This window comes from Drosophila busckii, chromosome X (genome assembly GCF_011750605.1).
Source record: "Drosophila busckii strain San Diego stock center, stock number 13000-0081.31 chromosome X, ASM1175060v1, whole genome shotgun sequence".
Lineage (NCBI taxonomy): Eukaryota > Metazoa > Arthropoda > Insecta > Diptera > Drosophilidae > Drosophila > Drosophila busckii.
Genome location: NC_046608.1, coordinates 20,728,194 through 20,798,883, shown reverse-complemented (window position 1 = coordinate 20,798,883; position 70,690 = coordinate 20,728,194). Strand labels below are relative to the sequence as shown.

General features: G+C 37.0%; 9 protein-coding genes across 13 annotated transcripts in view; 5 read left to right on the top strand and 4 right to left on the bottom strand.

The window, feature by feature from the left end:
• LOC108606580 (proteasome inhibitor PI31 subunit) overlaps positions 1-363 on the bottom strand; it is a 941-nt gene extending 578 nt beyond the window's left edge. Inside the window, exon 1 of the mRNA XM_017996806.1 lies at positions 1-363. This exon is cut by the window's left edge and continues 578 nt beyond it. Coding sequence (XP_017852295.1) covers positions 1-267 — 267 coding nt within the window. The 5' untranslated portion in view covers positions 268-363.
• A 200-nt stretch (positions 364-563) lies between these two features.
• On the top strand, positions 564-2,509 carry LOC108606578. Its single transcript, XM_017996803.1, has 4 exons — positions 564-795; positions 876-1,729; positions 1,816-1,987; positions 2,060-2,509. Exons 1-4 carry the CDS (start codon positions 726-728, stop codon positions 2,407-2,409), a joined length of 1,446 nt encoding a protein of 481 aa, XP_017852292.1. The 5' UTR covers positions 564-725; the 3' UTR covers positions 2,410-2,509.
• Positions 2,510-3,562: 1,053 nt separating this feature from the next.
• On the top strand, positions 3,563-6,863 carry LOC108606577 (serine protease persephone). 3 transcript variants are annotated; one of them, XM_017996801.1, is made up of 8 exons: positions 3,563-3,604; positions 4,604-4,732; positions 4,792-4,981; positions 5,122-5,589; positions 5,704-5,816; positions 5,884-6,164; positions 6,227-6,413; positions 6,469-6,863. In XM_017996801.1, exons 2-8 carry the CDS (start codon positions 4,630-4,632, stop codon positions 6,816-6,818), a joined length of 1,692 nt encoding a protein of 563 aa, XP_017852290.1. In that variant the 5' UTR covers positions 3,563-3,604; positions 4,604-4,629; the 3' UTR covers positions 6,819-6,863. The 3 variants fall into 3 exon arrangements, with proteins under 3 accessions (XP_017852290.1, XP_017852289.1, XP_017852291.1); XM_017996800.1 differs by having other exon boundaries at positions 4,789-4,981; XM_017996802.1 differs by lacking the exon at positions 5,122-5,589 and having other exon boundaries at positions 4,789-4,981; positions 6,469-6,859.
• A 13,179-nt stretch (positions 6,864-20,042) lies between these two features.
• LOC108605410 lies at positions 20,043-37,641 on the top strand. The gene is made up of 6 exons (XM_017995079.1): positions 20,043-20,525; positions 22,764-22,943; positions 34,410-34,501; positions 34,574-34,699; positions 35,091-35,429; positions 35,816-37,641. Exons 1-6 carry the CDS (start codon positions 20,043-20,045, stop codon positions 37,488-37,490), a joined length of 2,895 nt encoding a protein of 964 aa, XP_017850568.1. The 3' UTR covers positions 37,491-37,641.
• A 5,460-nt stretch (positions 37,642-43,101) lies between these two features.
• Positions 43,102-43,481, bottom strand: LOC108607285. Its single transcript, XM_017997981.1, has one exon. The coding sequence runs from the start codon at positions 43,479-43,481 to the stop codon at positions 43,176-43,178; it is 306 nt and encodes a 101-aa protein (XP_017853470.1). The 3' UTR covers positions 43,102-43,175.
• Positions 43,482-43,667: 186 nt separating this feature from the next.
• Positions 43,668-44,338, bottom strand: LOC108605571. The gene has a single exon (XM_017995339.1). The coding sequence runs from the start codon at positions 44,312-44,314 to the stop codon at positions 43,718-43,720; it is 597 nt and encodes a 198-aa protein (XP_017850828.1). The 5' UTR covers positions 44,315-44,338; the 3' UTR covers positions 43,668-43,717.
• A 213-nt stretch (positions 44,339-44,551) lies between these two features.
• LOC108605570 (transcription factor SPT20 homolog) lies at positions 44,552-45,702 on the top strand. Its single transcript, XM_017995337.1, has 2 exons — positions 44,552-44,661; positions 44,724-45,702. Exons 1-2 carry the CDS (start codon positions 44,623-44,625, stop codon positions 45,513-45,515), a joined length of 831 nt encoding a protein of 276 aa, XP_017850826.1. The 5' UTR covers positions 44,552-44,622; the 3' UTR covers positions 45,516-45,702.
• A 2,527-nt stretch (positions 45,703-48,229) lies between these two features.
• Positions 48,230-53,393, bottom strand: LOC108605408 (cuticle protein 16.5). 2 transcript variants are annotated; one of them, XM_033294439.1, is made up of 6 exons: positions 53,305-53,393; positions 51,441-51,696; positions 50,989-51,324; positions 49,249-49,348; positions 49,129-49,181; positions 48,230-48,257 (listed from the first exon to the last, which is right to left on the bottom strand). In XM_033294439.1, the coding sequence occupies exons 1-6, from the start codon at positions 53,314-53,316 to the stop codon at positions 48,241-48,243; spliced, it is 774 nt and encodes a 257-aa protein (XP_033150330.1). In that variant the 5' UTR covers positions 53,317-53,393; the 3' UTR covers positions 48,230-48,240. The 2 variants fall into 2 exon arrangements, with proteins under 2 accessions (XP_033150330.1, XP_033150331.1); XM_033294440.1 differs by lacking the exon at positions 50,989-51,324.
• A 7,770-nt stretch (positions 53,394-61,163) lies between these two features.
• Positions 61,164-70,690, top strand: part of LOC108606749 (cytosolic purine 5'-nucleotidase) — an 11,778-nt gene continuing 2,251 nt past the window's right edge. Inside the window, exons 1-3 of one of the 2 annotated variants that reach the window (XM_017997149.2) lie at positions 61,164-61,402; positions 62,128-62,210; positions 70,628-70,690. The exon at positions 70,628-70,690 is cut by the window's right edge and continues 11 nt beyond it. In XM_017997149.2, coding sequence (XP_017852638.1) covers positions 61,292-61,402; positions 62,128-62,210; positions 70,628-70,690 — 257 coding nt within the window. In that variant the 5' untranslated portion in view covers positions 61,164-61,291. Of the gene's footprint in view, positions 61,403-62,127; positions 62,211-64,618; positions 65,538-70,627 lie in introns of those variants that run through there. The other variant, XM_017997148.2, reaches the window with a different exon arrangement.

Here is a 70,690-nt window from a genome sequence, read left to right as displayed (position 1 = left end):
CACATAATGCAATGCGTACTTATTGCTATCACTATTCCAAGCATCTGGTAGTAATTCACTGCCAGCTTGTTCCTCATAATTGTTATTGTTGTTATGATTATCATCACCAATGCCCAGGCAACGAAAGTTATAGTGCTTGGTTAGCAGAAAGTGCATCAGTAGCATCAGCACATCTGATTTCTTATTTAAGCGTTCCTCTTCGGTTCTATATAGTAAGTCCCAGCCATAAAAAAAGTCTGAGGCTAGCAATTCAACGGAAGAGTCCATCTTTTGGGGTGGGGGGTTAAATTTTAGTACTGTTTTTTTCTAAATCATTAACAAGCCAAATAGTTTCCTTAAATTTTCTTTCCAAACATTTGACAACTAACGAAACGTTGCCAAAGTTCCTATTCATTACTTAAACTGGTATTTTATTGACTTTATTTTTGTTTGTTACTCACTAATCGCATCAAATAATTCAATTTTGTGCTTCCCAAATGCATATGTATGTATATATCTATTTATAAGCATACATTTGTATGTAAATCACAAGCTTGGCGCAAGAAAATTTCAAGAGAGAGAGAGAGAGAGACAGAGATTAAGCTTAGCATGACTCTAATACAGTTGCTGAGTCAGTTTGATGTTACGTTTGCTTGGAGCGCAGCTTAGAGCGCTACTCAACACATGCGAGAGCGACAGTTGAGCGCGAACGACGCAGCCGACAAGTTCGTAGTCTGAGTCGGGTCATGTCACTATTGCTGTTCTTGATAACAGCGCTGTTCTGTTGCTGCTGTGTTGGCTATCATAGCTTAGAGGGTAAGTGTGCGTGCGTGTTGGTGTGTGTATGTGTATATAATGAGTTTTTTTTATCTACTTTGATTTTCACTCTTAAACAGTGGGCGATCCATGCGCAACTGATGGCTACCGCAGCAGCTGTCAGCCAGCAGAGAATTGCGATTCGCTGCCTCAGTTTATCAAAAGTGGTCGACTGCAGCCAGAGGCTGTGGTGAATTGTGGCTTTACGACGCGTGGTGAGAAAATTTGTTGTCCAGTGGAGCAAGCAGCTGTAATACCCACATCAATACCACCAATAACAATAACAACAACAACAACAACAACTGAGAACCAACATTGGTTAAGCATATTTTCTACAGATCGCGAATATTTGGCGCGCTCTGTGGCACAGACCATTCGTCCAAATCGCGATAGCATTGTGTTTCCACAGAGCGACAATTATAGCGGTGCCTCCTGCCATACGCCGCTGTACGAAGGCAAATGCTTGCCGCTTTCTAAATGTGACAGCGTTGGAACACTGTTGCGTCAGCGTCGACTGCAGGATGAAGATATACAAACATGTCGCGGTGGCACTACTGAAGAGATCATATGTTGTCCAACCAATTTGCCATTGCAACCACGGAGTGAGTGGAATAATCCAGTGCAGTTGAAAACTTCCACACGCGTTGGTCTGCCGCTGCCCCAAAGGACGACAACAGCGCCGACAACAACGGCGCTCACAGATGAGCAGCTGTTGGCGGTAGCTCAACTGCTCCTACCCAACTACACGCATTTGGCGGGCTTGGCATATCTGAATGCTGCAGCCGATGGTCATGTGCATCGCTGTACAGCGTTGGTGCTAATGCCGCAGCTGCTTTTAAGCGCTGCCGCTTGTGGTCGTCCAAGTCATGCAATCTTTGGTGTGGCGGATCTACTGGACGCGGATGTGGAGGAGGATTACCTAGTCGAAGTGACTGTAAGTGTTCTATCTATGTCTCTGTCTCTGTCTATCTCTATTTCTCTCTCGATCTAACTCGTGTCTTTCACCTTTTCCGCTGGCAGCAAGTGTTGCTCTACCGTCAAGACTTGGCGCTGCTACGACTACAAAAGCCGCTGCTCCTGGGGCCAGAGAGTACTGCGCAAGTGAGCGTAGCGTCGTTTTGTTCACAGTTCGAAGTGACGCGATTGCAAGTGAGTGGACAAATTGTAGCCAGCGCATGGGCCTTAGGCAATGGTAAGTTCTCGCTCAATGCATAGCAACTAGCCAAGCCAACCCTCTCTCCTTCTCTCTCTGCCCAATTTACAGGCAGCGACTGTGCTCTGTATGAGCTGCCCATGCGATTGCTGCCGCAAAGTGCTTGCCAGGAGCTGCCAAATCTGGGGGGCGTGCAAGATTTACCCGCCAAGCATATCTGCTTAACGCCTAGGGACCCAAATGCGCTGCTTGCCAGCAATTCCAGCAGCGCTTGCGCCCCTTGCCCTGCTGTTGTTGGCAGCGTATTGCATTTGTTGCGCCCTAATGGCAGTCGGTGTGTGATGGGCGTGGCTACGCCCACGGGCGCAAAGTGCAGCGATGAAGTTATGTACTTTACAACTGTGTTGGACTCACAGCTTGTTGAGTTTGTGGAGCATCACAAGAAGTCTTTGGTAAGCTAAGCTAGTCTAAATTTTGTGGCTATATTGCTGCATCTTGTTGAATATGCTTGCAAATGTGATTATAATTTAATTAATTGATATGTAAATATAATTAAACGTAAGCTGGTTATCATTTAATATTGTAAAATGCTCAATACATTCACATATACTTGATTATTTATAGCGAACAATAACCATTTTATTTACGACAGGAATATTTTTTCAGAAATGTCAGAAACATAATTAGTTGAAAAATATCTGATGTTGATGCATGATTAATTCAATTCCAAAAGCACAGAATAAAATATTTTTTGGGCAAAACCATAACAACAACAAAACAAATCTGTTTTCACTGCGCTTAGCCAATACGCTAAGGCTCTCGCTCTCGCTCTTGATCTTGCTAAGTATTTCCCTTTGACTCATTCTTGTCGCCGGTCTGTGTTGTTTACTTTACACAAATACAAACATGCATAAGTTACATACATATTTATGTGCATATGTATGTAGGTATAGTATGTCTATATGTACGTATTAGTAGTCTTTAATTTACGCTCACTCGGATGATTTGATTTGTTTGATTTTGTACCTTGCTAAAAATAAAACCGGTTGGTGGCCTGAGCGTAGCCATGGTAGAATAATATAAAGTAGCGGTTTGTGCTCTTGGGTTCCCCACGCTTCTTCTTCCATTTTGCTGCTTGCTCGCTCTCGCTCTGTTCGTTTTGTAAACGGTGTGAGCGAGAGCGACCGAAGCTAAGTACCCGAAACACTCAAAACCGAAGAGCGCAATTCGCTATCTTATATTAGTGCATCTCATGAGCGTAGCTTGAGGCTTCGTTCGTTTAGTCGCTATACTTCGCTCACAACAGATGCTGTGCTCACTTCGTCTTTCTCGCCCCACGCTCTGCTCATTACAGACGCTCTCAGGGCGGTTCGGTTCTAAACTCAGCTTTAGTTCAAAAAGTGACGCGTTGCTGTGCGGTTGTCGGTCGGAGGCGTGTGGGTGTTGAATGATTTGCGTTTTAACATTGCAGACACCGGTTTCAATACTTTTTGTTGTTGTTTTTAATTGAAATACTAATTTTATTCGATACTATTATTTTATGAATTATATTTTCTTTTCTGTGCTGTTTTGCGTGCTATATTGAAAATGAATTTATAGAACAACTAAGTTTGTCAGTTTGTTTGCTGTTATCATCAGACAATTAAAAATATATATGTAAGTGGCATTAAAGCGTGTCAAAGGTTTGTTTGATAATAATTAAAAACAAAAACAAGGCAAATGTAATAAACATTTTCATTTTTTTATATTCATGTGATTGGGAATTCGATTCAAATCACATACATATTATGTATATATGTATATGCATGGATGCCATACATACGCATACATATATGAGTTTAAGAAGCGTGTTAAAAGTTAAAACGAGTTCAGTTCTTAAATGTCGCAATAATAAAATCCAAGTGACAGTAAAGCTTGCCAAAACGTAATAACAATAACGAATGTAAGCAATGCATTCCATAAACATAGGTACAAATTATACATGTATTGTCATTGTTCAAACTCTGACATCATTGGATTTATTTTAGCATATGCATATGCAACTACTTATTGCAGTATTAGCTGCCAATGCAATTATTCTAATCATAATACAAGTATCATATAAAAAGCGCATTGTTATTATATTTAAATATATATACCAAGTAATTCAAATAAACTTGAAACAAATTCAAATACCTTGAATTTGAAGCGCAATTTATCAACAAGTATTTTTTCAAATTTTGTTCAACCTAAAATATTCTTCTTGTTGTTTAAAATATGCAGCTAGACGCTTATTAGATAAGCCATTTCAGTTTGGTAAATTCTTATACTTATAGTTTCATAACAAATGAATATTTGATTGCTATTGGGGTTTTACAGTTCTAATGCTCTACTTAAAGTTAATACTGGGTCAATAACAGGTTGCAAATTATCAGCGTTCAACATAGCGTAAACACTAAGAAACAAAAAAAAAAAAATTTATAAAATATATATATACATCATTATATATAATTAATAGCTTTATACTAAGAACAGTATAAAAATGATTTCTAAGTACCAAGAAAAAGAAATTCATTGAAAAATATTATCATTATTTAAAAATATTTGCAATTATTGCAAAAATTTCAAAACAAAATTTACTTTCAAAATTAATACTTAACTCAAACATTTATACAGCAATTGAAATATTACATCAAGACATAATGGCGCTCATAAATCCGTTAAGCAACCTAAACTATTATGCAGCCAGTCTGCTGATATGTGCTCTTATGCTCTGTCAATTGGAACATTCAGAAGCTCGGGAAGGTAATGACGTATTAAATATGTTTTTGAGAACTCAATATTTATCAAACTTGTTGCAGAAGGCGATTCATGCATAGTCAAAGAAAATATGCCTGGCATTTGCCGTCTCTCATCCAAGTGTGAGCCACATATAGAGAAATATATAAAATCGGGGCGATTATCACAAAATGAGGTGCCCAGCTGTGGTTTTGGACCACGTGAGGAGATTGTATGCTGTCCTGTAGCTGAATGCTGTGATGATGAAGATACGGGGTAAGAAGAAAAATTGTGTCTGTTGGAAAAATAAAAGCTTATTGTTAATTGTCCCCCAAGCATTGTGCCAATTGTTGTTGCATGTTCTTGTCGTTTAATTAGTTGCTCCGTACAGCTAATATACCTAACTGTACATTTAGCCCAAGCCAGGTAACAACAGCACCAATAACGAGAACAACAACTGAGCCAAGCACTAAAGCGCTCCTGGATCCAGAATCCTCCTACTTCGACCTTCATCAGATGCTCACAAATGGCGCCAGAAGTAAAGATAATTCAGAGTCCAAGCCACAGCGTATGGAGAAGTCACAAAAGCTGCAGCTATTTCAGGACATGGGACCTTTGGGAGCAGCAGCAGCACCAACAGCGGCCAGAGATAGAACACCCAAAATAATAAATAGACCACCCATATTTATTAATCGACCGCCCAGCACAACGCCCATGACTCTTGTAAAACTTGTCAATGATCGTTTGCAACAACGAGGCATGAATATTGTACCTGCGCAACAAGTTAATAGCTTTAATCCTGCAACTACTACAGCAGCACCTATAATTGAGGATCCTTGGGAGCCATTTTACTTTAGAGAAAACCTGGATGCAATAATAAATGGGTTTGTGCAGCCTTCGCAACATGCTTGACAATTGACACTTGACCTTGCAATATACACACACGGATTCTCAAATTAAACTACAACGTGTTTTTTAATTCGATTTACATTTTGCAGCACTACATCCACAACAACAACTACAACAACAACAACAACAGTTAGAGCTCTACCAGCCACACCCACTACACGTGTGGACACAGGTGCAATGGAGGAGCGACCAGCCGTGCGAGGTGCGTATTTAATTATTCAACAAGTAAATAAATCCTCAAAATACTTTTCTTTTTTGCAATTTTCTAGCTTGCCGCAAAATTGAGGCACGTGATAAAGTCGAGTCCATAACGTATCAGATTTTGGGCGGCCTTCCCGTGGATCCTGGTGTATATCCACACATGGCCGCTATTGCTTTCAGCAATTTCGGATCGTTTTCTTATCGTTGCGGCGGCACGTTGATATCAAACCGTCATGTTCTAACAGCCGCTCATTGTGTGAATAGTCAGAACGATACGCCTGTACATGTGCGACTTGGTTCCGTGAATATTGAGAACTTGAGCTCCTACTATCAAGATATTGCTGTAACGGTAAGGTGCCTTTGGAAATTGTAAAACAAATAAATCAGTGAGTGATTCTTTGATTCCATCAGGACAATATTGTCGTACATCCGGATTATGTAAGCAGCACCAAATATCATGACATAGCCATACTTGAGCTTGAACATGAAGTTAATTTAACCTATTATGTATATCCCGCCTGTCTGGATGCAAGTGCGAGCGATCCACCAACAAATTCGCAGCTTTACGTTGCTGGCTGGGGTGTCATGAATCAGACCAGTAAGTGTCTAAGTTAACTCAATGCATACTTCAGTTAACATCCCATTTTTTTCAGCTCGCCGTACATCGAAAGTTTTGCTGCGTGCACCACTGAGTGTGGTGCCTTTAAGTCAGTGCAATGAAGCATATTTGGAGCAGCCGAATAGCAAACGTTTCCTGCCAAATGGTCTAATACCGTCGCTGCTTTGTGCCGCAGACAAATTACAGCAGAAGGCTGATGCTTGTCAGGGTGATTCCGGTGGACCTTTGGTGCTCGAAGAAGATATTGTTAATCATAAGTATAGCATTGTGGGTGTCATATCGGCGGGTTTTGGCTGTGCCACAAAAACGCCTGGACTTTATACACGTGTGTCCTCATATTTAGACTTTATTGAGAGCGTCGTGTGGCCAAACAATGTAGTCTAACCATTATAAATGGACCTTTGAAATATATATATTATTAAATATTAAGAACAAGTCGATTTTAATTGTAAATATACATATTAAATATACACAAAGCCTAATTCGTTGAAGTGCTTGCAAAATGTATAAATTATATTAATAACACTAATTTTGGATGAGATATTCTGACTCCCATATCTTTAGACATATCCTATATCTAAAGAATAAATTAGCGATCTTCATTTAAATTTTTTATATATTTTGGCAAGCATTTTGTTTCACACGATAGTTTATATGCAAATAGCTAGCAGTCGTTAGTGTTACCTATTTTGCGAAGCTTTGGTAAGAAAAAAAGTTATTTTTGAGTTATTGCACAATGAGGAACATTAAAGGGCAACTCTATCCTGAGACATCCTGAGAAATGATTGCAACCCTGTAAGCCAATTAACTCGCTCTATGCTATGTACCCCACTACGTAAACACAATAATTAAGAGCAACTGTCAATGTGACAGTTGTGATAACTCTTAATAATATGACAGCTCGAAACAGCATTGCCAGCATAAACATAAGTTCCCAACTGCAGCTTTAAGCTTTTGCAATAAAGCTTTCATTTTGGGGTAGCCGTTACTTTTGGTGCTACTGTCGGTGACATGCGTGTGGTTGTTGTTATTAAATCGTTCGCAGCTGACGATATCAGTTGCTTACTTTTACAGCCCTCTGCCTTTCTCTCTCTCTCTCTCTCTCTCTCTCGTGCCCTGTCCTGTAACTGAGGGCTGCTTCTTATAATGCGGCTGCTGTCACTGGGCGCCTCAGTTGGTCGCGAGACTGCGTTGCCGTTAGTTCGTGCCCAGCAACAGCAAAGGCAAAGGAAACAACTAAACAAATAGAAGAAACACTGAAGCAGCTACTTAACTTAAAAACTTACAGCATACAAAAGTGCAAACATTTTTATCTTTTTTTTTTTTAAGTGTAGTGTTTTGTTGTAAATGCCGCGTTCTGTCATTGTTGCTGTGGTTGCGCCTCGACACTGTTCTGCGATGTACGATATGCAACACTTTTGGCGCACCTAGTTTTTCAAAATCTAACAGTTTTTAATACCAAACCGTGCAGCAAAAGTAAGTTTTTACATTTTATTTTTATTAGGTATGTTTATCTATTTTATGTACATATTATAATGCTGGGAACTTAATTTTAGTGTACATCTGTTGCCACAGCCGATAAAGTCAGCAAAGAATCAAAGTGAATTTATATTAAGTACAAAACAAATGTTTTTTTTCGGCTGTGGGGTTGTTTGTTTATGCGGTTACCATTTGACCATGTCTGCGATAAGAAATGGCTTATTTCAAATGAAACAACAGGTGCGCAAAAATTCAAAACTACAAATGTGTGCCACCATTTTCTTCCTATTAAATATGCAGTTGATCATGTTGAACATGAAAATGAAAATAATGAACATTTTACATTTTCTTTAGATTCTATGAATATTCTGTATTTTTTTGTACTTTTTTAAAATATATTTCAAGAAGTTAAATTCAGTTAAATTTGTTATTATTCTTTGCCTTCAATTCAACGTTGAATCAATTTCAATCCATTTTTCAACTGACCACTTTTATACTTTTTAATATTTTGGTTAATTGCTTGAAAGTAGAGTAAAGGTATGAGAAAGAATGAGGGAAAGAGAGTGCGGAGTAGCTGCTGTCCTGTGCTTTTATTTGGCATTTGGGCGTTCATTAACTGTTGCTTGTAGTAGTTAGGAAATATGAGTGTAAATGTGACTCTAATAAATTTATGGTTACAAACACAGCCAAAGTAAAGCTGACTAGAATGTTGTCTGTCGCTATGTTTGTGAGTTTGTTGGCATATTAATAATAATTTTACTGGTCGTTTTATTTGCCTTTAGCATTCAGTGGCAAACAGAGTCTTACTGTTCTCATTAATAAATTGGCAATGTTGATAAAACTTACAATATATTTATATACACAAGCACATGTACACGTATGCATACATATGTACATATTTGATTAATTAATTATTGTTATATACACTATAAGCTATGTGAGGCTTTCAGGTGTTGCTCATTACTTGTCTCTTTAATATTTGTACGCATTTTGGTTCCTCTTAATATACGCGGAATATTCAAGAGCATTTAAAGTGTACATGGAATTGAATCGTAATATATGTTACACATTTATTTAGTTTAAGGTACATATGTATATACTTATAATTAGGTACATAATGAAAACCGAATTCCATTTCCGCTAGGATATCATATGAGGGCAACTAGTAATATATTTTTATGCATAATTATCTGAATTAAAATGTAGAAATTGTGGTGCGTTGGCAAGAGCTAAAAAATGCAGCTTTAATATGGCTGCTATTAACTCATCCATTGTGCTAGTATGTTTTGCTTCTAAAATTGAAAATGCAATAACATCGTATTCTAGCTCGCCTAGAATATAAGCAAATCGAGAATATAGAAATCTCAATTTAAAAATATGCTAAAATTCATAACATATACTAGGCAATGCTTGTGAAATCATTCTCTATTCTCTATTATTCTTCAACTGTCAGAGGTGCCTAAGCAATTTTTGCAAACGTATTTCGAGCAAGACGAATGCAATTAAAATTTGTAATACAATTGAAAATGCTTGACTGAATTGCTGAAATACCTACCTCTATATATTTGTAAATGCCTTGGAAGTTGGCAGTGAGAGTGTGAGAACGTTTTGCAACTTTATTACATTGGCAAACATGAAGACAATGTGACAAATTTAAAAGGAGCAGCGAACGCAAAAGCCACTACAAGGTCACAACATAGATAAAGGTTACGTTTGTTACAACTACATAACGCATGTATTTATGTGCGGGCCGCCTCCTAACTTTACTGCCAGACAAGCATAGTTTGCTCTAGGACACGTATTTGACTTTGACGAACTGCATGCAATAGCAGGAGCAGCAGCAGCAGCAGCAGCAGCAGCTTCCGTCGTGTGGCAAGTGGTAAGTAGCAAAGCCGTCTTAAGAACTGTTACGCTTTGGTTTCTCCTTGCTAAGATACTTTGATGTTATTTTGAGGAATGCAGCAATAAAAATGCCAAAGCAAACCAAAGAACGGAGCCTAGCGCAAACTAATGGTGTTAGTTACTTAGTTGAGGCTTTTTCTACGATAGTAACTTGTGTGTGTGTGTGTGTGTGTGTGTGTGTATGCGCATTATTTTTTTTTGTAATGCACATAAATTGACACAAACTCATTTTAGTATGGCGCGCAAATCTCTGGCTCATAGCAAAAAAAAAAAAAAAAATAAAAGACAACGCAAATCACTGCATATAAAATGGCTTAAAGCAACGCGAGCACACACACACACAAATATGTACAGTTAAATAAACAAATGACTTAAATATGCTTATACACATAGCAGGCTCAGTTGGCGGCATTTGACTAGGTTGCTAAAAAGCCAAACTCAACCTTTTGGTTAGACATAATATTTGAGTTCGTGTTTTCTTTTTTGTTTATGTACTTTCTTTTAGGTTGAAAGGTCGTTGGAAATGCTAAAGCAACTGAAAAATAATGTGCTTGATATTAGGAAATTTAATCGATTTGCCTGTGCCAAAGCACGTGTGTATAGTCTACTCCCCCTCCCCCTCCACCCCCACTACCTTCTTTCTATACACGCTTTGCTGTCACTGTAGCTTTAGGCGCGTGCCTGCTTATGCATTTACCGCATAAAGGTATATCATATCCAATGTGCACCACCATCTCCCTTTTTTTTATATCCATATATAGCGCACACATATCATGAAAAAAAATCTACCAAACGCACCCACGTTTGCTTTACGCGCTACACAAGTATTGCTTATTTTGTTGTTTTCAAAACAACATGAAGAACAGCAAATCAAATACATTTTTAGTATTAAAAAGCTGATACTTTAAATAGACTTACACACTAGCATAAAAATATTTGATTTGCCTGTGAATACAAATAAATTCAATTAGGTAAATAAAATGTCATTGAATCCGAAGTGCATACATTTCTATATACTCAATATATATGTATTGAATTCTACTGGCAGCCTGCGATAGCCGATTGCTTAAGAAGTGTAGCATCGTTGTTGTTGTTGTTTGCTGTTTACATTGCGTTGTTTGTGATGCTAAAACTAGCAATTAATAATAAATATTGTTACAAAAATATTTTCTTTGGATAACCCGGACCACTATAAAGCAAACAAGCATATATTAAATAAATAAAAAATGTATAACTGTTGATGAATACACGAAAAACGCATAAAATTTAAGTAGGTATACATCATCAGTTGGCGCCCATTAAATTGACTAAAAGTGTTGCCTGCTCTTTGCGCTGTCGTATAGAAAGACCGTCAGCTTGTCAGTTAATACAACCCAAATTAGCGCAAGTAATTTAATTACGCTGCTGCGTGTGTGAGAGCGAGAGTGCTTAGTTTAAAGTTGACTGTCGACAAAACTTTTGGGTTTGGGTCTGTTACGAAATTATGCAAGCCTTTTAAAAAATTATTTTAAATCGAATGGAGCCCATTAAACCTAACGAATAATAACGTTGATTGACCTTGAAAAAAATAACTACTAAGAGCAGAATGTCAAGCTGGAGTTTTAGCTCAAGGCTGTCAGTAATAAATTAAGTTTGTGACTTTGTAAACTTAAGTTTTCCAAAAAACATAAAAAAAATTTAACTATTAAAATTTGCAGCCCGTGCTTCTTGCAAGGCACTAAAATTTGTGACCACAGAGCGTGTAAGGAAACCGCAAGCCATCGTTTGTTTTCAATTTTGAACGTCATCAATAGTCTACACACGCATTATGTCGGCTCTATATAAACAAAACTTGCTGAGCCCAAGGCACGTGGCTTACTGTTGAACAAAATATAAAAACAGGAAGGGTTAAGAGCTGAAGGTGTGGGTGTTTCTTATTTGTATGGGGCTTGTCAATTCTTTAAGCACTTTGCTTGGGCCTTTTTTCCAATTAAATGTTTCAAATCATTTCAAAGAAAATTTTTAAGGCTGCAACAAATTGGAAAATTGCTAACCAAATTGTATTGCGCTTAAGAACTGTTGCGTACAATAAAATTATAATAATAATAAAAGCAATGTAAATTTGTTAATATTTACCAAATTCCTATTTTCCTTTCATGCTGCTATTTGAGCGTTCATCTTCTTGTTGTTCTTCTAACGCTTTGCGCATTGATACATAGAAAAATATATTAGAGACATATTGTTTATTACGGTGTTGCCGATAAGGTTATTTCAGGCTAGTGACTCGCTTATTATGTCATTAATTTATTCAAAGTCCAGCTTATGTATATAAAATTAAAAATAATCTCACAAAAAAAATATACACAAATAGCTTGAACTTGTAATTTTATATAAAAACCGCATTTGTTTTATAAATTCTAAAATAGTATAACTGATTTATAACCAGCGCACAGATTATAAATTAGAGACGAGCATGTGCATAAATCAAGCTTGCAATTTAGACATTTGTAGATTATTTGTTTGATGAGCAGCAGCAGCAGCAGCGCTGCTAATTTATTTTCAGACCAATGACAGTTATTTTGACGCACATTACGCATACGCCGTGTAAGCAGGGCTATTTTGCGCAGTAACCGAATTCTCGACGAAGTACCATGTTTTTGTTGTTGCGGTTATAACTCTTAGTGCTATCGTTAATTTAGCTGTTGGCACTTGCATGAAAATTTATTAGCTGCATGTATTAGCATTACCTTAACTCCAACTGCTGCTGCTGCTGCTGTCTAAGTCAGTGGCGTATTTTTTCCTTCATAAACTGAAATTTGTTTTTTTATAATCTGAGTTGCAATTTAAATGAGACTCTTACTTCTTTGTGCGCATAACTTTTGTTATTGCATAAAAAATGAGTCCGAATGCAAACGTGCCCGACATTCATCGTTTTACGCCCCAAATAACAAAACGCCGTAAAAAAAAAACAAAACAAAACAAAGCAATAGTACAACAGCGCTATATATTTGCAGCATTGTGTTAACAATTGCTTGCCGCCTTAAGCACGAGTTACTTTCCCTTTCACCTTCACTGCAGGTGCTGCCACTAATCCCTGCAGCATTTGTGTGTGTCTAGATTCAAGGATCTCAAAGTGTTGGTTGACAGACTGCTGCTGTAGCCGCTGCCGCTGCCGCTGCTGCTAGTCTGATTGTGAGCTGAGATATTCAAGTCAAGGTAACTGCGTGAGTCGGGTCAAGCGCCTTTGCACACTTTCGATTCATATTTTGCCCTGCTCCCAAGGGCTGGCTTGGAAATCAACTCAATAAAGTCATTTATTTCGACTACACTTTGATTTGTTTTTCGCACATTGTTCAGAATTTTTATAACCTTTTGATTATTTGCATTTTACATCTAACGCATCTATAGCTGTATGTAGTTAAAACTGCAACGCACCAGATGCATCTGCATCTGCATCTGCATCTGCTAATTTGCAATTATGAGGCTATTGTAGTTGGCACAGCGTGTGAGCTATTGTTGGAGTACACACAAAGCAATTGGATTCAGGTGAAAATGCCAATTGGGCAATGGTAATTCTGAAAAATATAGCAAAAGGGGATTAAGTATACGCATTTGCAATCAAAGCTCGCAAGCGTCAAGTAGAAGCCTTTGGGCTACATGAATATGCATGCATGTGTTGACATCATACCCGCTCTCTTTTGTCTTTCTGTAAGTGCGCCTGTATGCGAGTAGAAAAATCAATATGCATGACTCTGGGGAGGGACACACAGCCCTAGACAATTAGCAGGCATTCATGCCCCTGAGATTTGTTTGGCATTTTCAATTTCAATTTCCATTTTGTGTGCGCACTAATTTGCAATTAGGCAAGAGTTGCTCTTGCTGTTGCTGTTGCTGTTGCGCTATGCTGAGATTAATCATACGCCACGTTAAGCAGCTGCAAAAACTAAAATATGAAAAAATATAGGAAAAAGCATAACGACAGGCCACAGGCCATTGACCAAGACAACTAGCACAACAGCTATAGTTTTTTTTTTTTTTGTTGCTGCTTACAAAATTTCGCTTAAAATTCATTACGCTATTTGCTGTTGTTCTTGTTGCTGTTGTTGCTATTGACAATTGGTGTTGGGAAGTGGGGCTTGGTTGGCTGGCTGCATGGAAAAACTATTTGTTGAAAATTGTAGGCAAAGTCAATGACCGCACACTACAACTTACTGAAGCACAAACTGAGCAACAGAGCGTGCCATTGCTGCATTGGGGCGTGCCCCACAGAAAAGGGCGTTGCAGGATTGGAGCGCACCCGTTGTTGCCGCATACACGGACATAGTCATAGTCATAGTCATAGTCATAGTCATAGACATAGACATAGACATAGCCATAGACGCAGACACAGACACAGACATAGACACAGACATAGACATAGACATAGACATAGACATAGACATAGACACACCAACACTTGCATTCACACAAGACTCTTTTGACTGCACACTCGACTTGAAACTTGTCAATTTCTAGTGGCGCTAACCCATTGCTTGGCCCGTTTCCCACTTTCGCGCCACCCACACGTCCTTTTGCCGTCAACGTCTTTTGCGCTTTTATAGTTGTCTTCATGTCTACTCAATAAAGACGACAGGCAGCCAAGGGAAAAGGCAAAGATACAAATGAAGGCTAAATCAAACAAAAAAAAAATAAAAATAAATAAACCAAAAAAAACACTGGGAAACAAACGAGCATTCCTGCTCATGATACAAAAATAAAAAGAACTGAATGAAAAATATAGCTGGAAACTGTTAAAAACTTAAATTCCAGATTAAAAAGAAACAATATGTACTAATTTTTAAACCAATTATATCAAATATTCAAAATTATTTCGGAGCCACAAATGATTGCCAGCATTTGAGAAAATTTAAACAAAGTTGTTTTAGTAATTTTCTCATATTGTGTGTAAACTTGAAAAATTCTAGGAAAGTTGCAATTTTGGTAGGTTTTAACAAAAAGCCTTTAATGTTTAAGTAAGAGCATTCGGTAATCAACGTTTGAGTTTTCTTGCTGTAGTTGCGGCTGTAGATGATCAGCCTGCGGATTGCAAAATCAATTTCCGTCAGCGAGTTTCCCTGTTACATTTACTTGTGATGAAAGCTTCCCAGGAATTAAACAGGAACTTTTGACGCCGCATGAGAGCGGCACTAGCGTAATTACTTTAAGTGCCATAACTGTCTACAGTCTACTTATGCGCAAAAGTATGCAATTATTTGCACGCTCTGGCCACGGTATGACGCTAAATATAGTCACAAGAGAATGGGGTGGTGATATGGTGTGGGCTGTGGGGTGTGGGGTGTGGGATGTGGATTGCGCAGTTCTTCCTTTTAACCGTTGCTAGCAATTGTCATCAAGCTTGCTGTGTAAATTGGCTTGATTGGCAACTATTAAAGTAATTAGCTTTCTCTAACAATTCTCACATGCCTTGGGGGTTACACACACACACACACACACACACCCCTTGTTATGCAAAACAAAATAGCTGACGTGCATTCGTATGATCTAATTACACAATTAGCTTTTGTTTTAACAAAAGCTATGACAAGGAAATGTTTTAATTGCAGCTCATTGGCTGCACTAGATCGAACCGATTTGGTGTTTCTAGTCGATAATGAATTTTTTGCTAACATTTCATTTATCACATGTACTCTACGTGCAGACAAGTGTGCTTAGGAGTTAATGGAGCGCCTGAATAATAATATTTTTGCTCCCATTCAAGCCATAAAATAGTTGCAGCCCTTAAAACTTTGTTAATCCTACAACAAAAAGCTCAAGTATTGCAACTTACTAAGAATAATTTTATGCAGCAGTTGCGAATTAGAACTTAAATAAAGTTATATAATAATATGTTTTAATTACGCTATATTTTTTTTACAATCAAATTCGGTGAGAAACAAAGCAGCGCTGCCAAGTAGTATGTGAATGCACAAATTAACGCGTCTATTCAATGCATTTTAAGAACAATCATTGCCTTCAGTTTGCCACTTGACGCTTCTATTTGTCTGCTACAACAAGTTAATGCTTTGTAATTAACACGGCCTATTGAGACGGAGAGCGAGAGACAGACAGACAGAGAGAAAACGTCCTGGTGCTTCTTTGAATGTTAGATCAAATTTACATGCTCTATTTTAATTGTTTCAGGCCCACCTCCGTCTCTGTATTTTATTTGAGGAGTACAACACTTACTGTGAACAGTTAAAGATCAGCACAAAAAACTTCCAACAAAGTTGTATGTCAATTGCTTTTAAGTAATTTATGCATTAGTCTCGGTGCTGCGCAGAATATTTTTGCTTTTATATACATATATATTATATATATATACAAATTTAATGCATGTATGTATTACATAATGATATATGATACACTTGTCATGTCCGATTATTGTCCTTGTTATACTAATTGCGTTGTTGCGCATAATTTGTGAACACAAGGAGTCAGTTCTGGTAGTTATGTTATTAAGAATTACCATCTACTGCCTTAATATTCGAGTCAACTAACTTGCAATTTAAGTACATGGCTTAAAATCGACCCTACAAGCGACCTAGGCATACCTTAAAATTCGGCTGTCAGTTCGTATTGAGGTAAGCAGATTCATCAATTTAATTTGCCACGAAATCAAGCAATTTAACATTTTAATGACAACTGCTGACAGGATGCAACAGCAGGCAATCTGGAAAATTAAATGAGACACTCTAAAAATAATTGACGCTTACCAAGCGATAGACAGAACAGAACAAAAGGCAATTTCAGGCATTATTTGTGCATTATGTTAATTATATTGTAGGTAAGAGGGTGGGGTCATGGCTTGGCACATAAAACTCATTCATGCATATCTGTCAGTAGCATACACTTGCCTAATTAGCAAAGTTTTTGGTAGGCGCTGTTTAACAATCAAATTTGCAATGGGCGCGCACAAATAACGCAGGGCAGGCTGTCAGGTGGGCATCGACTTTAGAAAGAAAGAAAAGAAAAGAAATAACAACCTTGAGATGGTAACTCATAAAGTTGTCAGACATTGTTTGTTGTCCTTGTTGTTGTCAAGCTAGAGCGTCGGGCTCTTGCTGTTGATGTTATCGCCAGCACCTTCGTCTAGTGTGCGCTGTTCCGCATCAATGGGCATAAGAGAAATCAGTATTAATTACTTGACTTCTTGTTTGGCAAAAAGCCGAAAAATAGCATCCAATAACAACAACAAATGAGGATGAGGATGGGGATGAGGCACATGTCACATGTAGTGGCTTGGCAAATTGCCATTTCCTTGCCCCTACCTTCCTCCATACGCTCCCCACTCCCATAGCAGCAATCTCACGCATAATGGCGCAACGCATTGCTTTGTTAGCCATGGCTCTTGGCCAATAGCGCTGCCTCTTTACTCAGACTTTTGGCCAACATATGGCGGCTAACATGCGCCAAGGAGCCTTTGTGAAAGGGGCCACCAAGGGGCATTAGAGGTATGTACCACATTATGCACCAATAATGCCTCGCATTGCCTTTTGATTTGCCTAAGCCTTGGTAAGCGTCGATTATTTTTCGAGTGTCTCGTTTAATTTTGTAGATTGCCTGCTGTTACCTCCTAACAGCAGCTGACATCAAATGTTAAATTGGTTGATTTTGTTTGGGCATATTATTCCTCGTGCGCGTAAATGTTACCGTTTGTTAGCTACAACTTCGATATGTACATGGTACATAAATTTACATATTACATCAAGTATATATTGCTTGTATTTTAGTTTATCCCTAGTTGGGAGAAGTTTATATTCTATATATATTATATCTGAATATAGTTTTCTATGTTTTGTATGAATATCATTCAAGAAATTGTTAATAAATTCATAAGTTTGTAATTCGTGCTGCTCCTGCATCGAATTCTACATTAATTAACATTCAATGTCTTCCTAATACATTAAACAATTTTTGAAGCTTCAGTTTTATTATTTTGCATATGTTGCAATAAGTAACATGGTAGCTTTGGCTGGGGCTTAAGTTAACTTTTACTTTAGGTGTTAAAGCCGCAGGCCGCATGCCACAGGCAGCAGCTTCATACTTATGTCGTACGTCTTGTCTATAAATATTTGAAGCCAATTAACAAATTTGCACAGGCAGCTCTGGCAAACACCACAAAAGTTGGGGTTTGCGCCAACAAGTTTTTTGATCCTTCAACAATTTTGTAGCGACTTAAGTTAGCTCGTTTAACTGGCTGCTAACGATAAACTTAATAAAATTATATCCACGCGAGACACACAGACACTCATAATAGTAGCAATTGTGTAAATTGTTGATGGTGTTGATGGTGGCACAACAAGTGCAAAATATCCAACGAGAATTTGCTGTTGTCGCCATTGCAATGCAGATGAACTGCCTAAACCTACTGAAGCATAGGCTGGGACGATAGTTATGACTTCATTATTGGTTTCTCCAAAAAAGCGTAGAAAAGTGATAGGCAGGTAGCCTGGGGATTGTCACTGCAGCGTATAGATAATAGAAAGCCATAAAAATCTCGATGAGCAGCATTTTGCCGCATGTAGGCAGACACTACGCTGCAGCAAAAATATGTAGACAGTTTGAAAAGTGGGTTAACATATGTGTACGCTCCCATATTTAGGCATAGATAAGTTCAAAACTCACCAAGCTTACGCCGCTGCTAAGCGTATGGCACAGGGTGGTGGGCGTTACACGTACTGCCAGCATGGCCAAATACAATTAAGTACGGCAAATGTACCATGGGTTGTTACACTATGCGGTCAAGCCGCACTTATGGTCAGTTTGTCAATGCAAACAGTGTGTTGCGAGTAGCTTCAAAGGATGTATATTGATCATGGTAAACGAATTGAAAATGTAATAACCAGAATACAATTTATTTAAATGGTCTGTGAATCGCTACAGAAAAGTTATCTACATGTTAAATTCATTAGGCCCAATATTCTATGTACTTTCTGACATTATGTGCAAGTGCGAGGCATGTCGAATTTGGTCCAATCGACTCAGTTACATTCGTTTGCATATCTGTCTAACTGGCTTAAGATGTCGAATTGTTCCACTCAATTTAATTTTTATGTAAAAAAGGTTATTTTAAATTATATTAAGAATAAAACGCACATTTAATCAGTTTTTTGTTGAATTGCTCCTTTTAGGCACAGCAAGCTGCTTAATTTGATTCTAAAGGGCGCGGAAGCTGTAAAAAAAATAAATGCAATAATTGCTTTAAAAAATGACTCTGATCTTAAATTCGAATTTACATCTAATTTTTGACAAAATGAAGCACACATTCAAGCTATCCAGCTTGAGGCACCATAAATCGCTTTAAAAGCGTAGAAAAATTAGGTAAAGTAAATTGCACGGAAGTTGCTACCCAAAATGTAAAATGCGAAGGCAGTAAAAAATAAAAAAATACCACAAAAATTAAAATGCAAAGGAAGACCAGCAAGAGTCGAATGACCAGCCATATTTACTATGGCTTTTGGGCGCTATCTTCTTTTTCTGCTAGGCATGTGTTTGCGATTGTTGTTCTTAGTGCATAGCCAGTCTGTATTAGAAATTCGGAAGATGCCTCGAAGCCTTATATAGCTTATGCTATGTCGTGGCAACACTTGACTAAATTCTTATAATGCAAAGTACAGCACAACTTATTTAGATATTCAATTTTTCTGTTGCGCCATTTTGTGGGGCGATTTCCGCCCTGAAAAGCATGCTAGCAAAAATTTAACCAAAACAGCAAGAGCGACAACAATAACTGTCAAACGTTGTGCAAACAATGAAACAGTTGTATGAAAGGAGCTTTGTATTGTGCCATGCAGTGTCAAGTGCAATAGTCTAGGTGACAACCAATACTGTACGCCTTCTTAAATAGAACACCTAGTTAGCAGACAATGTACAACAACAATATAAAACAAAGAGGCAGTATATAAATTAAGAAAATACTTATAAATGTGCAGGGCTTTCCAGCAGCTTAGTGATATTTTTGTAGTGTGCAAACCGCACTTGCGGGTTCTTTTTGTTTGTTTTTTGCATGACTTCAAATGAGCTATTGACTGTCGCTTCGCTCTGTTTCTCGCTCGCTCTCTGTCTCTGTCTCTGTCTCTGTGAGCGACCACAATTTCTATTTCCAGTTCGGTCTTTTGTGCACCATTTGCCCAGCTTGCTTATTGTATAAATCTATTGTTATGCTGCTCAGACTCCATTTAACTATCGCTTTCATTGCAGGTGGTAAGAATGTCACCCGCTGAGCAACATTTGGCTGCGCCCCATGCCGCCGCCGCAGCCGCCGCCGCAGCGAGTGGCAGTGACGACTATCACAATGCTGCCAGCACCAGTGATGATAAATTGCGAGATATATCGGACAAGTATTATATGGTAATCGCACATTTTCTCTCCGGTTCCGGCAACGTCAATGGCACCGTGGATTTTGATAATTTCAACGGACCGCTGCTTAAGGCGAGCGTCAAGTCTGTCTATTGGCTCTTCCTCATACAATATGCAGCGCTGGCTTTGTTGGGAATTATACTGAACATTGTCATTATCGTGTACATTATGTACCATCGTCTTTACAAGGATGTTACGCATGCGTTCATCATTAATTTGGCATTTTGCCATTTCATTCAATGTGCTTTGGTGTTGCCTGTTTCGCTGATGGTTATGCTTATACAAAACTGGATATTTGGACAATTTTTATGCTTCTTTCTACCCATGCTGCAGGTGAGTACATATGTATATTTATATTACTTGACAACGGCAGCTGATGCCTGCAGACCCCAGATTTTTAATACAAAATAATCGGCAGCTTCAGCCTCAGCGTGTCTGAGACTTTGAAGCTGCTGCTGTTGCAGTAGTTAATTGGCCAGTTGAGTCGATAAAACTTGCTGCCACTATGACAAGTAAATAAAAATTGTGTACAGAATAGAAGTCCAACATAAACTTAGTTTGCTGTCTTGCTTGTCATAACAGCCACGACAATGATTGTTAGCTGGCTAGCTTAAGTTAATAAACTTGACCCACTGATTGGTCGTACGGGGAATTTATAAATTTATAAAATAAAGTGAGCACTAGTTTTTAAAGAAATAAGCTTTGCAAAGCTTTTAACTCAACATCCCATTTCTTATTACCTGAATGCACAGAATTTTAGCTACGAAGGGTGAACTTTAAACGCACTGATATACTGAACTTTAAGCAAAATACATTTTACGTTAACCTTATGCCAATTGGCTTGACAAGCCGCTTAGCTCCTTGCAGCAGCCACTTTCAATTTGCTTGGTGGTCTTGGTAGTCCTTAGTGTGTGTGAAATTCGTTCCTAACCGTTTTTAACAGCATTACCTGCTCACAATATAATTTAACACCTCCGGCTGTCTGTCTGTCTGTTTTACTGCCTGTGTATCGATTGTGAATGAGCCTAAGTCCTCCAGCTCTTTAAGATAAGCCGCAATGATTGATACACAGGCTGATATGTGTCTGAGGCTTCAAAACATGGGGAAATAAAATAATTTTCGTTCGGTTCGTTTGCTTCTTTTATAGTATTACCTTTCATTTGTTTCCTTGGCCCATACCGCTGCCTCATCTCTATCTATTTGTATCACGACATGTGACGAAAATAAATTGTAACACAACTAAGTTAAAAAACTTATTCGCTGTAAATCCGAATTATCAAATACACTGAAAGTAAAATTGTGATAAAATAAAAATAAATCACGCTAAAAAAAGCCAAATTAAATAAATTACTACTAATTAAATAAATTACTCTAACCTTTGCTATTCAGCAATTCCGAGTTTCAAGCAGCAAAATTATATGGGAGAAGAAAAATGCCAGAAATCTGATAGCATTTGATTTAGATTACTATCACAAAAGACGACAAATAGCAGGCAGATACATATACATACAAATATGTACATACACATGTACAGTCAGTGTGGTATTTACGCACACATTTATCGCACGCATCTGTGTGAACTTTGATACCAAAATCCACACAAGCAATTTGATTGATAGCCCTAGCACCTCAGGCAAACCGCAAACTCCCAACAAAATACACACAAAAAGAATGCAAATAAATAATATTTAATTATGTGTGAATAAAATAAGTGTCGCACATTAAATTTAAAGGCACACATACATATATATGAGCAATAAAATATTAAGGCAAAACTATGCATAGTAAAGTCTGCTTCAACGAAATGAAATGAGAAATAAAATCAGAGCTGACTCTGAGTACACGTTGCCTGGACATCATTAGCTTGAGCGAACAGCGAGTGGGGGATAGAGAAAGAGAAAGCGAAAGAGTAAATGAGGAGATGAGAGTTTTGTGCTTGAAATTTATGTAATTATTCATATTATATATGTATGTGTATTAAGTTATTAATGACGAGATACAATTTTAATATGCAATAAAATAGGAACTTTCTTTGAACTTTACACTGTTTGAATAAGTTTATAGATTTAAAGCTGTCAAAATAAGCAACAAAATATGATAACAAGTTAAGACAAGCAATTGCTGCATTGCTGCATTGCTCACGCTCTCTGAGGTGCTTGCGCTCGCACCTTCAGCTCCTGCACTTCGATTTAAGTCTGTGTGAGAGACTGACAGGGTAAGCCAGCTAGCGAGGTCATCACGTAGGTCAGTTGTGTACGAACTGTTGATGATTAAACAAGCGTGAACGAGTTGCCAGAATAATAACAATAAGTAATTCCAATATATTTACTTCTTACGATTAATCTGCTAAAAGAATGCTTAAGCTTTAACAATAATCTGACAATGAGATTAAAACTAGAAAATGTTCATAGTTCAGCTAAATATGAATAAGTCTGAAAATGAAATATGGCTGCCCTATAACAAAGAGCAAACACAAAGGTAACAAAGGTAAACACACAGCACATTCTGCTGTTGCCTTTTCATATAATATTACATCTACTAAATGCTATTACGATGGTTACTTTCTCGCAGGATATACCTTTACATGTGGCCATGATATCGCATATACTGATTGCTTGGGATCGCATGCGTTGGCTAAATGATCCGCTAAAGGGTCGTTTGCCTGGGTTTGTTTGCTGCTGTGCCACTTGGTTAACTGGAATGGTGATTGCTTTGCCCTATCCCATTTACACATTCTACTTGGAGCTTGGGGTGAGTACACATAACATGTAGCATAAGCTCAATTTGTTGCTTTATTAAAAATTACGCGCCATGGAAGTCTTTGCTTGTGTGTCGCTTATGCTAGATCAAAGTATATTTGGTAGACCGTAAAACCATTTCCAATAGTGACAACAACAGCACTCGACACACGCGACAGTCTGGCCAACAATGCGTAGACCCATTCATACCGAGACTTTCAGAGTTCAAGCAGCTTTGCTGCTGTTAGACAATCTATTCATTGATTTGCATTGAATTTATTTTAATTTTAATTGCAGCGAAGGCAATGAGTAACCACAACTAAAGGTGATACTTCCCCTATCCTGAATTCTATATATTTTTTGCAATTGTATATTTTTACAATGCTAGCAAATAACTACAATACTACAAGTGTCATCGTTATTGCTCAGATATCATCCATGTCAATTGAGCTACTTTATAGTTACGTTTAAATTCGGCAATAATTTGTTTAATTTAGCAACAAAAAAAAGCAACCAATGAAACCAATTTTTTGTTGCTGCGCAGCGTATATTTGTAATTCGTCTGATGATATTCTAGAATTTATAGAGAATAATGTAACCCCAAAGGTCTGATTAGCCACTGTAAACTGACGACTAACAGCAACCAGACCTCATTATAAAGCTCAGCTGGGTTTTGTTTGTGTATTTGTGTACATAGTATGTGCTAATGTGTGTGTATGTGTAGGCCAATTTGAAGCTCGTTAACATGCCTTGTCAATGGCTCGTGCAGTTTGCTGCCAAAATATGTGCTACTCGCTCACAGCAGCAGCGGGAACAAAAACAACAAAAGCAATAACAGGAATTGCTTCTACACACGGGCACACACTTGCTTTCCAATATCTATAGGCCATCAAGAGTAGTAACTTTTTTTATAAACACTTGTGTGTGTGACTGAGTGGATTAGAATCACAAAGATGCGTGCGGGAATAATCGCTTAATAAATACAAAAGTCTTGCTTGATATAATTACTCTTAATGAAAATATTACTCTTAAGTAAGAGAGCGCTCGTTAAAGAGAGTAAAATAAAGATTGGGATCAAGCTGCACTTACCTAGTATGAACGAGACAGCAACATAAAACAACGACTTTATATCAGAACGCGCACACACAGAACAAAAAAGGATACGAAAAGAAACGGAATTAATATTCTCGCGAGTCGCGCACGATCAAACCGCATAGCAAAAAGAAGAAACGAATAGTAAAACGAAAAACGAAACTTTTGCATAATGAATTCGTCAATTATCTTTGTCACGGCGCACGCACACCGAAGTAGTGCAAAATAGAGAGCGCGTAAAGCACAACACAAAAGCGATACGAAGGAGCCCTAACTAAACTAACGGCGCATGCCGTCCTTGAACTGCAGAAGGAATGCAAATTGCGCATTAGATTTATATTAATGCAATTGATTAGTTATTACATTTATTAGCATTACACTTATTAGCACTTGCATTAATATTATTCACACTTACGCATTGCTGTTTGCAAAAAAATAAGAAAAAAATACACAAAAACAAGCACAGCTTTAGACAAAATGCAGCCAATGCGCATTAGCTTTATATTTATGCATTACATAAATTATTAATTATATTAACACTTACACATCGCAAATTGGAACACAACTTAAAAAAAAGCAAAAAAAAATTCACAACTGGAGTGCAGTTTGCAATTGTGAACAGAGTTATGAAAAAATTCACAAATTATCTTTGTCGCGGCGCACGCACACCGAAGTACAAAACTCTCTAAGAAGAGAGCTCAAAAAGATACCGAAATGTGCTGAGACCTAACTTAAACTAAACTTTGAACCGAATATGGATTAATTCTTCCTGCAGAAAGAATGCAAATTGCGCATTAGATTTATATTGATGTATTAACACTTGCACTAATATTATTCACACTTACGCATTGCTGTTTGCCAAAAAATAACAACAAAAAAATACACAAAAACAAGCAAAGCTGTAGAAAAAATGCAGCCAATGCGCTTTATATTTGTTAGCTTGGCTTTATATTTATGGATTACATATATTATTAACTATATAAACACTGACACATCGCAAATTGTAACAAAACTTAAAAAAAAAAAAAAAATCCACAACTGCAAGTTGCAATTGTGAACAGGACTAACGACAAATGGCGCAAGTCCATCGATTTCAAGCTGCAACTGTCATCCAGAATCAACAAGTGATATTGTTATCGTTCTTCTTGTCGCGAGTCTAAGTATGTGGAGCATAGAAATTTGTTTTGATTTTAATTTTTTTTTGTTTTATGCAATGTGTGAGTGCAAATGTTTATTAAAAACGATTCACACAAGTGTTTTGTTATAAGTTATACATAAATATAATGTTAACGAGCATCTGTGCAGTCTTAATCATTGAGACACATATGCAGGTAAATTTCAATCGTGTCTGTGCTGTGCTTTTTGTTTTGCTTTTATTGTGTCTGATTTGATTACTTACCTAATATATAAAATGTCATCTAGCGCCAATTTCGCTCCAGTAATTTTCCATATAGTACATAAGTACATATTATAAACATACTTGCGCGCAGTATTTTCTCAGCTTGAAGTTATACAAATGTATGTACATACATATGTACATAAAAAACATAACACGCACAAGCAGTTGTGGCAGACCCAATAAGTATATATATTTTTGATCAGTAAGACATCCCAATTCTATAAAGACATATACATATGTCCGTCTGGATAAGCCAAAAGAACTGAGAGACTATAAGAGGCTCTCCCCTCCCCCACAAATCGATAAAACCGTTTTATGCGCACAATATTACTATTGTGGATTACTATTGGATTATACAATTTCTCTAAAAAATTTTCAAATATGCATAGTCTATGTTTAATTTAATGAAAAAATGTATTTAGAAGCTTTTGTGTATTTGGTTCTTAATTTGAAAGTTGTTTAAATGTTGATGCTTGCCACTTTTCATTGTAGAAGCGTGAAAAGTACTACCCAATTTGCTAAACTGGTAAATAATGCGTAGCTCTTAAGTAGCCAAACTATATGTACATACATATTTATAAATGCTTATTGCTAACAAGGCCAGGCAATGCAATAGGCTCATTCATAATGCCTAACGAGTGTTTGCTTTTACTTCGTACTGCTATTGACTTTAATGTGAAAGGGGCTTCAACGACAATTTGTATAATTTATATGATATTTTATATACGTATGTGTCTGTGTATTAGCTCATAAAACTGACTTACTTGTAGGCAACAAGTGGCACATAAGGCAGATTATGATACTTACAATAAACAGGAGGCGTAACGCTCTAATGATAATTGAAGCGACTCATGTTTATGGAAAATACCGATTTTGTGCGGATTTTATTTGACTGCCAAACGTAATCAATTGAAAATAATTTAATTAATTCAGGCTGCAGACACCCTCATGTGCGTATAGTCAATATATGTATATGTATGTATATCTCACTGTGGCACTTTGCTGCTTGAACAAGCGGCTTATTAACATATTTGCCATCCGCGTTATCTCTCTGATATTGCTATTTAGGGCAGGGATTTATATTTTTATTTGAGATCTGTCGCTCAAAACGCAGTCAAGTGTTGCCTTCTTGATAATTAGGCATTACATCTTTGACGTTTTCACACAATTTAGGGCAAAAGTTTTGGCTTACCGTTGGCAAAAGTTTGCTTGCATTAGCTTAGTGCTGACTTAAAGACAAGAAATTAAAAAAATAACCGCAGAAGCGCACAACGCTGTGACTACAGTCACCGTCTTTGCCGCTTTCGCTAAGCCGCACACCACCATCAACTCACTCACTTCCTGGAAAGCCAAACGTACTTGGGCCGGATACGCGTTTGGCAAAATGAAATTATGATGTCAGGCAGCGCGTGTTGTCATCATCAAAACTTAAGTGTGTCCCGGTTGAAAGGGAAACTGCTGTTAATCAAACACCTGCAAGCACACGTTTAATTTCCCTTTGAGTTTAATGTCAGCATTCATCTGAATACAGTAATCACCGAAGTGGCTTTCAAATTCTTATTTTTAGGAAATCAGCAAAAAAAAAAATGGTTATTTTTATTATTAAATATACGTTTTTGAGTGTATGTTGAAATATGAGCATTTGTCCATAATGCAGGGCTTCCGCTCGAAGCGGAAATCAGTTTTTCCTTTTTAATAAAGTTGTTACCGGCTGCACTATTTTACTTCATTTTGCTATTATGTTTGCGTGTGTGTTTTGTGAGTGGGCAGCTCTAAAGCTTATTAAATTGCCGTTGGCCGAGTAGACAGACAGTTGGCAATGCAAATGTCTCGTAGTCAAAGCAAATAAGTTGTCGACACTTGACCTGAGGGCAACGTTTTCTTGATTGCATTGAATATGGAGACTGTAACTGTGGTTGTTGTTGTTGCTTTGTCTCAAGTTTTGTTGTTAGAATCCTAAGGCTGTTGCGTTGGTTATTAATAAATCTGCTTAAAAATATGCTTGAGTCGAGCAACTCGCCACCCCCAAAAAAAAATTAAGTATTTTCAACAGAAACTTGTTGTTTTGACTGTTTTTCCAACTTCTTCTGCTCATTGGCTTTGACTGGTCGTCAAAAGCGTTTTCACTTAGTTTAATTATCAACTGTCTGCTATTCATAAAGAAATTGTTTGATAAACATCAAGTTATCAGGGGAGCCGCATTATATTTCACTAGTGATTTTTGTAATATGCTTGTTTACAAATATTAAATTTTACGGGTATCGACGCTTCGTTGGAAAAGGCAGAAAGAGATATTTAAGTTTTGTAAAAGAAAACACTAAAGTTCAAGGTTTTATTCTCATCACTTTTTGTAATATTTGACGCAAAAATAATATAAATATTTAAAGGTCAAGCTAAAAACGTAAAGGGTCTGCTAGCTGCAGATGCAGTTTGCTAAGAAGCTATGCAATACTGCGTCCAACTGGGCATAAAGTAAATTGCGTTGCAATGGGTAGCAAAACTTCATTGATTTCATTCGAATTGCAATTGCTTCAAAGGTAATCAATATTTATAGCTCACAGTGATAAGAAAGCTGGCTGGTAGCTGCTTTAATAAGCTGGCATCAACTGGGAGCCCAAACAATTTGTGGCATTTTACCAACAGTTAACGTGACATTGATAAATTTCATATGCATACAAGCTGTTGCCAGTCTCAATCGAGCTGCTTCCCTCTGTTTTCATTTTGGCAATCTTACTCACACTTTGTTTGTGCTTTGTTGTGCTGTTTACACATTGGAAAATGTTGCAGGTAAATGCTTTGCATATTCTAGAATAATAATAAAAAAAATGAAACGCCGAAATACAGCTCGAATTTTTGGTTTTGTTTTGAATAAGAGATTGTCAAGTTGAGTAGGTGAAAGATATCGCACAAGGAAGGAAGGCTCAAGTTTTTTTTATAATGCTCATGTATACATATACATATATGTATTAACATATGCATATACATACCATTTGTATACTCTCTTCAACTTAGCAATGTGTGTGCGTGCCAGTTGTTGTGCGATTTATGTGAATGTTTACGTATATACATAGATATAAACTGTGTACGGTGGGGATTTTGATGATTCGAAGACGTGCAGGAAAATTGACATGCGGCTCGTTGTTCGGTGTGTTGCTCAAGTTTTCTGTCGTCTTTGTCGCTCTTATGTGCAGAGCGTATGTTGATTATATTGTTGTAAATTATACACTAGCTTTTGTTGGTTGAGCTATGAATTAGGGTAGTGAGTGTATTTGCATTATACTGCTCTACAAGTATCTCCAACTACAAATACATTTCACATTCAGTATTGCCATGAAATGTGAAATGTGACGCCAAGCCCTTGGCCACTTTAAACTACTTTTTGCAGAGTAAGAGTATTGGTTTTGCTTAATTATGCTAAGGATTGTTCCATGAAAATGCTTCAGTTTAAAAATGAAATTATACAAATGTTAAAAAGAGGCATTAAACGTATATTTTAAATGTCAGCTTCGCAACAGCTTTTATTGCTTATGCTTAGTCAATTTTCTGGTATTTTCACTTTCCTTGATCCTTATCTTTGATTCTTTAATGAATGCAATTATGCAGCAGAGTTGTCAGTTTGAGGGCCTGTAAAAAACGATGTATGTATATACATATATGATATACGTGACCTCATATACTTGCCATTAACACCATACCCGCCCAATTTCGTCCTTTTTGTGTATGGGATGAAGTGACGGAAGTCTCCTTGCCAATTTCATTTGCATTTCGCTTGGCATCTGTCTGCCTATTTGATCGCTTGGCACTGAATTGCAAGTAGACAAAAGCAGATAAAAAAGAGAACAAAGTACGTTACAAGTCACAAGTGCCAAACACTTTTAACAAAGTGTGCGCTCACATACGCAGCCATACATGCATACATAATATGTATACACCATATGCATGTATGTATGTATGTATGTATATTTGTAGCTTAAGGGCATCCATGTCTGAGCAATGAACGAAATGTATTTTCCATTGTAAACAGCTTTCTCTTAACAGACACTTGTTGTTATTCTATTTAGGTATATATGTATGTGTGAGTGTGTGTCTTTTTGCCACTGTTACTGTTATTATTATGCACATAAGCATAAAATATTAATACCATCAACTTCACAACAGCAAGTTAAAAGATTGAGCAAATACGTAAATTGAGCGGCAGCTTCTTATTCTTTCTTTCTTTTGGGTGTAGGTGAAGCATATTGCAATGCAAATAAACCAAATTAAATGTAAGAACAAAAAATTAAGTGCAAAAACGCAAAGCAAGAGCAAGAGCAAATAAAATTCATGCTTTTAATCATTTAAAATGTGTATTTTACAAATAAAACATACATTTTTTAATTTAACAAATTTTTGTTGAATTTCAAATTCAAATAAAGCATAAATTTGATTACACGAAATGCAATTGTTTTTTGTATTCAGCACACATATGTATGTGTATATGTACAAATGAACAGGACTACGCCAGAGCCTTAAGTAGCATTTGAGTGTGTGTGTGTGTTTTTTTTAAATCAAAGTTGTATTCGCATTAAAATGCAAACGCAACTTGTGTGTGGGTGTTTAGGGGAGGCGTACGGCGCATGCCTTGTATACATTTGTTGCTTATTTTTGTGCACTTTACGACTTTAATTATGTAAGTACATAATTGTGTTATTATCATAAGCGCACGGACTGCGTTCTGGTCAGGTCCCTTGTATATACATATATATGTTGTTTCCTGCCATACCATGCCAGGGCTTACCCTGAGGTCTACGCTGCTAAGGCAAGCATTTTACGGTCTTTAGGCTCGTGCCTTTACTTTCTTCTTGCTTGGGGGATGCTATGCCTGTTATTGCCTTTGGGTCGTTTGCTTGCCTCGCCCGGCTTACTTGCATTTATTTGGTATCACTGATTGCGTCGCTCGCACTTGATCTTAGACCTGTTTTAAACCTTTTGTGCTCGTACCCCAGCTAACATTCTAATCGCTGCCCACAAGTTTTTGCCCGCTTGTAATGTTATTTAAATTTTAATATGCTCCATGGTTTTTTAAGTGTACATTGCATCTGTTTTTTTCTACAGCACATTTTCGTTGAAATTTTCTTGTACAATAAAAATAAATAAATAAACAGAAAACACAAAAGTTTTTGTTTCATGTAACCTATACGTAATTAAAACGGCAATGTTGTTGTTGTTGTTGCTTATTTTTAGCTTTAATTAGTAGTTCAGGTTGTATGCATGTTTGTGGGCGTGGCGTGAAGCAGCAGTCAGCACGCATAACATATTTAAAGTAGATTTTGGCAATCACAAATTCAATCAAGTTGACTATAAAATGGAACATTTTTTTCGATGAGTTTCTAAGAATTAAAAAAAATGCAACAGTTATCATTTCTATTTTATGAAATATTTATTGCATTTATAATCTATGTCTTATTTTCTTCACCTAAGTTTACACTGCCATTGACAATACACAAACAAATGTAACAAAATGGTTGTGTAAGCGTGTGTGTGTGGTAGACGTATCAAAGCTTAGCTGCTAAAATTACATGTGCTTCAAAAGTGGCATGAGCTAAGTTTTCTAAAATATTAAATTAAACTAAAGTCAAATTTTTTGTACATATTTAGATATGTACGATAACTACCCTTATATGCACCCATATATTACCCCAACTGTTGATTGTGTCACAACTCTTAACATAATTTAATTTAACTGTATTGAATTGTTATTTGCGTCTTAAGTGCCTGACACTAAGCTATCAATTTGACTTTCTCTGCGCCTTTGTTAGGAATATGAAAAATTTGACATTTAAATGCATCAATTCCTTTCATATAGAATTGACTATAACACTTACATTTGAACAGTTTACTAAATTATAATTGAGTGCTTCTCACTGTCGCTCGTTCTGAGATATCCTTTTTGCCATAATTCGTCATTGTCAAATTTTACGATGGTGGGCACATGTTCAATTGCAAACTCGCTCACGTCTTGAGCCTGCTATTGCAATTTGTTTTCAGTGCTTAGGCCTACAAAAAATTAAGACCCTCTAACACTTGGCAGCTGCTTTGTGGCATGTAGAAGCTTTGGTATGCGCGCTCTATTGCTGCTGCTGCTGCTGCTTGTTGCGCCACCGCCCGGCGGAAATAAATTGTTATTAATGTGTTTGCTTTATAAAACGCCTTCGGCTAGAGCTTCTCTACTATTTCACTTTGTGCCAAAGTCAATAAATTATTTGCAATGCTCACTAATCTAAATTATATACGCATGCCTCTCTTTCCCGTTCGCTGGGCAAAGCCTCAAAAAATGTGCCGCAATTCCATGTTGGCTCCGGCCACTTGTTGAGGCGTGCGCATTAACCGACTTATTGTTTATTGCCGCTGAAATTGATTTGCAACTTTCTTTGCGGTCATAAAATCATAACTCGCATCTATTGAGGCGATGAAACGTCAAACGACTGCTGGCCAAACAGACACACACACACACACACATGCCCAGCCCCAAGCTTTAGCACACACACCACCGCACAGCAAACGGCCTGAAAGCATGGCGGAAGCAATCACAAAATGCTTCATAGTAACAGTAACATCAACATCAACATCAACATCAACAGCAACATCAAGCAAACAATTGGCAAAAGTAAAAAAATAAATAAAAGTACTGAGTTGATGCTTGAAGAAACGGGTGCGCTTGAAGCTGCAGCTTAAATGCGAGAGAAAAAATAAAGCGGAATTTGTTGTCCTAATCTTAAGCTCTATATTTTGTATATTCAAAAAAGAGCATGTTTCCTTACCCCTTCTTAATGGATCGAAAGAGAAACTGTGTAAAGGACGCTGCTTGCGAAACTCCGCCCAACTTTCCAGACGATTTCTGCTACGCTCTTGGGTGTGGTAAGCTCACGTTCTGGCTGCAATCCCATTTGCGCTAGGCGTGGTCGACACAGCTTCTTTAAATGAAATTGTTGGCTAACTAGCTAAGCGCGCAACTAGAAGAATATTCAACCAGCTTTTAAGTATTATCAACATCATTATCATTATACGCTTTATTTCCATTTTGCCTGTGTGAGTGTGTGTATTTGTATTTGTATGCGTAAGAAATACAAAACAATTTTCTTGGCCAGATTGACACAAGTGAGGCGCTAACAGTTCATTACCCAAATGACCATCGAGCGGTAGGAGGGCAACGGCTGGCACATGATTTAGCTGAAAAGGCTTTTTGTTTAAATTCGTTGGTATTTTTTTTTGTCTTTAGTGTGCGCGCCTAAAGCCAAAAAACTTTTGCTCAGCTGCCCCAAGTATTTGAGTGCCCACAGTACATATATATGTATGTATGTGTGAACATATATGTCTGTCAAGTAAATTTTCTTTAAAAACTTTTACAAACTTCTCAACCTTAAGCTAACTTCCCCTTGGCAATGTTTTGCGTATGCTACTAGATGCAGTAACATAGTCATATAATTATTTATTCTAGCGCATGTAGAACCCTTTTTTGCGCAAACTTTTTAATAGTTTTCTCACACAAAATTAGTTACGAGTGGCCTGTTTTGGCATGCCACGCCTACTTTACATGTGTAGCATATGCTAAATCGTTTTAAAACTTTACCTTATAAACCGGCAAGACGCTAATTACGAGCCTCGAAGCATTCGCAGTCATAGCAATGATAAAATCTTTTCTAGCCTGTGCATTCTGTTGGAATAATCCCATAAGTGTTTACGTAACGTTGCGTAAGACCTTGCACATACATACGTCAAAAGTTAATGCCAAAGACTCAATTAATTGCAGGCATCATTTAGCTCTGCTTGACTGCATTCGATGCTACGAACTCAGCTAATCTAGAGTTTAGCAGTCAATGTTTATGTTAAGAGTGAAAAGTTAAGTGCTTCGCCTTAGTTTTATTTTAGGGAAACTAATACTGGTTAGTATAGTAAAGTGTAGTTGTAATATTATTCCTAGAGTTTTTATAAAATGTTTGCTTTACAGAAGCAAAAAAAATTTATTTAATTTTGCTGGCCAATGGCATTTCGATTTGCTGAATTTCTTCTTAGAAGCAATCAAGTGCACAGAACGCATGGAAAAAGCTTTCAACTTTATAAAATTAATCAAAGTACTATATCACGTTTTGCTTATCGACATGTTGCTGGCAATGCACTTAACCTTCTCTCTGCCACTAGCGTCTTGACTGTCAGAAGTTTACCTAGTGATAGAAACAGCTGTGCACATCAATTGTAATGGGCTCCACTGGGCTAGAAACTTGACCAACTCGGCTGAAAATGCGTTTGGCCTTGGCTTTGAACAAGCGGTTGGCGGGAGACCGACGGTTGGTTGGAGTTATATCAGTCGGGCTCTAATAGCAATAACTTTATATCCATAAATTCATTTCCGCTGTGCGTTTAATTTCCTTGCCCTTAGCCAACGCTACTCAACTTTCCCCTCTGTGTGTATATGTGTGTGTAAGTATGTCTGCTTGCATGTGCTTACATGTGTATGCGTAATTACGTAAAATGCCTCCACATAAGCTTCGTGGTGGAATGCTGCTTGAAATTTGTGTAGGTGCTGTAAACAATCCAATTACGTGTAGAGGAGGGAGGGGGCGTGGTCTAGCAAATAAAAAGCATTTATAAAGCCATGACAGTGGGCTGGAGTAGGGCTAGAACTTTTTGTTTGTGCGAGCAACTTTTGTCCTGCACAAAAATTTTATTCAATTATTATTTTTTCGGCTGACTCTTTGCCTCTCCCTTGTTTTCGCCATCGGTCTAGCTCTGTCAATTGGTCATAATCAATATTGTGCACCTGCTTAGTTAGAAACTTTTGTCTCCTAAGTTTGCTGTAATTATAAAATTAATTGTAGAAAATAGAATAGAATAATAATGAATTCATATGCGTACACAAATGTCAATCCCTGACCTTTTTGTGCTCTTTAATTTGACTATAATCATAAGTTACAAATTTCTAAAATGATTTACCTTTCTTTACTTTTTCAGCGCATTATGCCCCAATTAGCCGGCATTGGACTTTGCGTTGTAAATTTGATGGATGACATGCACGAATATACGCGCGGACTTTTTCTCCTTATGTAAGACACAGCACATGCCAATATATCTGTCGCAGCGGTCACCAACAACAACAACTTAACTTTACTATATAGGTACTGCGGTCCGGCCATACTCTTATCATATTTGTATATACGTACCTCGCAGGAATTGCGCCCTCCCGATGGTCCCTTTGCCGTTATGATGTATGAGCATCGTGCCGATCTGCGCATACGTCAAAGGTATGCTCTTATTATTATTAACTACGAGAGATAGAGCCTTTTTACAATTCACTTGTTTTTGCCCATAATCTTTTTTTAATTTGTTGTACTAAAAACTTAAAACATGGAGAAATTAGTTAAAGTATGTTATAAACTCTATCTGATATGATATGCTATGTGGTAAAGCTCAGCTAACTTTAAGCAGAAAGTCAAGAGACTTCAAGACACATATTAATTATATATTATATTTACGTAACGCTCTTGGGTGCACCTGCTCGCCGTAATCCTTGCATTTATCCTTTCATACGCTGCCCGTTGTCCCTTGCTACTCTGGTCAGAGCCCAAATAATGATTATTTAATGATTACGCTTTTCGCTTTTCTTTTTTTGTACCATTTAACTTTTGTGCACAGAAACTCTTCCACTTCTTCGGCGGAGCCACGCACCCACAGCGGGGGCGGTGTTGCTGGCCTCAGCAATGGCAATAGCACCGCCAATCGCTCCTATGATCTCTACAGTGCCGAACTGGACGTGCATCGCGAAAGGCGCAAGCAGCGTAATTTTGGCAGCATGGCTGCCACACAGGTAGTCTGTGTCTGCCCCTTGATGATACTGAGATTCGCACGTTTCTCGTTAGAGGAAACCTACGAGAATCAAAAACATTTTGACTTTACATATTTGATGTTTGTATGGATCGCTTTTTTGCCTACTGTCATCTTTCCTTGTATATATGCATCGCAAATTTTGCCCAGGTAAGTGAGTCAAAAAATATGGCTGTGGATACTCAATTTATAAAATATGAAAATATTGTATTAAAAACTTACAGTTTGTTGACAGTTGTCAACAATGAAACAACAAAGAAAAAAAATCTATGCTTAGATTTATTATAAAAATTTGAGACCAAGTATTGCTCTTACTTTTTAAGACTCTTGTATATACTTAGAACATTGAAAAAGGATATTTGAATGGACATATGCAATAGGAAGAAGGAGGTATATATGACCCCATCAAGTGATGCAAACTGAATGGATTAGCCCATGTCTAATAATAATATGCGCCCATATATATTTTATATATTATATATTTTCATATACGTATATTCAGTACTCGGCTTTCCTTTTTATAACTTACTCAACAGAGATGAACAAGAGCGTCTACGAGGCTATTTTCGCTTGTCATCAAAGCGCAAGACAAAAGCACGACGCAGCGATGCGGGTACCACTTCTCGCGAAGACTCCATCGAGAAGGATGAGCATACAAATACAACCAGCATAGCGGGTCATGGTCCGGCTCAGCTGCAACACGAGGCACCCAAGCAGCAGTCCCAGGTGCATAGCACATCACTGCGGCATGAACGTGGCTCGGGACAAGGTCCAGGTGTTGGTACAAGTTGCGGTGAGCGCACTAGAATTGGCCATAAAGACAACAGAGATCGCGAGCGAGATAGAGAGCGACAGCGTGGCGGCCGTGGCCATGGAGCTGGCGATGCAGGTGTGGTCAACAATCTGGGGAAACAAATGCGCAGCAAGAAGCATGATGTTAAAATAAATATTATATCCGATGGCAGTCAAGCGCAAGGCCGCAAGCATATGTTGCAGCACAGTGGCAGCAATAGCAACAACAGCAGCCGCTTGAAGGCAACACAAGCGCGCCACAAACTGGCTACCGACTGCATGTCTACCCCAAACGATTCTGTGCCCAACTTGACCGCCTCGAACTATTTCAGTGGCAACAACAACAACAGTGTGTTGCTGGATGACAGCAGCACCAGCAACTATGGGGATGGTGAGGAGAGCAGCGTTGTCAGCAGCATGATCCACACGCCGCAACGTTGGCCGCTACGCCACAAGGACATATCGTTTAGCGAATGCAGCAGCACCTATTCCAGCAGCACACTGGAGCGCGATCTTGAGATTATCGATCTATTAGAGCGCGAGCGCAGCATGGACATACAAGAGATGCTGCAACGCGAGCAGCATGGCGAAAAGGTGCGCCCCACTGTCGGAAGACAGCTGCCCGATATTGAAAAGTTGTATGCGCAACGCTCGCCGAAAGCCAAGCGTAGTGACTGCTATGGCTATGACAAGGCAGCCTTGGCGCTGGTAATGCCTGGCAGTGATCCTCTAAGCTTGACACTCTCGTGCAGCAGCAGCAGCAGCAGCACCAGCCAACCCACAGAGTATAGTCTGAGCTCAGCGCAACAAGATCAACAGCATCATCATCATCAGCAGCAGCATCATCATCATCATCATCAGCAGCAGCAGCAGCAGCTGCAGCAACAATTGGCTATGGAACAGTCGGTAGTCGGTAACTCAACCCTGACTGAGGTGCAGGAGGAGGAGGAGGAGGTGCCAGAAGATTTTTATGACAGCTATACACCTGGTGGCAGCAATACGTTGCCGACGGCAATGCAAGTTGCCAATGCAACAGCAGCAGCAGCAGCAGCAGCGGCAGCGGCAGCAACGCCTGTATATCAGTATCAGTATACGCGACGCTTAAGCCGCAAAAGCTCCAGCGTCGGCTCGCATCATGTTGCTGGCGTTGGCTCAACGCGCAACTCCAAACGCGACAGCTTCAATTCTCTTAATGGCACCGATCTCATCGCAGGCGCTTTTTGTGAGTTGGACCCAACGCAGCCGTTGAACAAAATGACCGGACTGGATGGACGCATGCGTCGCAGTAGTCCGCGCAATGCTAGCTTTGGTTCTAGCTCAGCGCGCAGCTCGCTCAAGTCGCGTGATTATGGCCATGGCTCTACGCACTCAGCGCATCCGGAACTCGATTTCAGGGAGAATATTTTTGCCGAGCTATAAGCTTAGTACAAAGAAATACTAACAAATGTTTTCTGTTATTGTTAGACATTGTAATTTTCGTTTAAGAACGTTAACGTTTATAAGATGCGTGCCTAAGGTATGAGAATGAATGTTTTATATAGTAAATTGTATATTTATAATTTCGTATTTATTTGTTAGGAGCAGGTGCTCACAAATCTTGCGCGTAATGCTGGATTTTGTTATGTTTCTTGATTTCATTTAATTCTTTTTCATTTGTTCCATATTTAATGCCATTATTGAATTTTAAAATCGTTCTTAGATGATTTAAGAAGGTATTGATTTTTCTATAAAGCAGCAAAAGCTTTTTTTAACTTACGGCAGTACTATAAATAAAAAAAATACAATTTAATCAACAAATGCAAGAGATTTTATGCGGCTACTTAATGTGTTTTTAAATGCCCCTTTTAATGTTAGCTTTTTATGCACATTAATTAGTTGCTGTTAAAAAAAAAATAAATATGAAACCCAAAAGCAGATACAGCTTGTTAAAAATAAACATACCATATAAATGTTATAAAATTATAAAATTGTTAAAAAAAAAACTGTTTTTGTCAGACAAATATTTAGCATTTTATATCTAGCATGAACTTAAAGACTAAACTTTAAAATTTACATAAGAATATATAAACAAAGAAATGTGCCAAGCAAACGAATTGGATTATACAAATTTTAGAAAATGTCGTAGAGAGTCAGATACAGAGAGAGAGAGAGAGAGAGAGAGAGAAGAGAGAGAGAGGAAGAGAGGAGAGAGAGAGAGAGAGAGAGAGAGAGAGTAAAAAGTATGAGAACTTAAATAAATCGTTTGCTAAATAAACATTGTTAACAGTGTTAAATTATTTTTGTTCTTTGCTATTTAAATTGCAAAAACAGCCAAAAATCAACAAAGCGAAAATGCATGTAGTTAATGTAATTGAACCTATTCTTTCTAAAATGTTGTGCTAATTACAATTCTTATTTAAATATCAAATTTTAATGAGAAACCTGTTACATACATAATAATTTGCCCAAAAGCTTATTATATGCTAAAGTTATAATTGGCTCAACTAAAACTCCAAATATAGGTGTGGAACTATAGTCATAATGCACTCTTGCGAACCCAAGAATTGCAACTCTTTATATATTTGTCAGCAAAGTGAATAACATATATTCATGGACTTAAGTGATACTGACTGGTTTTCCAAAATTAAAGTTGTTTAAAATGCAAAAAAGAACAAACCTTATTAATAAAATGAAACAAAATATTTGTGTTGCATCCAAACAGTTATCAATGAATAAAAAAATAATAATAATATATATATATATATATCGTAGATACATATAGTATGTACATAAACACATATATATTTATATATACATACATACAAATGTATGTTTGGATTAAAGTAAAAAAGATAATTTTCCATAAAAGCTTTTTAAAATTTAAATACAATTTTAGTCCAAAATGAAATAAGTACATGTATACCAATGTTAATGGATGTTAGTATTGAAATAAAAAAAGTAATTGCAAATTGCAAATTGCAAATTAAAATTCAAGTCCCCCAAATATAAATTACTAGATATAATTGTACTTACATATGTAGTATACATATTGTATGTATACTGTATTCAAAAGTAAACGTAACTATAAAACATACATATACTATACCTAAATAAAAACATACTTGTGCGTAAATTGAATGTGTGTATGTATGTAATATTTTTTTGCTTTTTATATTCAACGTGAAAAACCAAGAAGCTAATAAAAATTTGCGAGTTTAACATACAAAAAATAGTATGAATGCAATGTTTATTGTTTGGCATAGTGAAATAAAGTTGGTCAAAAATGAAAAATAAAAATGTAAGTAAGAAGAAAAAGGATAACTATTGGACAGCCAGAAATTATTCGCTGCCCAATAAATGTGCTTCAGTGTGTGTGTGTGCGTGTGCGCGCGCAATGGGGTCACTGTGCGAGTTCAAAAGTTCAGCTCTTTTTGGGTTTAACAGTCTGAAAAAATAGTCACTGCTCCATGCAGCTGGCCCCTCCTCCCCAGCTGGCCCCTATCTCACTGCTCTACTTTTTGCAGGTTGTTTTTGGCAGCGGTTGCGCATCCAAAACCGCAATTTTTGGCTTTTAAATGGCGTACTATAATTATTAAGTACCGTTATTTGCCCGCAATATAGATTCACCATTTACCACAATTTCAGCTTAGCTTTTTTCGCTGAGTTTAACATAACTTTTATTCTGATTACGATTCAATTACTATCAACGTGCTCAATGCTGCATGACAAGTTTGCCTTTGTTGGCAAAGCCACATTTAATTAAGCACTACTTAAAAAAAGAAACCCAAAACTAAAAGTGGATGCATTTTCTTAAGTAAATGTTAGGCTCTGCAACCTAGAGTTCGATCAATCGGTCATTGGTCTAGTCAACTTTAAACAGCTAGTTGCCCTTCAATGATATTCCACATAAAGCGTTCGAAGTTACAGGCGTATACGTAATACATATTACGTATGCTGCAATTATTTGCACATAAATTTGCCTCTCTGTGGTAATTTTTTTTATTTTTCCTGTTGGTCTGTTTGGTCTTTATTGTCAGCTTATTGATATTATGCGCGTTAAATTGTGAAATGTATGTACATGAGTCTACATGCACAAATATTCATATACATAGCTTAATAATATACTCATTTACTGTTACCGACCCTAAGTTGCACTTCTACCTCCCCTGACTGTGGGCGTTTTGCGTACGTGCGCTTAAAATAAATGACACACAAACACAACTTTCAATTGCGATTGCGTTTTGTTAAATGAAATGAACCGCGTGCGCTCTAATAACAATATATACACACATACATACATACATACATATGTATTTTATGTTGATCACGTATACGCAATGTAGACTACCGTTTGGCAGGCAGTTTTAGCTTAAGCGCATCGGCTTTAATAATCACTTGTTGATTTACATAAGCGCAGTTCAAAAATGAAATACAACAAAATAATTCGCCAGGTACTTCAGTTAGATGGTCTGTGCTAGTGGCTTGATTCATTCGTATGTCAGGCACGTCGCTATAAACAGCAAACATTTTGACAGCGTTCCCTTGCTAACGTTTGTTTTCGCCGCTGTCAGTGGCCTGCGGTCATTTCACTCGCCCTTTCATGAGTAGGTATTATATAAGAGCTGTACAATATATACAATTCGTATTGAAAATTTTATTGCATATTAAGTTTGTGTGTTGCTTGAATGTTGCTGTTTGTTGTTGTTGTTATTACTATAGCCGTGCAGCTATGTGCGTCAGGCACTTGATTGTTGATACTGATTGTGACACTTTCAAGAAACTTAAATAGTTTCTTATTAAACAGCACCTGTTGGCTTAGTAAATGTTTGCCACAAAAGAATAAAATTATATATAAATATATATTTATGAGAAAATCCTTAAGCGAATATAGCAATATATGCGTAACTTAGTGCTAAAAGCAAATGCAATACGTAACATTTGTAGCATATAATCTTGTTTAATGATATATTTTACCTATTCTCAGATCTCAGAGCAAGGAGGCGTGCAATAGCATATAAATCAAAATACAATAAAAAAATACATTTGGCGCTTAAGTCTTGGCCACCCTATTGATTAAGCTCATTACTTTTCATTTAAGCAGCACCATTGCCTTTCTCATAAGCAGCTTTATGGCCCAATACAATTTACCATTGCCGCTCCACGTACACGGCGCCTCACGTACACATGAAGACTTGGCGCACTGCAAGCGCATAAATAAATTTTGTAGACCAACAGCCATGGACATATAAATACGTTGACCAGCGTGCGGGCCAGGCACATTTGGTTAACGTGGGTTGTCAGTGTTGCAGGCAGCGTGCTGACGAGCAGTAATTAACATTAAAATTAAAGTTAACACCCGGGCAAGGCTCATAAATCATTTTTGTTTTGTGTTGTGCTGTGTTTTGTTGTTGGGATGTATACACAAGCTGTGACGCTGACCTTGGGCTGTTGGCTGCTGCTAACAGTCGAGGCACAATTATCTTTACATGCAGATGCAAATACAAGCTCGTTTACGCTCAAAACGCCCGCACTGCAGCAGAGTTTTACGCGGTACTATGGAGGAGCAGACAAGCAGCAGCCGCTGCAACTACAAATTGCATCGGCAGCAGAGCAACAACGACAGCAACAACTAACAGAGCAACCACAACAGCAATTGGTAAGTTCTTGTTTGACGCTTCTATGAGCTTTTTATTTTAACGACGACGACGTCCAGCTGGACGCATCGCATCGCCGAAGCCCAGCTGCATGCCACCGCTCATTCTTTGGCCCAAGATCTCAACGCTTTGCTCCTGGCGTGCACCGCCGCCAGTTTCTATCAGCTCCTTAACCTGTGCGGCAGCCAGCAGCATGCCCGTAGCTACATCCTACACCAAAAACAATATATACACATGCAGGTCATTATACAACTTATGCTTAATACTTACCTGCATGAGCGCTCTCCTCGGGCAGCTGCCGCAGAGCAAGAGCAGTAACATTAACACTCTATACGCTTGCATTTTCACCTTTGCACTGACTTAAAAGCAGCGACAAACGCGTGCTTAATATAGTTTACTGCTTAGTTATCTGCGATGCATGGTTGCTGCTTTTGTCAATGTTGCTGTTGTTCTCGTGTTGCAGCTGCTCACATCCGGTGGAGCTTTATCTCAGGCTATCAGTCAACAAAACGAGTTTCTCACTACACCTAATGTTTCCCAATTCTTCAAACTGCTCCTCACTTTCTGTATACTCTTTGTGATCATACATATATAAATATGTATATAGATACATATGCATATGTTGTGTCCGTTCATTTACATCATTGGCAAGCTCTGCTGATATTTAAGATCACAGATAGAATGTAATTGCAACACAAGTGCTAACATTGGGCCGCAAATGTACTTTTTAGCAATTTGTTTTGTGCTTGGAGCGTTGACTAGATGTACTTAATAAAAAATATATAAATTACTGAGCAATCTGAAGATCATAATATTGGATTCATAAATTTCCAATATGACTTCAAGCAGTTTATTATGTTTGCCAGGTTAAGGTATTTGAAAGTCAAAAATGAACGTCATAAATAATTAATTAGGACTGAATCAATTAATTGAAAATTGTACACATATAATTATGCGCATTAAGAAGTGTATGTAAAATATCAATCTGTGTTAAATATATTCATTCATAAATGAATTTCACAGCACCAGTTTGCCTTCAATATACATATAAATTTATTTCCTTGCCCTTTGTCTTTTCCGTGAGTACATATTTTCCATATATTACGCTAATGGGCTTACCTTTAATTTGTGTTATCTTTGTGTCACTAATATTTAAAGCCCAACAATAGTGAGCATGTATTATACGTATTATAATTACAATAGCGTATTTTTCCGCTTATCAAATAATATAATTGCCTTTTGGAATTTTACCTGTTCGTTTCTACATTTGTTGATGACCTGGTAATAAGTGTTTAATTAATTTTCATAACCAGACAACGTTTTTATTTTGCGACACACATATGTATTGACAAGTTACTATTTCAATTGCAATTCTTAATTCTTAAATTCAATAAATTTTAAGCTTGCTAAGAAATAATTACAAGCAAGTAGTAATGGTTGTTGGGATTTTACTACGAAAAGCCCTTTTTATTCAGTTATTTCCTGATAAGGTTTCCGCATTGTTTTGCTCACCATTAGCGAATACATCATGCAGTTCCTGAAAGTAGTTCTTAAAAGAATCCACCATAGACTGCCAAGCATTGCGCACGCTTTGTCCAAATTGCTGAGCAGCCTCGCTAAGACGTCGATCCAATCGCGGCTCATCGGGATACACAAAATGTGGCCGCACATCGTCATATTCATTGGAGTAGTCTCCCTCCAAGTCAGATTGACAGTGGGCAAAAGTAAAAAGCACAGCGTAAAGCAAGCTAAGCGTTAAAAGCCAAGTGTACGGCATCATGACAACTACGTAGAGACTAACAATATCAGGTGGCTTTTGTAAGCCAACTTAATAGCGTGTGCAACACAGGGGAAATGTTTAACATGTCGCAGATTTTTTAAATGTACATATCTACATATGTTTAATATAAATTGGTGTTTTTTTTTAATAACAAGCGCACAATTAAGAGTTAATTTATTTGTTTATTTATGAATAGCACGCCTTCTTATAATTACACAAAAAATATCTGATGCTTAAAAGCCTGATTCAGCGGTGCCTTTCATTTTCTGATGCATTTGCTGCACAACATCCATAACATTATCCACAAATGCTAGCCACATGCCTTTGAATCGTTCACCTATGCCTGCTAGCTGCTGGGCTGGTTGCTGCGCTGTTTGCTCTGGCATTAACTGACGTCGACGGCGATGCAACAACAGTAGCTTCTTTTTAGTTACTCGCGAGCGTGAGGAATTGTTGGCGGCGCGTTTACGCGCAGCGCGTCTGCGACGCGCCTCTACATCATCCTCAGCTGCCTCTGTTGTAGCACCCATCATTTTTTTCATACAGGGTGCACGTTTCCGTCGTCGTCGTCTGCGCTCCGCTGACTCAGAGTCGGAATCTTCTGAATCGTCGCGAGGCAAACGCATGGCGTCTCCATGCCCCACGGCTGATTTGGACCGCACTGCCATTAGTGGAGTTTCAAAGCTCAATTGCGGTTTGATCGCGGCGCCCTCTTGCATCTGATTTAGCAACTGATTGCCTATGTTGAGTGCACTGGATGCCATCTGCTCGATAGGATTCTGAGCATAAGTTAGCTTTAGCAGTAACAACACTTGCCATATGCACCGCATGTTTACAGTTTTTCCAAGCAACTGCTTAACTAGTTAGCTTTATATACATAGTGCAAACAGTTGCGTGCTCTACAATTTTTTTTTTATCTGATTCAAAGCAGGCTGTGCTATAGACTTCCGCAAGTAAATGTTGGGTGTCATATAAAAACAATTTTATTTCAGTCTCGCTCGCTCGCTCTATCTGATTATATTACAAATTTTGTTCATAAATTTATACGTTTCCTTTTTTTCCTCTCGTTACATATATATTTTGTGTTGCAAAATTAGTAATTTATTTATAAAGAAATAAAAACAAAAGAATATAAACCATGAGAGCTGCAAGTAAACGTAAAAATGCCGCTCGATTGGTAAACGCGCTTGTTTCAAGTTTGATTCATTTATAAATAATATTTTGGTTTTTAAATTCCAGCAACATTCGACTCAATTCTCCAGATTTCCAGCACCGAGCATACAACATCAAGCTTTCTATACACACCAACCCGCAGGAAGTAGCCTCAAATCCAAGCAAGCAGCACCAGCAGCAACACCAGCAGCAGCAGCAACAGCAGATAATAGTCTGCAACAGCGACAGCAACAGTTGTTGCAGCAGCAGCAACAGCAGCAACAGCAGCAATATTTGGCACAGCAACAGCTGCAAGGAGGACAGGCAAATCTGCCCAGCTATGCGGATCAAATGCAGTCGGCCTTCCTTGACTACCAGCGTCAGCGCTTGGAGTTTGAGCAGCAACAACAGCAGCTGCTGCAAAAGCTCTACACGTACTATCCCGATGTATCGGCCACACAGCAGCAACAGCCATCAGTCCAACAGCAGCATACCCAGCAAGTATTGCAGTCACAGCCAGCTGCCGCTGGCACACGCTACATTGCGCGACAGCAAATCGGCAGCAACAATGGCTTGCAAGCGCAGCAGGAGTCGCAGTCACGACCACAACAACAGCAGCAGCAGCAACCTTTTGGCCCCAGTTACTACTCAACTCAGCAGCACGTTGGCTTCATGCAACAGCAACAGCAGGATGTGTTGCGCGATCAGCAGCAAACAGTTGCCCAACAATTCGCCACAGGGCAGTTGGCGCCAAGCACCACACAAAACTTTGGAATGTCAATACCAGAGTCCACCGTATTGGGTGCTCCATCGTATCAATCTTCCGCCGATGTTTCACACGTGAGATTCTCCAGCGGCAATCTCAACTATAATTTCTAAAAGGGTGTCTCTGAATGCATAGCCGCCAGTGGTGTCGCTGAATTTCACGTCTCTCACGGATATTGTCTCTCTATATTTAACTTTTTATTTTTTTTTTTGGATTTTTTTTTTGAGAAATTAATTGTAATCTATTTCTAAGATTAATTTTTGTAAAAATTGGGTTCAATGCAGCAGCGTAGAAATAAATAAATTTGCAGTGACTATAAAGATGTATACATATCATATACACGACGATTCTCTTTAGCTAAATGTATCAAAAAACATTAATAAAAAAAAAATTAATATGAGTCAAACAAAATCGTTGAAATGTACCAAACGCAAAGTCCAATTAATTTGAATTACAATCCTACATTACGTTGCTTGAAATGAATGAAATTTTTATTATCATAAACATGCAAAATTAATATAAACATGCATGTGTAATTATATATATAAGAATTAAATGAAATCGTTTTTTTTTTTATCATCAGAACACTAGTTAGCAGATTTAAGCTGAAATAAGTTGTAACTCTGCAGCACTACGCATACGCCATGGATGCCACACTGGAAATGCGGCAAAAATTTGAGGTATAAAATTCAGATAAGTAGCAAACCTAACTGTTTTTAGACACAAACAGTTATCAGCGACGTAGAGAAAAAGAGAGCGACACTGAGCAACAGCGAGTCAGATGCTAGACATTTTGGCTTTGTACTCAATTGTCCTGTCTGCTGAGGAAATGAACAGGAAACAAACACACACACAAATACAACTGGCAACAATTTCAGCCAGCTCTTTCGTTTGTTGCATATTTGTGTTGATTTGATTTTATTATTTCCTTGTAACGCAGTAAACTGAATTTTTTGCACAAATACATCTACATGTATAAATTTGTATGCATGTCTGCATTTTGTAGAATTATTCCCCCACAACTATGCCATCGTTATTTATTTTCCTTTGTTTGTTTCAGCACACTCAGCTATTTAGATGCATGCCTTGCAATTGTCCACTAATTTCTTCTTCTATTTTGTTATATTTGATTGTTTTTTAGTTTCTTCAGTTCCGCTGCGATTTGTGCAAAGAGAATATTGTACATATTTACAAACTGTGCTATACCTTTCCTCTGAGTGACTTTTGTCAGTGTGAAAAGAGCTAGTCAGATAGTCAATGCTGACTGTTCTTAATATCTTTGGACGCTGTATAAAGTCGTATATAAGGTCTATTAATTAATGTTTAATGGAAGCAGCGGACCAGCTAAATATCTTATCCATTACAAGGACTTCCTGAATAGGTCCTATGTGAAAAGTCCTCACCTATGTGACTCTGATCAACTGCGCTATTCGTAGCTTTCCATTTTTTGTTTTTAATTTGTACTTGAATTATTTGGCCTTAATGCATACAATTCAGTGATTTGCCATAACATTTGCAGATTTCAGAGATTTTATATAATCTGAGCAATTAAAATGCAATGCATTTGCTTCAATTGGTTCACCTAACCTGCACGTTAAATTCTTAAAGCGTTTGGTAAGGAAATTAAGAATAACTGCATACACGCATATTATAATATGCTTGAAATATATAATAAAGTTGTATTTCTTGGGCGCTCAATGCTCTTAAGTCCTCCCAACACAGCATCTGGTGATGCAGCGGTCTTGTTTTGGCTTTTGTGTGTAATGAAAAACGTTAGGCAATTTGCCGCCTCGATTGCTTTTAACTGTTTTATTTGTGTTGGCCCAGCGAGTGTCCTTAAGGCGTCAGGTGTCCTTTAAGTCTTTCTCTCTCCCACTCAATCTCTCTCTATTCCTCTATCATTGTATATGTCTCTTTTGCAAGCAAAAGGCAAAATAGGTTTTGATGGCTGGCACTCGTTGCTTTAAGTTCAAAATAAGTTTTGCTTTGAGGCAAATCACGTGCAATATTTTGATATATATTTATTTATGTAACTATAACTTGAATTCTTTGCTGCTGCATAATTTAACCCATTCGGCATATAAGGTTTTATTCTATTGTATGAAATGCAAATATGATATGGTACTAGTGTTTCATTAAAAGTATTCGGATTTCATTTCTATTCATAGCATACACATTTTTTACTTCTTAATAAGCTTTTGCCCTTAGCCTATACAAAATGTGATGGAGCTTTAAATCTGAAGCTTTAATACTTTCTTTCTGGGCATTTTGCACATTAATTCACGGATAGATGTGTGCACATACATTAATTTCCTATTTTAAAAAAGCGATTTTGTAAAAATGCAACGTATGGCAAGTGTAAGAAAATTAGCTGAAGCGTGGCAAATAAATCGTTGAATCGTTTTGGCCGTGCGCTTGTAAATCAATTGTGCGAAACTTTAACCCATAAAATAGAAGTAGTTTTTTTGTACATATAAACATGTATATGTTTCCAATTTTAAATCCAACATTTCACATGTATATTTCTTTCTTTTTTTAAATAAAACATAAATTCAACCGCGATAAAAAATCGTGACCAAAGTATTAAAAAAAGTCGGAACTGTGATAACAATGAGTTAGAGAGGCTATTACATTATGGTTCATCGTGCGGTGTAGCATGTAAACCATTAATTCAATTTAAGTCAGCTAAGTGACTCTTTAAATATGCGTTTTGGTGCTTAATAGCGCACACACACGTTGGACAGTTTGCAGTGTTCAAATTTCAGCTGTTGTCTGACTATAAATGTCATATGCCTGAGGGCCTCTGGGACTGAATGGTCCATTGATATTCGTAATTTACTAGTAACCGTAGTGAAATTCCAGTGTTACCGCGGAAGACACCGAATGTAAGCACCAAAAGCGCTGGGCGGGGGCACCACAGCAAGGCCCTGTTAGGAAAATTATTAGTTATTAATTGACTGGAGGTAGGTGTGTGGCTGTTAGCTGCTGCTGCGTTGCTGCAGTTGCATGTGTGGCTGTTGCCGGCGGCGCTTGCTGCTGCTGCTGATGTTGCTGCTGTTGTTGTTGATGATGAAAGAAGTCCATGCTCTTGAGATTCTCCATCATTTGATGCGAGGCCTGATGTTTCTTCAGATAGGCGTGGCTGTAATAGTAAAAAACAAAGATTGGCAAATCGTTGAGATTAAAAATATTTAAAAAAAATCAACATAAAGTGCGCTGAAGAGCTGAAAATTGAATAAAATGTTACTTAAAGTTATTTTACTTCAACAAATTATTTGAGAAACTAATTAAGCTCAATGCTAAATTCAATCAAAAGATTTATGCAATTCTAATTCTAGCAATTAAAATGAATTACTTAAACTCAATACTAGTTGCATAGGAAAAATCCAGTTATTTTGTTTTTAAGATTATTTTTCGTTTTATGAATTAATTCTTTTCCCAGCTACCTATAGTCAATACCAGTATTCCCGAAAGCATCTTGCCACATTGATGACAAGGATAAATGCCGTCGGCGGCATCCTCTGTGGTAGACTTGCTTGCATCCTGACTAGAGCTGGAGGCATCATTGAGGCTACTACGCTTCTTGTTGGCCTGCATTTCGGACTTGGGCTTATGCCAGCGGCGATGCGAAGCCAAATTAGCTGGACAATTGAAAACCTGCAGATGCCACAAATTAGTTGAAGCTTTAAGCTGGAATGTGGCTTGAGTTACCTTTTCGCATTCGAATCCCATGACCGGAGACCGATGTATGCACCAAAGCGGGGGCAGCCACAGCAGACCTGTAGAAATATTATTATATTGCTAGGGAGTTGCAAATGCAGCTATTTATAGAAAAGAATTACTCACTTCAACACGGGAGCGGCGGCGAGATGTGTGGTGTAAGCAGGTGCGGCATAAGCTGCAGCCGGTGCAGCCAATCCATAGCCATGTCCAATAATGCCGGGTGCTGCGAAATGAAGAATGCCAAGTGGCATTTAAGACAGATTTTATAAGTTTCTACTGCAATTTGATTGCCCTACAAGCAGTTTTGAGCGCAAGTGATAGCGTCTCGCGTACGGCCGGCATTAACCAACTATTAGTTGCTTTTACTCTGCTCTACCGTCCCCTACCCTAACAAACTGTTAGGGCATCAATTTAGTGACACAGGAACTGTCTTGTTGTCTCAGCGTATATTTATGTGCTGAGTCTCCGAAATGCTTAGAGTCAAAATAGAAAGTGAAAATTGATGATAATGTGTAAGCATAACTATAATTATAATCACATGTCTCCTTGTCAGACATACATATTAGCAGCTTTACATGAAACCTTACTTTAAAAAAAACAAAGCCACATTAACTGTGCTGTTTGAGCAGAATATAATCGAATAATAATGCTTAGGATACTAGACCATGTGCAAAAACAAATATTGGACATCAACAGAGGATTGTCGACTATGAAGTGTGTTTCTCCTGATAGAATAGGATGGCTCATCATTGGCGGGGTTTTGTGTCAATGCGTTTAAGTAGTTGGCAACAATTTAATGTGTGATGAATGATTGATTACTTGAAGGAGAGCAGTCCAGTCAAAAGCTCGATGGAAACTTGACTTGTCCGCTATTGGTAGATAACTAGATATATATATACATATATTGGCTGACTTGTCTAAACAGAAATCGATAGCGTAACAGCACATGTAGTAGCATTTCAGTAGTACGACACACACACGCCTTAATTTATTAATAATAATATGCTGTTTGTATATAAATAAGCGCAGGGTTAAACTCCATGGCTCCCCATTCCGTTGACACCCATACAATATTACTTAGATAATTGCAAAGTGCCTACCATATAATCGAATATTTATCGATTAGGGGGCTATTAGCATACAGCGTACAAAACGTAAATATTTGTTTGAAACATGTGCTGAATGTGCTTATTTTTCTGTTTACACTTTATGCTAGACTTGTTTACTTCAAGGATTTTGATGTCGCCAGTCAAATAGGTCGAATTCAAGACAGACTCTCAACAACTATTTAATGCGCTTACGCTGTTGTTGTTTTTTTTTTTTTTTTGTTATTTGCTTACTTTTCTGTTGCTGCAGCTTACAGACGAAGCACAAACGTGGCCGAAACTAAAGTTTGTTGATATTTACTCGGCATCGAGTTTGTTTTGGCCAAGTGCACTTGGCGAGCAGAAAAGCGAGAAATACAATAAATTGCAAGCGCAATAACAAAAGCAAAAATACCAGCACAGAAATTATACACTGGACAAGAGCGAGCATTCAATTCAAAGTTGTGAAACTTAAACTAAAAAAAATAAGCGGCTGATATTTTGACAAGAATCAAGGAAAAAATGAACAGAAATGGAGCTTATGTCTGCCAAAAATTTCAACACAGGAACCATTTTTTGTAGTGTCCAACTTTGCAGCAGCTGCCTAAACTATTGATTGTGTTGTGTTGGCTTTTGATTGCATGCTATAAATTGCTGAAAATTGTTGTGTAACAAAATATTAGTAGGACCCAAAAGAAAAAAACAAAAATAACCAAAAGCCGAAAAGTGCAGAGGGTGCAAAAATTAGATTAATATTGGTTAGCGCAGTGACACCTACCATAAGACGGAGCAGCAGCAGCGGCGGCATACTTTAGCAATGGCGCGGGCGCAGCAGCAGCGGCCAAATAGCCATGCGAATAAACTGGTGCAGCAGCGCTGTATCCATAGCCCAAGCCCAAATGTGAGCCGCCAGCGTATTGCAAGGCAGGCGCAGTGGCGGCATAGTGGCCGCCATACGTATAGCTAGGTGTAGCCGCGGCAGCGGTAGCATAATGGCCGCCGAAAGATAAAGCAGGCGCTGAATAGTGCGCACCATAGGCTAAACCGTGACTCAGTCCATAGCCCACAGCGGGCGCAGTGTGTCCAATAGCGACGGCGTGCGCAGCAGGAGCAGCTAAACAAGATTAGGTTTGGGTGCAAGTTTGTTTTTTGCGTGGTTAGCATTTAAACTACGTGCAAGTAATGTGCGTAGGTTGGGTAAAAAAGTGCGGGAGAGAGAAAGAGACTTACCAGCATAGTGAGCGGGAGCTAGGCCGGCATCATTGCTAATGCTGGAGCGTTGCACATGGGATTGCGAGTGCGCCGTTTGCACCTGGCTGGCATAGTCCGATTGCGATGATTGGCCATAGTGTCCCTTTACGGTATGTTCCTGTGTATTGCCTACTGAGGCATGATCCACACTTGGGGCACTAATTGAGTAGGCAGCAGGTCCGCCGGGCTTGGCATGAGCGCAGGCAATTACCACAGCAGCCAAACAGAAGAAGAACTGAGCATAAATATAAAAACAAAAAATATCAAATATTGTAGATAAATTAAATTATGTAATATATTTAAGTATTCAATTATTTAATTAGTTCGATAAATATTTAATTGTAATATGATATTGACTGGCATATCAAATCCATTTGTATTGCTGTGAATTCATACATGTGTGCATGTAATCTACCACTTTAATTGTCAATACAATGCATAATTTAATTGGCGTAAATGTGTAAATATGGATTTTTTTCATACGAGTATGTGATGTGCACTGCAACACACGCATACACATACAAAATCGCAGGCCCATAAACTTTTAATTAAGTTGCCAAAGTATATGACAAACTCAAAAATAACCAATTTGCTCTACATCTGTCGTTTGGTCTCTCTTACACTCTCTGCATGACTTGCATCATTATCAGCCTTGAGCTTGCCGTTGCAATGCGGCGTATGCGCGTTATTTACGTTGCATTTAGTATAGGCTATAGACCGTGGCCATAACAACTTTGCCTTTGAGCCTTGTGCTTTAGCTATATGTCTATGCTATTTACCAGTTTGTTAACTCTACCCAAATCAGTATTTAAAGCACTAATTAAGATGTTTGTAAGTTTATTTAATTCTTTAATTTACTATTTAAGTTGTTTGATAACAACATTTAGCTTCAATATGTATATATACAGTTCGTTGCAAATTTACATACACAAGGCAATGCCTAGAAAGTTGGAACAATTTGCTGTTCTGTTGCATTTTGTTGTGATGTTTTCTATGCCTCTCTCTATATTTACTTTTTATATTGTATACTTTGTGTGTCTTGTTTTTTCATTGAATTTCAATTTAGGCGTAAAAATGCAAAAAATAAAATAACCACATAGAACAAAATTCCATAAAAGCCTGTTTGATTTGTACCAAGCAGAGCTCTTTTTCTATCTACGATTTATGCTGTGTTTTCCCTTTTTTTTGTGTTATTCTTTAGCTTTTGTTTTGTCGAACTTTGCGCCTTGCAGTTGACTTGCCGCTGGGGCTTTTTATTTGTCTTTGGGCATTTATCTGATTTTAATTAAGCGTAACAGCAGCTGCTCAACTGGAATGCAGTTGGCAGTGTCCAAGAGACAAAAATGGAGAGGGATAAAATACATGGTAAATTAAAAGTACAATGTATATGTTATTAAAGTCGGCCTAATTTAAATATAGCAGAAAATTGTGTATACGCTGCGTATGAGCAGGGGCAGATGTATGCTGGCAATTATGCAACAGATTAGACAGTGGATAACGGTTTTTGAATAAATTTTAATTATAGGAAAATTACCGCATAGATAATTTTGTAAATATATTTAGATCGCTTTGCATCTATTATTATTAATTGTATATTCTTATACGTTTTATTTACATTGTAAAAAAAAAAAAAAAAAAAACTGCACGTGCTTCTGCTGACTTTAAGTAGACTAGTTGGCCAATGAACTACAATCTCCTAGCATGTCAGGATGCCAAGCCAAAAAGGACGCAGTGTTCTATCTGTGAGAAGCACGCTTACTATTGCAAGCTATCAAAGACAGCAACAAATTGGAATTATCACACTTCACTTTTTAACATTATAGCAGCACACACTTTTACGCACCTTGAATGCCATTTTTTTGATTTTTAAAAGTTAAAAAAAATATTGTTTTTAATATAATATTTGTTGCACCGTTGCTGCGGTTGGCTTCGTAACTTTAACTGTCTCAATAGCGCGTTCTTTGCGCCTATTTATACAAAGCTAGCGACAAAATATGTTTTACGCAAAACAAGTTTTCAAATTGGCAAAACAGGCAGCAGCAGACAGGCGGCAGCAAGAGTTTGTTGCATGCCTCACCAAGGTACGCAGGCGCGGCCGACACCCGCCTCAAAGCAGTTTTTCATTTTGTTTGTGTTTTCCCGTTGCCGGCCTAAGTCGTTGATTGGCTTTCAAAAAAGTACGCAATGCGTATCAAGCCAAAATCGAAATTGAGATTATATTGCCAGGCTATTGTTTAATTAAAACATGTTGTTCATATTTACCTGGTTGAGGAAACATGTAGTTTATAGCAATATGCCACATGCCACATAGATTTGGTATGCGGCAATACCAAAATCAGAAAACAAATAATTAAACTTGCTTTTGCTAGACTGCGCATTTGCTAAGTTGTTCAGTGTTACAGCTCATAAATGCAACAGCAACAAGTCAAACAATTATTGAACTCTATTAACTACATATGTACAAATATATGTTCTATAAAAATCTTTATAATAAAAATAATAAAAATTATAAGAAAATAAACTGATTTCAATTGTTTAAATACCAAAAATACGCAAATTTTTCTTAATATTAAAACTATTATTCGATAAATTTAAAAATTATTATATTTATATATTATTATATAAGTACCAAAAATAATTTAAGCTTGCGGTATTATTAAAACTAAATAATATCAAATACTGTCTCAAGGTCACTCCGTAGAAATTAACTTACTTATATTACGTATACGCTAACTATTATTAAAATAGTTCTTGAGCAACTTCAAGCTGCCAATTAAGTCTAATGCAATCGCTGCAGCTCTCACTTTACTGCAATACACACAAGCACGCGGGCACGCATGTTGCATAACTTTGTATATGGCTGCAAGCATAAATGCTTTATACGCTGAGGACCAGGCCACGACTTCAGAAACGCATAAAGTGCGCATAAATTGTGCTACCCACAAAAAAGGAAAAAATGCAACAAAAAAATTAACCAGCTATCATACATACTAGATACTACATACATATATGCTGCAAAAATACCAAACTCACAAATCAAACCACTTGCAAAAAGGCCTCTCCCCTGCACCCAAGTTGTAACTACAGCTCAAGCAAGAAATAAAACCCACACCATTGTCACCATTGTTGCATTTGAAAGCGAAACTCGCAACGTTGACACGTATGTGTGTATGCATGTATATGCGAGCACTCGCCCTGGAGGCTGGGTGACTGCCCAATTTCCGTGCCCATTTGGCGGCTGCTGCGTGAGAACAAAAAATTTGCAACTATACGAAAAAAAAAATATTGAGCAACTTGAAAAAAATGTAGCCAAAGTATGCCATGTGTACAGGCTGAGACTAAATTAAAGCAGCTATGTTAAATGTAAAATATAAATCGGTTCTTGGCGCTTTACAGTTTATTTGAGCAATACAACTTTATTTAATAAACTTACATATATCGCATATTTATTATACTAAATTGGTGAAAAGTGCCAATTTCAGTAAGTATGATGGCATTAATGTACTCGAAGGTCATTGTATATATCTTGATTCACTTCTAAATTAAGAAAATGAAAACAATAACACATACAAAATATTAATAAAGAAATAAGACTGAAATAAGTAGAAATGAAATACAGCCAAGTGTTTGACGGCGAAACAAATGTCCTTCAACGCAGATGCACAAACACTCACATATTGATGAAGGAATAATGGCGAATGCTCCTAAGCATGACGCCATTTTGTATGGTCAGCCGCTGATGCTGCTGGCAGCGTCAAGGCAAATGGCTGCACTTGCAATGAATTTATTTGTTATATACATACATATATGTGTGTTTTGCTTTGATGTCTGTACCTGTCAGATATATCAATTTGTATTTGACACTTAGCAAATGTTTGTCAAACATTGAACCATTATATGGAATGCTTTTATCTCTATATAATTTTGTATAATTCCAACGCCAATACAATACAACTGAAAAGCCAACACAAGACTTGCGCATGAATTTTTGCTGATAAATCGAACAAGATTTTGTAATTTTTGCCAACTTCTTAAACTAATTTTTTAGCTTCCAGATGTATGGGAAATTAACTACAAGTAATCCTACATCTATATATTATATTTTCAGTTGCTTCAAGCAATTTAATATGGAAACATTCTTTAAATCTAATACTTGGCAAATGCAGCAAGTTTCAATTGCAGACATTTATTTCATTTTATCCATACATTCATATTAAACATTGATTGTCATTTGACCGTTAGACCGCGCTCAGTTTTTGGTAATTTAATTACAGCATCAATTAAACTTTAAGCGTCATTGTAATGCCTCAAGCAGAACCATGGTAGGCACTCACGCCCCTTCCCACCCACACAATGAAAATGAGGCAACACCGTGCAGATACGCACCATTAAGTTAAGCAGTACTTAAAGTACTTACACATTAAAATTCAACCTTCGCTCATTTCTTTTTGCGCAATCAATAGGCGAAAGTTGACATAGCCCACACGCAACACACACAAACTCACAGAGATTTTTGGAAAAGATTCCATTATACGTTTTGTCTGCCTAGCGAGACTGTTTTCATTTTATCCACTCTGCCTTGTCATTTGTTTCAGAGCTCTATATAATTTCTTAGAATCTTTGCTCATATCGATGGCGCAGTTGCGATGGAAAACTCTGAGCGTTAGACACGCCTTACCTTATAGAGGAACCATAGCCAAGCAACCTAACTAAGCAACAACAATGAATATGGCAAACACTGTGCACTTAGTTGTTGTGAAAAAAAATTGTTTCCTTGGCTGTAGGTTTACTATTGTTATTTATTCCGACATGCACATACACACATAAATTACTTACATATTTTTTACTTTATTTTATCTTAGCAACCATTAAGTGAATATAAAAGCTAAGTGCAGAGCGTTAATAGATAACAGGATTATGTGCAGGTTATATGTATATAAAATTGACAAGCGAAATGCTTTTAAATTTTGCGATGAGCTTGAATTTTAAGCATTTAGCTGTTATTTTTTTGTATTTAAATCGTTTCAAGGAACTGGACTATCATTCCATTGCTTATTTGGCAACGGAGCACTATTAGTGTTAATTAAATACACAAGCTTTGTAACAATTAAATTATATCTTAATCTATTATTAACAAACGCTTTTATAATTGCATTGTTTATTAAGAAATGACAGATTCAATAAATTGCAATCTTCTGTCTGAAATTTAAAAGTTTTGTCCTTACTAATTATCAAATATAGTTGAACTTGAACTAGTTAGGGGGAAAAGGCATACCCGTAAAATAATTATTGTTATTCTGACTGGGGCTGTCAAAAATAAAAGTTTGAAATTGTTGTTGTTTTAAGCCACATTATGACTTTTGAACAGCTTGACTCCCAATTGTTGACTATGAGAAGCAAAGGTTTGTTGGCATTTGTTGTATGTGCTAAGATAAATTTTTCTTCCAGATTTCCCCAGTGTGCTCAAGCTAAGCAGCAATTTATCCACAACTTGAGAGCGCTGCCAAAAGAAAGTTAGGAAGAAGAACAACATTAGCAAACGTTTTTTCATTTTGCGTTTGAGTTTGAATTATAGACGCGTCGGCAATTAAAATGCTCTGAAAAGGGGGTACAGATTAAATCGCCACAGCTCTAATTCAGTTTTTTTGGCGTATGCGGAACTGAGCCAAAGGCGTAGTAATTACAGTGACTTGAAAAAAATTATGGCTTAACTTGAGAATATAATCTATCCCAACACACAAGAATTGTCTTGCAGCGAATTGCAAATAATAATAATTATAATATAAATACTTAAACCAAGTCAGCATCACGCTGCTCTATATAGTGCATTTCAGTTTTAATATTGGAAGCTCTTACAGTCTCTGAGATCCTGCTTAGAGCCATAGTCTGGAGGTCTGCGTTGCCACAAAGTTAGGCCGGCGGCTCACCCAAAAGATTGCCCTTTAATTTAATTAGTTTGGTATGTTTTTTGTTTATCGTAGGCTGGTTTATTGATATGCATGAATCCTTAAAAGGAAGCCCGTTAAAACGTGACTCATTGAAAATACTTTTGGCTGACAGCTGCTCTAATTGAGTTGCTTGTTAATTTTACTCATGATGTTCGAGTGTTTTTTTTTTTTTTGGTATATACTTAATATATGTATCAATATTAATATGCTGCGTGCGATTTCAATTGACCAATCTAGTCAAAATTAAGTTAGGTGTCATAGCTGATTAAAGCATAATCAGTTTTGCAAAGCCACAAGTAACGGTGTGTGTGCGAATATAGGCTCTCAAAAATGATTGCTGTTAAGGCTCTACTTAACCATATGGAAAATAAATCTTTAGATGCAGCTCTTTGCACATTGATTCTTTACTAGTAAATTCATTAATTACGCATACGCACTGTCATTTATGTCGCCTGTTCGTGTCTTGAAATCGCGTAAACAAAACAACTTAAGACCCCACCCAGGTACACATGCTTGTTTGAAGTGCAATTAAAGTACAAACTGCCACAATTTGGACCAAATTCGAAGAGGCCGGCAACGTGTAAAAACAAGACCTGCCACTAGCAGCAATAAAGACAACAGCAACAACTCTAACTGTAATTGCAAATATACATGGCCAACTGGTTTACGTGCGGCCTATACACTTACAGCTTTTAAGCGCTTGGAGTTTAATATCTAATGGAATAAAATATACAAAATAAATTAAATATACAATACAAATTAATTATTTACGCATAACACACATATGTAAGCTTAAGTCTTGTACTTGAAAATCTTAAAGCTAAAGATTTATGTTATGAAAATGTTATATATTTATTGTTATTGTTAATAAGTACTAAACAAACCAATTTTTGGCAAAGATTTAATGAGCTTTTATAATGCGTTATACGCACACGTGAAAGCAATAAATTTGAATATATATTATAACGCTTTTTAGCAGAACCAAAATATTATTATTACTAGTATTATGAATTGTTAAAAACGCATAGCCAATGAACAAATAAGAGCATTAATGAAGGCAACCTTGTAGTTGATGTTTTATGCTCGTTCAACGTGGCGTATACTATATATTTTTTTTCTGTGTTGGTTTTATTTTGTTATTGAATGCTGGCAGCCAAAATGTTGCGCGTAACCAAAACTGGGCATGAGGGTAAATGTTTTGGCCAACAGCATGCGCTGCTTGTTTTCAGAGCTGCTGCTTGCAGATTGTTGTAAGTTGGCATCGCTTCCAGGCCAGTTCACTTTATTTACCGTTTGCCTTAGCATTAAGTGCGAAAGCAACAAGCAACAACAACAACCAGAGCTAAATGACTTTGAGACTAACGCATCGAACTGCGCTCATTTTTTATGGTCAGATTATTAAAAAGCATGCGCAATCTTGCACAAAACTCACAGCAACCGCTAGCAGCAAACGCAGGCTTTATATTATAAACTCAAACTGCAACTAAAACATTATGTTAGACGTCGACCATTGTCGTGTAAATTTATCACTCGCCTCTATCTCTGTCTCTGTGTGTGTCTTAGGGAGCGTCGCGTTTACTAGTAAAGTCATGCTCATTGTGCTTATAGCACTGTGGGAGTCGAACATTGAAATTTATTGTCATACGCTCATGCAGTTCAGAAGAGCTTAAGTTTGAACTGCTCTACTTGAAATTCCAACTGAAAATTACGATCAGTTGCTAAATTACAGATATAATTTTAATTGATCGGCAGTATCTCAGTGCCAACAAGACCATTCAAGGTGCTTATAAAGTCCTCTCACTATAAACCAGTGTCAGGCATTATTGCTAAAAAGCGTTAAATATTTGTCACAGATTAATTTAAAATTAATTAAGTTTTTAATTTTAGATAAGATAATGTTCAAATAAAAGCACTTGAATAAAGAAGTGTAAATAATAAATTGCTACAAATTGAATGTGTAGGCAACTAAGTAGAAGAGTGAAAAGCTATTTTTCCGCGCCATAGCAATTAAATTTATTAGCGCTGCCAGCTGAAAATAAAGCTTATTGTACATAGCTTTTACTTGTATTTACAAACAAACCAAAAAGCTTTCCGCCGGCAATTCAAATACGTTTGCACTCTCTTTTTTACACTCTGTATGTGTGGTAAGCAGACTCTCTTTAGCCTTGCGTGCGTTTGCTTTGGGGTTTAATCATGAAGGGAGAGAGAGTGAGAGAGAGAGAGAGAGAGTGAGAGCGCTTGCGCGTCAAACGTCAAAATTGCAGTCCAAAATTTAAATGAACTATAATTGTAAAAGGAAAATAGTGAAAAGCAAGCGGCGACGGCAGCAAAGTGAGCATAGCATTAACAAAAAACTAGACTAAAAATGACGCAAAATAAAAGCCAATAAAACAGCCGTGAACATATGATACAAGCAGCGAAAATTTTCCATTATACTAGGAATATTATGAAAATACAATTTGTGCTTTTGTTTTATAAATTTGGCTGGCATTTGTGCGTGCATTTAACGTGAATTTTCGTAGTAAATATAATAAAATCGAGCTGGTGTTTGCGTCCATGTGTTAATTGTTAAACGTTGATTAAACCAACTGAGAACCAGACTAGCTAAAATACAGAAAAAGTAAAAGGTTCAATTATTCTTGTTTTGTATTGATAGTACTTATGTACATAGTATGTATGTATGCATACATATATATTACGCTTTGGTTTTCCCATTGTTAACTCTAAGTACAATGTATTTAATAATTGTATGTGTGTGTATATGTGCCGGTGGGTGTTTTTGTTTTCGTATAATGTGCACTCAAGTTTAGAGTTATTTAAACAAATCATATTCGAGGTGCGACCATTTACTGGTGACTCACAAAATTGTCTACGTCTTACTTAAGTTGTTGTTGCTGCTGCTGCTGCTGTTGTTTTTGTTGCTAAAGTCGCACACGCAGTTGCTTTCGGTCCGTTGCCCATGGAGGCTTATTTTTAGACAGTCTCCCCCACCTTTGTCTGCTGGGACGCAAACTTGGCAACGTTTGTTCGCTTTGTTTATGCCAGATCGATACGCCAGTAATAAATAGTACTTATGATTGAATTAAATTGCATTAGTTAGTTGCATAGTTTTCATAATATATATAGCTTCACGCATGCATATGTACTATGCACAACCACAACAACACAACGCATAAGCAGTAGCAGCTACGTACATACATATATGTATATGTATAACCTATCCATGCATATGTATGTGAGTGAGTTCTATATAATTTCTATAACATATTTTTAGGCTTTTACGAAAACAAACAAAATTTGTAATTTTAAAATGTATATAAAAATTAGCGTTAGATTGGTTTGGGGATATTAACGTTTTCAAAGATTTAAATTTTATATGTAAAGACAGGATTAATATGCTTAAAAATTATCAATCCTGCTTTATTCTGTTTTGTTTTGTTTTGCATAGCATGATTTTACATTTTTACAGCCATCACATATGTGGATTACAGTACATGCACTCATAAATGTATAATTTTTAAATTATGCTTGCAATTGTATTTTCCACAATTTCCGAAAATTATAAAGAAGAGTTCAGACAATAAACCAACCACTTGTCAGTTGAGTAAATAATCATGAAATTCTTAACAACTAATAGAACTGTCGCTGCAAAAACAAACTACAAAGAATACAGAAACAAAAACTATAGTTTAAATTAAAATTGCTCATAACGCTGCTGCTGAGCTGTTGCAACGACAACCCAGCGGTCATAGTCAAGCACAGTGCTGATGTTTTTATAACAACTGCAGCAAAAACAACTATAACAACAAGCTTACTAAAAAGTACCACAAAGGGAGACTGCATACTATTAAAAGCTACTGCGCCTATGCAAGCCTAGGCAAAATGACAACGAACACAACAACAGCGGCAACAACAATGTCACAAGAGTCGAATGTCAGCATGATAGATGCTCAAGCTCAGTTTGCCAGAGAGTACTACGACATGCCGTTTCAAGTAAGTACCCAGTGGCTCAAATATCCATTACGGAATCGATTATTTCCGAAGAACTTCGTGGAAAGCATGTCGGAAGTAATCGGTAACAGCTTGGCTTACTTTTTAAGGGCTTAACCGTTTTGCAAGCAATGTGTCCAATATCTGCATTTCTTGTAATGCAAAAGCTAAACAAGAGCCAAAACTTATTTGAACTTTGATTAGAATTAGACTATTATTATGTAGAATTCCTTAAAAGCTTTTTGTTAGTTCCGTTGAAAATTCAACACACAATTATAGACTTGTGCATATATCCTGATGTAGTTTATTTGCAGAACAACAGCGTTGGCAGCGTACGCTCTATTTACAATACACTTTCCCATCTAGCTGTGCTCCACTGGGTATCGGCAGCCTAAGCTTATTAGGCTAGCTATACGAAATGTGTCACTGAAGCAGATACTCACAAACAAATAAATATGTACATGTGTTTGTGTGTGGGAGAAAATAAAGTGATTTTCCACGCTGCTGTTATTTTATGCATTTAATGTAATTTACTAGAAAAATCGTCTTTATTAACACATAAATGCTTATACTACTAGTAGCACAAGTTTTCAATGACTATAGTGTTGAGGGCTTGTTTTCAGTTTGAGCACAATTTGCACTACATAAAACTACAACCTCTCTAGTAGGCTCCCTAGTTTACTCTTCAGCTCTTCAACTTTCTTCTTCTACTTCTTCTCTTTTTATAGTGCGATATGAGCGACTCGGCACCAAATACTCCTGGACCATTGTCGTCAGCGCCTAAAAAGTATTACCGTCATGCGGCTCATAGGTGAGTACGAGTTATATGCAAAAGCGAGGCGTAGCTGCAAAATACTCTTAAAATCACATTTGGTGTGCCTGTATTAAGTATAATTAAACAGTAGCGGAGCATTTATATAATCATTTGACATTTTAACACCTTCCCCCATCTAACCCGTTTTAACGACACAACAGTTAGTGACGTCATACAATTCAAAATACATGCAACGGTTTTAGAGGTTGTTTTTTACAATTTTCTCCGTAAGCAGCCTACACTATAAGATTCGGTGGGTAATATTTTGCATTGATCTTATTGTTGCTCCTATACATGTGTATATCGTAGCTCTCTGGTACACTTATGAATTTTGAAGAGCCCTAGAATCATTGTGTATCAATTGTAAAACACCTACTCTAAATAGACTCTTAATCCTTATATAATATCTGTTGCTACCTTAAAAATTTCTTATCTGAGCGAAAATTCCATATAAATTTGTATATGTATATGTTAATAAGAAATAACTAACTACTGATATGATTTTCATAAACAAATACACCATTGTTAGGTTGTACACTCAAATACGCCAACTAGTATTCGTTTGTCTTTGCATTGACACGCCGCGCCGTCAGTTGTTGTTTACCATGAAACTCATAGAAGAACAATATAGTCCATAGTTACTAACTCTATCAACTTGTAAGTTAGCAAACTGCAAATATTTGTCCAATTTTCGGGTCCCCACTGTGATCTGCTCAACTGGCATTGAAAAGTAATCTAATCTGCATATCCACTCTTTTATTTTCAATAGTTCATAGTCGAAAAGTAAATAAAAACCTGCGAGTTATGAATAATGAGCTCTAATTTTAGCTGGACTTTAACTGTGCGTGCAGTGGCTTCCTCTAAATATTGGTCTATTGCAGACTGTCTAAGATATGATCAAAAATATTTCAAAGCAGCTGAATGTTATTTTTATTACTATCAGCGATTATCCCATATTTTACCTGCACTACCTACGCCATGTTGCAAGCTACAGTAATAAGTATACTATGTAGGTTTCATGACAATGTCAACATGATAACTCAAAATAGCACTATGCAAGCATTTTTTTTAAATTTGTATAATTCACATAAACTTATTGCCTTGTCATCTTAACGTAATGCGTTGCAATCAAAGGCATATAATGTACATACCTATGTATGTATATACATACATATATATTAATGACATTGTGTGCGTTTAGAAAATTTATAAGTACGTTTAGAAAAACAGTCGCATTTTAATTGGTATAAGCATTCAATTCAATTGTTTTATACATATGCATATGTATATGTATGTATATCCATAAGTACATATTTATTTATGCGTACGTTTCACATTTGGAAAGAAACTGAAAAATTTCCATTGACCGGCCGCTTTAGTTAAGTCGTGAACCCACGCATAGCGCACACGCTCAAAAGGCGAATCTGGGTTGGATTTTAAATTTTGGATTCACTGTATGCATATATAGTTATATGTATGTATGGAAGTACACACATATATATAGCATGTTGTTTTGTGCTGTTTATAATTTCTCGTTTGCTTTCAAATGCTAAGCATGCTGAAATTTTTCATACTAGTAGCTTCCAGCTAAAATACATACAAAGTTTACAAACATACACATGTGTATGTATGTATATTGATTGTACTCGCGTACGATATACACTCTATGGCGTGAAAAAGAAATAACTATGTGTGCAAGGGTGCTCTCATAACGAATGCTAGATACACTTTGATGAAAAAACGATTCAATTATGATGTCAATTATATCGTCATTTGTAAAATTTACTTAAGAATATATCTTATACATATGTTTTTAAAACTTTAATTCAATGTATTTAAAACAAACAGCGCACGGCTTCTCCCAATACTCAACCATAGGCAGACGTGTATGTATGTACATCTGCATATATGTATGTATATACTTACATGTCTAAGTTGTAATGCTCTGCCAAAAAAGAGGCAAGAAATAAAACGTAAAGACTAAAAACCAGAGAGAAATGTATAAGATTTATTTTATATTCATTGCATAAAAGGCATTAGAAACAACAACATTAAAATTAGGCGAGTGGGCAAATCTTACAACAGCAACAACAACTAGTTAGTACTAAAACATATGTGCGCTCTTTTGCCGTCGCTGACACTGGCCCACTTGAGCTGACATAAAAAAACACGAAGGCGCAGAGCTTCATAACGCGACGTTTAATTGAAGGTAACAGGGAGAGAGAGACAGAGGGAGAGAGAGAGAGAAAGATCGAGAGAGAGAGAGAGAGAGAGTGAGAGCATGCGCGCGACGCTTAGTTTTTACTTACGTGCGCATTCTCTCAGCATGACTTACTACGCTGCTTGTTTTGCTGTTGTTGCATTCGTAAGCGACTCGACGGTGCCACCGCTGTTCAGTTGAAATTCGAACGTTGACCGAAATTGTTGTTTTGTGCAGCGCATAAACTAAAGACAAAGTGAACAATATCAAATTGTGGTTATTCATTTGTTTTCGCTGTTCGCTATGTGTGTGTGCTAGTAAGTGTTGTTTAAGTGATAAGCTGTCAAGACTTTATCGTACAAATTGTCAAAAACAAAAAGAGAAACTTATAACAACAATAATAACAACACAAAGTAAACAATTACAATAGCAATACAGCGCTGTTGTTGTTTACGTGCTCTCAGCCAACGCACAAGATCATTCCAGACTTTGATTGCTGCTGCCGCATTGTCTACTGCGCCGCCTGCTGCGCTGCTGCTGCGCATACATATGTGTCTGCATATAAGCACATTTGAAATTCCGTGACGTTACTGCACGCAGCTGATAAGACGCTACACAGTACTGGTTTTTGCTTGTATTTGTTTTTTTTTTTTCCTATACCTTTATTTTTGCACGCGCGCCGCTCTAGAGCGTGAGTGAGCGTGTGAGAGAGAGTGAGAGTAAGCTAGCGCACTGTGCTCTCGTTTATCAGTAGAAGCATCAGAAATAAGAAAAGCAGCAGCGACGTATCGCCGTAGTTTTATTAGCATTGCTCTTTGGCACTTTCGGCTAAGCAGTCGCAGTGTCACTACCACCATCAACAGCAATAGGAGCAGCAGCAGCAGCATCATCTCGAAAATGCCGCTATCCCAACCAAAACAACAGCAGCAGTCGCATCATCTGTCGTCGCATACAACGCAGCCGCATTCCAAAAACAACAAAAACAATTCCATAATATGTGAACGTGAACGCACCCAAACTATTGGTGAAGCTGACATGGATCAGTCCGTGCTTAATGGCATCAATCCATGCATTGATGGCAGCAGCAGCAGCTATCATGGTCACAAACGTGAGTTGGGACACAGGTAAGCAGAAGAAGAAGACATGTATCGCTAGCAGCAGCAACATTCATTTAGCTCGTGAAAAATCCTTATCAGTTAAACTTAATTGTTGTCTAAGTGTTATAAAAAGTTACATCAGCTTTTTTCACGACAGCAAGCCGTTGCAATATTGTGGCTTTTAATTTAATGTATATACCCTGACATCTGCTCAATTTTTCACAATGTTTCACATTTCAAATTCAATTTTAAAGGAAAATAGTTTTTAAACAGCATTGTGTAAAGATGACGTGATTCTCACAATTGTTTGTTGTGAATTGCTTAGCTATAACTTTAAACAAACTTCATGAACTGGCTTGATCAATTTAAACTTCATTATAAAGTCATTATAAAATCATTGAGCCCAACAAGCGAAGTTACAGTTTATTGATAAATAAATTATGAATAAATAATTTATGAATTGTTGATCTGACCAGGGGTTTAAGTTTTTGTTTATCAGGCCACAGTTTTGAGCTTAGAAAATACCATTTTTGTCAACATTGTGGTAAGCGTCATGGCAGAAGCCGTTGCATATTTCATGGCGAAGCGAAAGCGAGAAATTTTGATCAAATTCGGAGGCGGTCGAGAATTGTGTGCCTTTAACGCTATTTTAGGAGCAAAATGTAAGGTATAGTCATTGAATATTGGTGTATTAGCTGACAGTTTGCCTAATTTCTGTTGACGTATTTGCTGAAGCCGATGTGGCGTATGCGCAATTTCAATAATTTTCAATAACAGCAATTAACAAAATGTTTGTTGTTTCTGCCACTAATCAAAAATGATTAAAGCGCACTATAACCTTAATATACTACGACCCCTATAATAAATCAAGCCAATTAGAATGCATTTGACTATCGACATTTTTTATGGTATTTGATTGTTGTATTAAATTTTTAAATCTTAAGCTTAACCTTTAGCCCGAAGATATTTCTCCCTTGAGCTACACTCAATGAACGTGACTTGCTTGCCAGCTGCGTTATCATGGAGCAAAATTTTACAAACAATGCACACCGCGAATGTTTTCTTAAATCTAAAAGCCTTGGCTGCCTTTTAAACGCAGCTAAGCGGGAGACTGAGTTGTTGCATTTATTTTACGTAAAAACTCAAAGCGCAAAAATGTATATATGTTAAATAATGTCGGTTTAAATAGCACAATCATAATTCGCTTGGATTAATCATTTGTTAGGGCCAAGTGATTGTTAAACACAATGCTTGTTAAACACTATTATAAAAAATGCTCGCCTTATTTAAAATGGTTTAACGACAACAATGTTAAATAATTTAATTTACCTTTGACTTAGCTTTTTTATTCCTTTTCATACGATGAATGAATATTTTGCCGCTCACTTGTTGGCTTTTGTTCAACAGCAACAGCATCCAATGCAAAAAACGACATATAAGTAGTATTGCCCTTGAACGCTGTAGGGGTGGACAAGCTCACTTGATTGCGTATGTGTGTGCGTATATGTGTCTCTCTGTGCTTTATTTGGCATCAGGGGTGGCAGCCCTTGCTGCCTAATTAACCTCGCCATTCACACGATAAGCCGCCCCCAATCAATTTAACAACAACAAGCTGCGACTGCAACCAACAAGAGCAAAAGCCCCACTTTAGTGCAAGGTTGAACGCAGTAGAGCTGCAGACGCTCAAAATTAAATAAATAAATCCAAAAACATTATTCCAATTATGTTTGTTAGCGTTAGTATTTTCATTAAAGAAACTCAAAAAATATCAACAAATATTTGTTGAGCGCTTAAAAATATTGCCAGAGTGTAAATATTTCCCCTTTTTTTACCCTATTTATGAAAGTGCACCTCTACACTCACATGCGTATACACATACGTAGCATAGAAACTTTCGCCTATTTGCGTGTTTATGCACTTGACATGCAGAGCGGTGATGCTAAAATATATCTCGCACGCTCATGCTGCTTGTGGGTTTAACTTGTGCAAAGTAACAGCAATCGGCAAAGTAATAGCTTTTTTTGTTTTTTTTTCGCCTTTTTTTGAAACCTCTATTTGACGTAACTGAAATATAAAACCGCAATTCAATGCGTAAGTCGTTGACACAATAGATTTGCCCGTATAACGCATACGCAATGCTGTGCCTCAAAATCTTCAATGCGATTAAATTACACTTAAATGCCTGCAAAACTCAATGAGCATGGCATCCGGCAAAAAAGTCCCTGACAATTGTATACCATATACAATAACTTTTAAGCGAGAGGTTTTGCACAAAATGTCGCATATTTTTCGTTATCTCATGCTTCATCCAACGCAATCAATTTGTACAATGCATTGCACTGAAATTGCATGCTTTTCAATGATATAACAAACTGTCACAGCAACTCAAAACATCCTTGACGCTAATGCAGACTTCATGGGACTTTACACGAAATAATATATCCTCCGCTTAAATACGCAGCGTAAAAATACAGTAACACAAAAAAAAAAAAAAAGAACTCACTGTGCACTTTTAAATCACTTGCTGGTAGCTTTGTGCTTTTAAACAAATATTTTAGGTAATACTCAAAATTATTTTGTTGAAATGGCGTGACATGACACAAAGGCACTTTTATTTCAACTTAATTTCATATATACAACAAATGAAATGGGCTGTTAAAAGTCGACTTTAATTTTTGCAACAAGAGATTAAGCAAGCATAATTTTTTTCACAAACAGTCATGCGAACGAATGTTACGTCCACACGCAGGATCAGGCAATATATATCTACATGTCTATATAGCAATAAAGTGACAAGCATTTGGTTGTACAAGCATTAATAGCAAAAAAAAAAAGAAGCAAACAATGCATTTCAATAACAATAACAAAAATTATACAAATTGCTATTAGGCCAATTGTAATAGTGTAACAATAACAAAAGAAAGTCGAATTGACCAAGAACTAAACGAAAAACACGAGCACAATATTCGAATTGTCATTGTCAACGCAAATGCAGTTCAAACAAAAGTGCGCAATTCTGCTGCTGCCGTTGGCCAGTTGTATAAACAATGCAATGTCAGTGGCAGCAGCAGCAGAAAAAGTAACAATAACGGTATTATAAGTTTGTGTTGTACACAGACAACAACATCACAACAAGAACCGGACGATGCGTAAGTAAATTATAATTACAAAAGCTCAGAATGAAAAACATTTTTTGCTAATTGTATGCGTGCAAGAATAACCTTAAAAGCGTATTAAGTTTATAACAATAACAACAACCACAAAATATGGTAAAACAAAAACCAATAGTATTTATTTAATCGCTTGCAATGTCAACAGAGCAATTAAAAATCTTTTGTTGGCTCTCAGAACAACAAAACCAGCAATGGAAAAACAAATATATATTGCATATATTGAAGCGTTTTTGAATCTCAAAGAAAATAAATCGATGACACTGCTTTTCAATTTAATGTTAACAAATGAATGACTTAAACAAATTCTTGTCACGCTGAGTTGGGTGATATCTTATTCATACATTTAATTGAATAACAATAAATATCTAAATTGGTGCAAATGATGTTATACAAGTATAAGTCATAATTTTTAATTTATTTAAACAACACTAATGCTTATTTACATTGTGCTTGGTATTTTGATTTTTACTGTTGCTCAGCTTATTCCACATTTTATACAATATTAAAAAAGAGAAGGTGTAATGGGATATTATTTTTCAGATTAGAATTGCTTTATGTGCTTTTATTCAAAGGCGCTGGTGTTGATGATTAGCACTTTAACTTGGAGAAATGCAGTTGTCATGTATAGATTTCCTTTCATTTTTGCTTGTCGCACTTGCCGCAGCTGTAGCTGAGTTCAAGCGTTGCTACATCGCTGACAATTAAATTTAATTAATTCAGGAAACATCATGTTGGCCAAAGTTGTCAATTTGCTTTGCCTCAAATTAATTGTTTCTGCGATGTTTAGATACTTGTAAATATACTAAATGCGTTAGCTTGTGTGTGTGCGTAGGTGTTTTTTATATGTGTATGACACAAGCTTATACACTTGGCTTGGTGTTGCTTAAGCAACACCAACAAATTCTATACCCAAAGCAAGGATGTAACTTTTGGTAATTTTTTTTGGCGATTATCAAGTAAAGGAAATATAAACGAACAACACTAACACTGTCACTTTTACAAATATGTACATACAATATATGTATATATATTATTATAAAATATATATGCTGAATATTTAACTATACCTTACCTTATTTCGTTTGGATGTTTATATAAACCATTTTAAGGCTGCAGCCTACATAACCTAAATACTAAACGCTCTTGCTTTTAAGATTACAATTAAAATCACCAAATGGTGGCATAATCAATGTTATCTGTTCTAAAGTTATTAAGTTTAGTACCACAAAATTAAAACTATATATAAAAAATATACTACCCGTCTCCCGTATGACGCTTTTTGTTTCTGCTAATGAGTTCTGCTGCAGGCGGGCGTATAACAGTTGTCATGCAGTTTTTGGTGAGGTCCAAGGAGGCGTATGCCACAAACACCCACAACAAGTTTCAAACACTAATTGCCAAGCTGACCGCAAAATAGTCATCCAGCCATAAAAAGCATGGAATGCTCTATTTGTGCATTCAGTGAAAAAAAAAATTACTTTACAGCACTTATTTTTATAATGCTTGTTGTTTTTTATACGCATTGCAATTTCAATATACTTATATTTAAAATGTTTGCGTTGCAGTCCAGTGATAAGCTTTTGACCTCATGGAATGATTGTAGTTGAGTTGACATATGAAAAACATATGTAAACAATTGATATGTACATTATGTCCATATATACTTCTAGAAATAGCAACAGAATCATCCCATATTTGACGTCAATATTGTATATATATTTTTTTATATATTACAAGTGTTAATAATCTGGAGTAACATAAATTGCAATTTGCCTGATGCATTATTAAGAATTTATAATTTAAGCTAATCCAAAACATGCCATGTAGCTTGGTCAAAGCTCAAATTCATCGTAGACCGGCTGATGTTTATAAAACTGTTTACATGATTCTATATCTTTTAATTTTACTTTAATTTTTCGCACATGTATTTCCATTATGTTACAGAGTCTTTGTTAATAGATCGCTGCATTTGGAGAATATAAAGTACTATGGGTTCGATATGGATTA

Excerpts from the sequence above, each read along its gene's own strand:
- LOC108606578 (XM_017996803.1), top strand. The coding sequence starts at position 726 with ATGTCACTATTGCTGTTCTTGATAACAGCGCTGTTCTGTTGCTGCTGT. Across the intron at positions 796-875 it reads TGGCTATCATAGCTTAGAGG|TGGGCGATCCATGCGCAACT; the intron begins GTAAGTGTGCGT and ends ACTCTTAAACAG. Across the intron at positions 1,988-2,059 it reads CGCATGGGCCTTAGGCAATG|GCAGCGACTGTGCTCTGTAT; the intron begins GTAAGTTCTCGC and ends CCCAATTTACAG.
- LOC108606577 (XM_017996800.1), top strand. The coding sequence starts at position 4,630 with ATGGCGCTCATAAATCCGTTAAGCAACCTAAACTATTATGCAGCCAGT. Across the intron at positions 4,982-5,121 it reads TGTGATGATGAAGATACGGG|CCCAAGCCAGGTAACAACAG; the intron begins GTAAGAAGAAAA and ends CTGTACATTTAG. Across the intron at positions 5,817-5,883 it reads GGAGCGACCAGCCGTGCGAG|CTTGCCGCAAAATTGAGGCA; the intron begins GTGCGTATTTAA and ends GCAATTTTCTAG.
- LOC108605410 (XM_017995079.1), top strand. The coding sequence starts at position 20,043 with ATGTCACCCGCTGAGCAACATTTGGCTGCGCCCCATGCCGCCGCCGCA. Across the intron at positions 20,526-22,763 it reads TCTTTCTACCCATGCTGCAG|GATATACCTTTACATGTGGC; the intron begins GTGAGTACATAT and ends ACTTTCTCGCAG. Across the intron at positions 34,502-34,573 it reads CGCGGACTTTTTCTCCTTAT|GTACTGCGGTCCGGCCATAC; the intron begins GTAAGACACAGC and ends TTTACTATATAG.
- LOC108607285 (XM_017997981.1), bottom strand. The coding sequence starts at position 43,481 with ATGCCGTACACTTGGCTTTTAACGCTTAGCTTGCTTTACGCTGTGCTT.
- LOC108605571 (XM_017995339.1), bottom strand. The coding sequence starts at position 44,314 with ATGCGGTGCATATGGCAAGTGTTGTTACTGCTAAAGCTAACTTATGCT.
- LOC108605570 (XM_017995337.1), top strand. The coding sequence starts at position 44,623 with ATGAGAGCTGCAAGTAAACGTAAAAATGCCGCTCGATTG. Across the intron at positions 44,662-44,723 it reads GTAAAAATGCCGCTCGATTG|CAACATTCGACTCAATTCTC; the intron begins GTAAACGCGCTT and ends TTTAAATTCCAG.
- LOC108605408 (XM_033294439.1), bottom strand. Across the intron at positions 49,349-50,988 it reads TGCTGCTGCTCCGTCTTATG|CACCCGGCATTATTGGACAT; the intron begins GTAGGTGTCACT and ends TTCATTTCGCAG. Across the intron at positions 49,182-49,248 it reads GCCGCCGCTCCCGTGTTGAA|GTCTGCTGTGGCTGCCCCCG; the intron begins GTGAGTAATTCT and ends ATATTTCTACAG.